This window comes from Rattus norvegicus, chromosome 1, assembly GCF_036323735.1.
Source record: "Rattus norvegicus strain BN/NHsdMcwi chromosome 1, GRCr8, whole genome shotgun sequence".
Lineage (NCBI taxonomy): Eukaryota > Metazoa > Chordata > Mammalia > Rodentia > Muridae > Rattus > Rattus norvegicus.
Window position 1 is genome coordinate 196,006,591 of NC_086019.1, and position 71,706 is coordinate 196,078,296.

General features: G+C 46.7%; 3 long non-coding RNA genes across 3 annotated transcripts; 2 read left to right on the top strand and 1 right to left on the bottom strand.

The window, feature by feature from the left end:
* Positions 1-29,889: 29,889 nt before the first annotated feature.
* On the bottom strand, positions 29,890-37,651 carry LOC134485182 (uncharacterized). Its single transcript, XR_010063169.1, has 2 exons — positions 37,135-37,651; positions 29,890-35,228 (listed from the first exon to the last, which is right to left on the bottom strand). It is a non-coding gene; the product is annotated as an uncharacterized LOC134485182 (long non-coding RNA).
* A 106-nt stretch (positions 37,652-37,757) lies between these two features.
* On the top strand, positions 37,758-41,082 carry LOC120099942 (uncharacterized). The gene is made up of 3 exons (XR_005499491.1): positions 37,758-38,007; positions 40,560-40,610; positions 40,902-41,082. It is a non-coding gene; the product is annotated as an uncharacterized LOC120099942 (long non-coding RNA).
* Positions 41,083-60,103: 19,021 nt separating this feature from the next.
* LOC134485183 (uncharacterized) lies at positions 60,104-60,598 on the top strand. Its single transcript, XR_010063170.1, has 2 exons — positions 60,104-60,320; positions 60,495-60,598. It is a non-coding gene; the product is annotated as an uncharacterized LOC134485183 (long non-coding RNA).
* Positions 60,599-71,706: the final 11,108 nt, after the last annotated feature.

Below are 71,706 nucleotides of genomic sequence, written 5' to 3' on the forward strand. Positions count from 1 at the left end.
TCCTCACCTTTGCAACCATGAGCAAGTACAAACTGTGAGCTAGGCTGCCCCTGCAGTGGGAAGAGGCTTCCTGCAGGGAGGCATGAAGACACGGTCAAACCCGAAAAGGCTCACCTTTGTCTACAGAGCCACACTGTAGGATGCCAGGCAGTATAGACAGGGTGGGCATACAGCAACTAGATAGATGTGTTTCCTGTGGCTTAGGGTCAGAGCAATGTTGGTAACAGAATGTTGAATATGCTCAACTCTAGTAGAGAGAGGGGTCAGGTTATAGATAGTCTAGGATGTCTGGGAAAATCCTGCTCAGCTGGAGACCCATGATATTGCTGGGGTTTGATTCAAAGTCATGAAGGGGACGGGGGTCAGGGAGGAGAGTTAAGAAGAAAGATAAGAGACAAGAGACAAACCGATAGATAGATAGATAGATAGATAGATAGATAGATAGATAGATAGATATCCTAGAAAGACAAGTAGATACAGTGAGTGGAGAAGGAAAGAGGGAAGGAAGGGGTGACGAGGGAAGACTCAGAGACACAGAGAAAGACACAGGGAGAAGAGGGGGATGGAGGGAGGAAGGAAGTAAAGGAAAGAAGAATGGATAAGAAGGAATGAGAGAAGGAAAGAAGGGGTAGGAAGAGGACCTCTAGAGACAGACAGACAGACAGACAGACATGCAGAGCCCTTGAGAGAGCAGGCTCTTCTCCAGTGTTTCCTTCATGCCAAGGACTGTAAGGTATAATCAGTTTAAGCATTTCTATGTATCATTCATTCGGTGTCTCCAAAAGAGATAGGAAATCTTCCCTCCCAATGCTTCAAGATCACTTGACATGGCAGAGTGCTGGCTACAATTGCCCAGTTAGTTTCCTAAGACCCATGCAATGATGAGGCTGGGAAAAGGAGACAGGGGAGACCAATTTCTCATCAGGTTACAGTAAAGGAAACCAAGGAAAAGGATGTGTCCCCTGTGGTGAGGTGAGCAATAAGTCTAGATGAAAGCAAGGGCCAGGTGAGTGTTCGTGTAGACCTACCCATGTATGTTCATGAGTCTGCATTTGTATACAGGAAATTGAGGAGGAGTGGTACTCAGGGTGTGGAGAGAGGTCTCACCTAGCCTTGCTGCTGGCCACCTGTGCTCAGCTCAGCCTAGAAGGGGGTGCTGCCCACCTCTCTTTTCTCTTGATAATGCAAAAGTGTTGAGGTGGGAACGTTTTTGGTGAAGACCCAGAAGCCTCATGTCTTTGTGGGGAGTAGAGTTTCCCTCATCTCTCAGGGTATGGGTTTATGACTCCTGAAGTCACAACTTCATAGCATCTCTAGGAACCAGGAAAGCCCCCCTGCAGTAGTGTTGGCACACTTTCAGAGACCCTCACTGTGTGATGAACATAAGCCAACAACTTCCTCTGTATGCTGCTCCCTCACCCTCTATCATGAAGCTACTCCACTGCAGCCTTTGACAGTGCAATCTAGGATCCTGGACTCTAAGTCCAGAAAATTCCTTAGGCCAACATGCAGCTGGGACAGAAGCTTTGGGACCTCCCCGTGCTTGAGAGTCTCTCAGCATTGAAACAGAGCTCTAGGTAAAGAGAGTCTCAAAAAGATGGGGCCAGAGAGCTGTGTGCAGCTATTATACGGAGTGAATGCCCCCTAAAGGTTTTACTACGGGGCACCACCAAGGAGAGAGCTGGTGGCTAGTGGGGTGTATTTACTTGAGGTCTCGGAGCTGGAGATGTTCCAGGTAAGGAGTCAACAAGCCTCTCCCCTTTCTGGCTTAATACTTCTATCATCTCAATGGCCCGTTGCCATCCTCCCAGTCCCTTGTGGCCAAGTACAGACTAGGTACGACTCTACCGCTCTGAATTTCTTTCCTTGATGATGCCTGGAATGGTAGTGCTGAAGAGGAAGCTGGGCTGCATCTGGACTCTGTGGGAAAGTATGTGATGGTAGAGCCTTAAGGTCTGCCATCCATCCCTCACACTCCTTCACGATTCCCCAGACTCAAGACACCGACACCTCAGGGACTGCACTGGTGTCATGGTGGTTGTCAAGGCATAAGTAAGCCATGCTCAGTGATGCCCAGTGGTAAGAGTCATCCTGCCTCTGAAAGCATACCGGACAGTCTGGGCATCTTTTGCAGTAGTGGAGGCAGCCAGGGTAGCTTCCGGTGTAGGCGTGACTGTGGACCATGTAGGGGTGTCAGTAACTTCTGTGTTCGTGGGAGCTGCTGATCTGTTTGCCCCATGTGGCCTCTATTTGATTACAGTGCCAGGTCGGGTATGTGATAGCCAGTGGTGATTGTTAACTTGCCTACGCCTGGAATCAACTAAAATCCAAGTGGCTGGGCGTTCCTGTGAAGAATCAGATCATTTGACATGAGAAGACCTACATCTGGGCCATACCTTCTGGACACAAAAAAGGGAAGCTTTTGCATTTTACCTACTTGCCCTCACTCTTGCTGGCAAGTTCATCTATTCTGTTGCTGAGGCATTCCTCTGCTACTTTTAGAACCTCCTTCTTTGGGATTCAAACAAAGACTGAAGACCAGCAGCTTTCTAGGAATTCCCTGGTACTTCAGCACTAGACTGGGACTACTGAGACATTCAGTCTCATGAACAACTATGGGATTCCTGGTCTTTCCATCAGGAGACAGCCAGACTGTCAACCACTCTACTAATAAATAGCATGCATGTTACCTATTCTACATGTATAATATATGTATTATATATATGACATATGTGGTACTTATGTCATGTATAAAGTATATTATTCATATTTCATATATATCGGTCTTGTTCCTTTAGAGAACCCAGGCTAATACAGGCTGATTCAACGGCACCCACTCCTTCCATTTTTCTACACCAGACACTGCATACTTACTCTGCACCATGTACTTCATTGGAAGGACAGATATGAGTGTCAGAACCGGGGCGAGAGAACATGAGTGACAGAGCTTCGAGAAGTTTCCATCCACAGGCAGTGACAGACACTGATATCAGACCATGGCCCAAGACAGAAGTAATGGAAGCAAGAGAGATGGAGTGTCACGAGCAGAGAAAGACGAGCGGGCAGAATGCTCAGACTTGAAACCACGCCCAGCATCTTTGTCTTTTGTCAAGCCAAGGGATGAAGATGGCCCAGCCTGGACCAAGTCAAACTGAGTGTAATTCACACCTCACACGCAGCTGGCGCATCAGTTCATTAGAACACAAAAAAATACACCATCAAACAGACAATCAAATTTCATGTAAAATAAGCTTCGGCATTAAAACGGTTGCTGGTGTTTTATGTGTGTGACTCGGCAGGCAGAGATATTTCTTGCTACTATAGCAAGGCTGATTTGTGGGAAGGCTCCCGTCACCAAATCACTCCGAAGGTTGGGAGATAAAATGTCGCTTAGGATAATGTAATTGGCCTTAAGGTACAGGAGTTGAATTATTTTCGGTGATTTATAATCTGGAAATTAAAGACTCACTCATTTTCTAATTTAATTCCATCTTCAATGGAAAAATGTTCACTCTGATCTAAATTGGCGAGTAATGCTGCTAATTCAAATGCAGATGTAATTTCGATTCTGGTAGCAGTTTGCAGTGATTGACGGGTCTCCAAAGAATCGTTATGATCCTTGTCTCCCAATCTCACAAATTCCCCGGCAGTTGTGATAATAACTTCAGCTAAGAAGAAGGGGAAAAATCTCCCTTGCCCTATAGGTCTGGGTGCTCTTTCATAGGCTGGGAATTGTGCTCTCTTTAGGTTTGAGGGTGGTGTCCTGGGTCTTCTCTCCGAAATATGAATAGAATGGGTCTGGGCTAAACTATCCTGGCTAGTGGCTAATTTTTGTATAATTCATTGGTAAGTCTCTCATTACTGAGGAACTGGCTAATAATGATTAGCCATGATCACCCAGGCTTTGGCCCCACACCCCACCAGCTGTTCATTGCTTAAGCGCGTGGTAATGTGTCTTCATCTAAACAGACCCCAAGAAGCCATGATGGAGCAATTATGAGGTCATTCCCACTGTGTGAGAAATGAAGAGGTCAGAGACGTGGCCGCCGGTATCATCGTCTGCCTGGCAAGCAGTTGGTGGTTGGGCCCAGCTGGAGCTCTGGTCTCCTGTACATTTGAGTCCCTGTGACCCAGCTAGGAAGCTGTGTGGGGTCCTTCTCAACACAAGGCAAAGACTTTACGGCTTTAGCCAATGGCTCTTTGGGTTGGAGTAGTCAATCAGACTTTGGAAATTGGCAGAATCTATCCAGTCTCTACAACCACATAAAGATTTGGGGCGATTTGGGGCAATTTGGGTAAATTCTTCCATATCTAGGGTGGACAAGGGGCATGGAGGAAGAGCCAGATATTTGGTGGAGAGAGGCTAACCATTTCAGCCCACACCCACCCACACCCTCTGGGAACACTTTCTTTGCATCAGGTTTTATTACAGAACTGATTGAGTCATAGCTTCTCTCAGAATTCGGAGGTGTAGGGGTCATGGCTGGATGGCTTTAAGGAAGAGAGGAGATAGCTAGTAACTAAGCTGAGGGAGGAGCTGAGGGAGGAGCTAGGAATCATCATCATCACAATAATAACAACAATAATAATAAAGCTGTGGCAATCTGCCTACCGGTAGTTTGAAGTGTTTTAAAAGTTGTATTCCTGGGGTGTTTAAGCACTTACAAAGACTGCGCGCGCGCACACACACACACACACACACACACACACACACACACACACACACCAGTATCTTTTCTCTCCTCTTACTATGGGACACAGTCTTGGACTACCTCTCCCAGACTTCGTTGATGTTACCTCTGAGCCTACAGTTGAGTTTTGACTGGAAAAAATATGTCTAGGCCTGTGGTTCTCAACCTTCCTAATGCTGCAACCGTTTAATGCACGTTCTTCATGCTGTGGTGATCTCCAACCATAAAATTATTTTTGTTGCTACTTCATATCTGTAAGTTTGCTAGTGCTACCGATTGTAATATAAATACCTATCCTATGCTTTTGGATGGTCTTAGGTGACTCCTGTGAAAGGTTGTGTGACCTCCCCCACAAAGTGTCTCGACCTACAGATTGAGAACCAGTGATCTATGCCTTACTTCCTTGTCGGGTTCATCAAAACATCCTCTGCAAGATCCAGTGCTTTTCCTGACCCATCTGATAAAGAGGAAATTTCCCCTGCCTTCAATCACCCCATGAAACGTCATCTGAACTAGAAAAGTATTCCCCCTGGATTAAACCACTGAGATTTGGAGTTTAACCTAACATTGCTCCAGCACAAGCCGCACTAAGCACATAGGTACAATGAATACATGTATTAGACCCCAGTTAGCTCTTTGTGTGTCTTAAAGTACACCAGTGCTCCATTCTACATCACCACAGCCTTAACCCCCTCACAAGACCCTTGTTACTTGCTTGTCTAACACTGTGATCTCAGACTCAAGTTACCTTGGAAGACTAAACAAAGCCTGAAAGGGACAGATGCCCATCTCCCTTCCCACTCATGACAGAGTAAGTCTTCCTTATTAGGTGGCTCTCTTCAAACAAAGGACTTCGGATCTTTCTAGCTCACTTACCCATCTCTCTGCTTTTCCTCTTACCCTAAGGGGCAGATTAGGAGCACTTTCATTGTCACATTATTTATCTCTTGTCATAACTCTCATCATCAACAACATCACAGAGGTATCAATGATGCCTGGTTCCTGCTGTGTCTACGGGGCTTGCTCCTGGCTAATGTCTACTCTCAGTCCACCCACCAAGAGTCCTTTTCCTTCTGGAGGCAGGTACTGGCCTGTCACCTCTAGGATCTTCCTCTGACAGGTAGTGGTAGACATGATGTGGGTGACTGTCACTGTAACCATTGCTGCCAGTGGTTCAGCAGTGCATCCTGACCACTGGATGACAACAGAAATGACCAGAGTGAACAAACCTGACTGTTTGATGTACCCAATTTCTTTAAGCCATGCACATAAACAGTGGCCTGAGGGCCAGAATTCCACATGTTATATAACACAATACATTCCTGGTTCCTTTTGTGCCTTTTGTAATTTTTCTTTTAATTTCAACTAGTACTCTTCGCTTACTGGAGAATGAAGAGAATCCAGTTTACCTACTTTGGGCAGTCATCTTGGCACAAGTGTACTCTCTTGGGCAACCCTGTTTTCTACTAATAAAGTGACCCCTTCAGTGAGTTTTGGCTCTTTAACTTCAAGAGAAACCTTATGGACTGTTTATTCAGTTCTTTTTGTCTTAACAATGACCAATTACTAAACACCAACATAAGCCCTGTGTTGTCGTAAATAAATGGTAGTCAGTAAGGCATTTATTTTCCCATGTGACCTGTTACCAAGGCCACATTGCAGATACTAACTCCATTTGGCATACAGAAGAACTGAAACATGGGGTTGAGTCAAATTCAAGGTCACATGGCTAGCTAATGCTCGTCAAAGGTTGCAAGGAGCAGAGCTAGTCCTACACACCTCCTGGCATGGTCATTAGGCTGGATCCTAGTCTGGGAACCCAAAGATCTTCATCTGAGTATCCTCCAAAAGAAGCACGTCCCATTCTTCTTCATTGGCCTTCCTGGTAACACCGCCTGTCAGGAGCTTTCCTTCCTCTCAGAGCTCTAGACTCTGAGTGAGGAGATTCAATCAACAGAGAGTTCCAGGAGACAAACTAGAGCCTGATAACAAGGCCCTTCCTGAACACCTCTCTCTCCCCTTGAAGACTCATCCTTTGTTGGTGGGACCTGTTCAGGATCAGCCTCCCTCTGTAGACCACTCAGGAGACAGATGCCCACAAAAAATTGGGTGGGACAGGGTAGCCCACTGAAATGAGAACATAAAAGTTTTCTAGTTTACTTATTAGCACAATGTGTAATTGGATAGAAGGAGCAGGCTTGAAAAATTTGTCTTACCATAATGACTATAATTTTTTAAAGATTGAAAATGAATCTGACTAGAAAATACCATTAAACTACCAAGTTGCTTAAAATTTAAAGGGTAATTCACATATAATGCTTTTATTTAATAGCCCAATTTACAAAACGTCTAAAATTAATGCAGATCTTTTCAGGACAAAATCAGCCGTAACTGCACCAACTAATTTTTGCTCATTTGAACTGAATTATTAATAAGAGAGAAATATACCATATGTTCCCCAAAGAGCTGGCTACATTTATTTGAAATAAAAGCAGTGTGTTTGGTGGAATAGAAGAGGTTTAAATGCTTCCAGAGAAATGGGTTACTTATATACAGATTTAATAGAGTATAAATCAAGCGACGTAATTAAGGACACAGCTGCTTCGGAACCCAAAGCTGGCAGCTTTGGCTCCTGACATTCCTCCATCACCTGCCAGCCTGCCATCAGCAATTACTTGTTCTCATGGAATAATACCAGCTCATCTATGAGTCTGCAGTCTGCACTGGAGCGAAAGGAATTTTACAGTGGGTTGAGATTAAACTTGGTCCCATCTATTGACTTCATCTATTTCAGGTTAAAAAAAAAAGCCTTATTAAAGACCTACTATGTGTCAGAAAGTCAGTTAGTCTGTGGACAAGTCTCTTTTTCTTCCTTTCATCTTTTTCTTTTTCTGTTCCCCCTTTTCCCTTCCTTCAATCCTCCCTCCCTCCCTCTCCCCATCCCTCCTTCTCTCCCTCTTTCTGTCCCTCCCCCTCTACCCTTCCTCTCTCCCTTTCTTTCTTCCTTCCTTCCTTCCTTCCTTCCTTCCTTCCTTTCTCTCTCTCTCTATCTCTCTTTCTTTCTTTCTTCCTTCCTTCCTTCCTTTCTTTCTTTCTTCTTTCTTTCTTCCTTCCTTTCTTCCTTTCTTCCTTTCTTTCCTTCTTTCTCCTTTCAATCACTTAAATTACGCCTCATCCTGCAAACTCAGGAATTCAAGTTCAGTGTGGCTGGCCCTAGCTTGGGGCCTATGGATGAATCAGTGTCAAGCAGGCTTTGAGCCTGGTAAAGACTCAGAAGATTCTAGTTTCTGCTTCCTTTCATTTTGGGAGGCCAAAGAGTTTTCATAATGACAGCATCTCAAACAAACTGTGGGAGGGCTCAAGATAATCAGCCAGTTGAGTATCCTAGACAGAGTGAGCTCAGGGCAGACTTCCTGGTCTCTGAGGGCTCCCCAGTCTTGTGTAGAGACAAGCGTTTCTCTTCACGCTGTGTTGAAACTCTTGAGTTTGATTTTGTGATTGTATGAACTTTGGAATACTCACTTCACCCAAGAGCAGTCAGCATGCCAACAGCTCTGAATGCTGTATTTGGTTCCAACGGATCCCAGGGGTTCTGGGTGCATTTCTGGTTGTCGTTGCTGCTCTTATTTTATAAGTATAAATGTATTTTTTAAAAAAATGTATTATTAGTATATGAGGTCACATGTAAAGGTCAAAAGACAACTTTGTGGAGTTGGTTTGTTCCTTCTACCTCTTTGTGGATTTGGAGGACTGTGCTTAAGTCTCCAGGCTTTCCAGACAAGTGCTTTACCCACTGGACTGTCTGGCCAACCCTGCATGGTGCCTCTGTGCCTCTGTTTTTCAGAGCAGTGCAGGCCAGCCATTCTCTGAGTTGTAGGCCTCCCCAGTTTAAAGTCTTTGTGTCTTTTACAACCCGTGGGTTTCCTCTAAAGCCCTAGTGAACATGGTACATGTCAAGTTGGTTGACTATACTGTTTTGGGGCCAGTGTCCAGTGTCCAGCCCCATAGGTAGGATTCAGTCCCCACAGGGAGAAACAACAAGCAGATGAATGGAAGAACAGAATATGGTTCCTGAATTGTTGACTCTTGGTGTTTCTCCTGGCATGCTTCTGCAGACTTTGGAGATAAAATGTCAAGAGTGTGCAGTTCATGAGGACATGTCTTTTCTGCCTCCAGGCCTATGTGGAAATAGTTTATTGTATTCCATGGAAAATGTGTATATGTGCATGTGTGTATTTTGACAGCAGGAGCAGCTGATCAGAACCCTTCAAAGTATATGTGTGTTAAATTGCTTCTAGGAGTGAGGCTTTTGTTTTAATAGAAGCAGCGACTCGACTAGCAGCCTTCAGATGGAAATTGCAGTTCTCTACATCGGTGAGGGGTACTTTCATTAATAGCATTTCTTGGACGTTGGTGATAGTGGCTTTGGTTTCTTGCCATCTCAGGAAGTCAGGAACCACTGTTTGGGGTATGCAAGGATATGACAACCTGTCCAAGTCAGCGTGGTCACTGAGAACCTCAGAGGTATGAGGCATTGTAGATTTTCAAAGCTTTTCTTTGGGCTTCATTTGTGTCCTGGGGCAAGTGGTTTCCCCCAGGGTTGAGGACCCTGTATCATCTCTTATATCAGGATGCCAGCTTAGGAGAATTTTCAGTTGTACTGGGCAGACATTGTTTTCCCACAAGGTAGCTGAGGCCATGGTAGAGGGCTGCCTTCTCTTTGTCACCTCAGCTCTAGGGCACGGCAGCCTGACTTTAGAGATTACACTAGTACCCAGGATGTGGATCCTCACAGCTTGCTCGAATGAGCCAGCAACCTGTTTGCTAACATGCAGTGATTCCTATAACTGATGCTTGCAGGTGTGGGGCAGGACTGTCTCTTCTTCTTTTTTTTTTTTTTTTTTTTTTTCTTTCCCCCAGAGCTGGGGACCGAACCCAGGGCCTTGCGCTTCCTAGGTAAGCGCTCTACCACTGAGCTAAATCCCCAGCCCCAGGACTGTCTCTTTAAGTAAAAACTGCCTACATGCTCCTCTAGATTTTGTATTGAAGGTTAAGGATACGAAGGTGACTGGTGGTGCAAATCTTTAATCACAGCTATTTGGGAGGCTGAGGTAGGAAGATCGCAAGTTCAAAGCCAGCATTGTCAATTTATCAAAATCCTGACTCAAAATGAAAAGTGAAGAAAAGGCTGGGGATACAGCTCAGTAGTTGAGCTCTGATAATATGAGCAAGGTTCTACATTTAATCCACAGCACTGTAATTATAAAACTAAACACAACAAACACAAACACAGGCAGGGGCCTCAGCTCGGTAGCAATCAGAACATGGGTACAGTTTGGGTTCTATGATCATAGGAAGATGCCATAGTGGGCTGTGGGAAACCCCCATTTCACACCCTCATCCCTTCCCCTAGGCCAGAACTGAACCAGAGGGTGTGGGAGTGGGCCAACCAAGCAGAGGTGGTCTTTAGACTAAGCTACTGAGGGTTCATAGTGCCTCACCTCTGGCTTACCAGAATTGGGTGGGCACTAAAGCCCCTTCCAGGCTCTCCATGCTGAGGCTTTGATGCCCTTACCATGACACATACCCAAGCCCATGGCACCATACAGTGCCTTATTGGTGCCACAGGGCACATAGGGCTACGTTAGAGAGGATGTGCTTTGTAGCCCTTTTCAATGTTCATAGGTCAGCCTATGTCTGCCAACTCTCTAATCCACAGTCCCTTGGGAAGCCCCCATGTCCCCTGTCAGGGCATATAGGACTGAGTGCCTCCATCTCAGTCACCATCCCCACAACTCCCAGGGAGGTTAGCCAGTAGTTACTTCCCCTGGAAGCTCATGTCAGTGATCTGGGAAATGTAGGCTTCCCTCTTCCACTAGGAAGTTGCTGGTGTATAGGGCTCTCTTCTTTCTCTACTCAACACCCAACAGGGTGGAAAGAACAGGGTGTAGTGTGAGCAGGTAAGTGGAGTTTGTGTTTGGAGGGCTGGGGTGGGAAGTGTATATGTGTGTGTGCATGCGTGCGTGCGTGCGTGTGTGTGTGTGTGTGTGTGTGTGTGTGTGTGTGCGCGCGCGCACACGCACCCCACTTACCTGTACACATGCGCACTCAAGAGGGGGGCACAGAGAGGGTGGGAGGGAGAGAGAGTTCCATTCAGTCCCACTCCCACTCAGCCCCACTCAGTCCCACTCAGTCCCACTCAGTCCCACTCAGAAAGAGATGGGCAGCTGCAGTGCCACCTGGAGGCCAGCTTCCATGGTTCTGTTTCCTCTGCCATCTGCCCTCTAAGACCCTAAGTAGACAGCTGACGTGGACCTGAACAACGGGAAGGAGGGAGCTATTAGCCATTCTCAACTACTCCAGCACCTTATCAGAGTATTTAAGCCTCTAGACAGAGCCACAGTTTAAATAGTTAATGATCATTTAACTGCCCAAAGGAGAAGAGGAAGCAGTGAGTTCCAAATGCAACCTCTCCTTTGACCCATGAACTTTGATCCCACCCCAAAGGTCAGCCAGCAGCCCTCATCCTACAGCCTGCTTGGTGCTTCATGCTTAATAACCCAATTAATGTCTCCTTTTATAGCCTTGTGGTTTAAGGGTCTGTGAAGGAAGAGGGTGGGATGCCTGGGCTGCAGCCTGTGGTTATGGCCCCGTGGTTCTAATGCACGAATTAAATATCTGTCTCTTCTAAAAGTCAGTGTGTGATTTATTGGAGAATTGGTGCAAACAGCCCTTGGGGGGTTGTGCGCCAAATCTGGTTTCAAAGAGTGGCTGCTGGCTATGAGTTTTTGATTTCCTCTATCCTATTAAATGTCATTAGCCCCTTTTCATGTAAAATAAATGTTTGAATCCAGCTCATGAAGGCCATATTTATTCACCTCTTTCCCTTTGCTGCATGCCGACATTATTTCTCTGTTGATTCTCTGCTCTGGGAGAAGAGAAACTAAACCCTTCCCTTGGAGGCACATAGCTGGGATTCAGACAATGTGGCGGTCCCCACACTCACTCCCTGGCTCCCTTGCCCAGAAGCTGTGGTTGTGAATTTCACTCCTAGTAATTCATCTGTAACTCCAGGATAGGAAGGACGCTGCTGTTATTTTATTTGTGATTTGCTGTTATTTATTTGGGGAAGTGGCCTTTTCCTGGAAGGAGGCCAGTATGCAGAAAAACATAAAGGGGGTGGGGTGGGGTGGGTACAATCCATCCGATAAGCTGGCAGAAAGAAAGCCACTGTCACCAGGAGGCATGCATGTCATCATAAATCAGACCCTTATTAAAACATACCATCTAAATCTGCAGTGTGAGGCTTGGATTTTAACTTCTGTTGGCTCCTTAACCCCCTCCTGACCTTTTAATGCTGAGAAGAAACCACAGAAGCCCCTTCATTTCAGAGGCTATTGTGGGCATGGGGCTATAGACTCATCTATGACACACGAAATAAAGAGTTTGCAAAATGATGTCTACCATGGCAGGGATTGCCCAGTGGGTAGTGGAGTCCCTGCACCTTGGAGTAATCAAGTTGACCTCACGAGGAAGATATTGGATATATCTGAGGCATGAGTTCATGTAAGAGAACTGCTATTAGCTGAGATGGAAGTTCCATCTCCTTCTGTCCTAAGAGCCTAGGACCCAAATACTTTTCATTCATAAAGCAGCTCCTGTGAGCATGCTTCCCCCAAAGGTTGAGCAGGTGAAATAGCTAGAAATACTTCTAGCCCAGCTGCCAGTGTATCAAGGGATCATGCAGGCTTGCTTTAGAGAATCTGCCAGTGGGCAACTGTGAAACTGTCCAGCCTCCATGGCACACACTACCCTTTCTATTTCCTCTTCCCCCAACCTCCTCCCCTTTCTTCTCCTTTCTTTCAAAGTCGCAGGGCTTGCAAGTGGAAGAGCAGGACCAGAAGGAAACTGGCGCTTGTCTTGTCTGCTGACCAGTCTAGCCAGCAGGGAAGCTGTTGTATACAGTGGTGCCTAGTAAATGCAGACCAAATAAAGGAGTCCTGGTGTGTGCACAGAGAGGAATGCAGTCAGGGTGGGTTAGGGTGGTTTGACGTGACCTCACATGTGTGACTGTGACTAGGAACAAGAAGCAGTTGCTGAGGGAGTGTGGTACCGTTCCTGGTCATCCCATCAGGATGACTACATTAGTGGGTTTTCTCACTGTTGTGACAAAGTGTTTGGGAAAAGCAACCTGGAAGGAAGGAAGAAAGGAAGGAAGGAAGGAAGAAGGAAGGGAGGGAGGAAAGAAGGAAGGAAGAATGGAGGGAGGGAGTGAAGGAGAGAAGAGGAAGGGAGGAAGGGAGAAAAGAAGGAAGGAAAGAAGGGGAAGGAAGGAGAAGGAAGAAAAGAAGGAAGGAAGAAAGGAAGGAAGAAAGGACAAAGGGAGGGAGGGGGAAAGAGGGAAGTAGGGAAGGAAGTTATATTGTATTATGGTGGGGACAGGGGCTTGAGGACAGTAGCTCACCCTGCATCCACAGTCTGGAAGCAGAGAGTAAGGAATGCTGGCACTCATTCCCTCTCTGCTGTTGAATTAGTTTGGCAGTTAGGATGGGTCCTCCCATCTCTGGCCTAATCTAGAAATTTCCTCACAGGCATGCCTGAATGCTCATCTCCTAGGTGATTGTGGATCCTGCCGAGATGACAGCCACAGTAACTACTGTAGTGACATTGAGGTCGCCTCATGACCTCATCCCTTGGCTTCCCTCCCTGCAGTACCTATGTCACTAGGCTCTTCAGAGGGAGGACCTGTGGAGCAGGTGAGCTTCTAAACCCCCAGTGACCATCCACTGGGAGGAGCTCATTCTGGCCTTCTGGATGGATGTGGTCAGATGTGTGGGTTGGTGTGGCTGATTGTGCAGCTCCTAGACCTGCTGTGGTCTCTCAGCCCCATCTTCTTTTCCACATTCTGAGATCCCAGGAAGTTCCCTGCACTGCATTGCAAGAAGACATCCAGCATGCCGCAGGAACTCTAGTGGATGATCTCCAGGAAAAGCCCATGGAGATTGCCCTGTATCTGAGGCTAGGAATGGCAGCAGCATCTGTGACTGTCCCGAGCCAGTGCTCATGTCTGTGTTTGAGACCACAGCAATTTGGGCAGGTGTGACATTAAAAAAATGAAGTGAGGACTCACAGCACAAAATAAAAATCAGCTGGGATTTCTGATAAGTAGAGAGATAGAGATAGGCACAAAGACTTGGCAGGAGATAGACGGACCGTTGAAAGATAACTGTCTACTATGACAAAGCTTCTTGCTCCAGAGAGAAAGAGACTGACCATATTCAGTCAGCAGGACAGACTTTCCCAAGCATGGACAAGTACCAGACACCCAGGACACATCGAGGAGCAGCCTGTACATATGTGGTACTGTACTGAGGAGCAGCCTGTACTTATACAGTACTGTACTTATAAATCTCACAGAATAGATAGCAGAGCAGGTCTGTAACCTAGACCTGAATTTAAAATGTCTCCAGTCATGGGGGCACACATCTGTATTTCCAGTACTCAGAGGCCGAAATAAAAAAAAATTAAATTTCAAGGCCAGCATGGAATACATAGTGAGACCATGTCTCAGTAAACAAAAATGCGGAGAGGGGGTGCTGGATAAATGGCTCAACAGTTAAGAGTGCCTGCCAGTCTCACGAAGAACCCAAGTTCTGTTTCTAGCACCATGTTGGATGGTTCAAAAATGCACGCAAGTCCAGTCCCATAAGATTCAATAGCCTCTTCTCGACTCCAATGGCACTACACTCTCATGCACAAATCCACACATAGGGAGACACACACTCACATATTTAAAAAGTAAATCATGAAGGGTTGGGGATTTAGCTCAGTGGTAAAGCGCTTGCCTATCAAGCGCAAGGCCCTGGGTTCGGTCCCCAGCTCCGGAAAAAAAAAAAAGAAAGAAAAAAAAAAGTAAATCATGGTTAAAGGAATCAGAGAAAGGACTGAAAGAGCTTAAAGGGGCTCAAGACCCCATATGAACAACAATGCCAACCAACCAGAGCTTCCAGGACTAAGCCACTACCTAAAGACTATACAGGAACTGACCCTGGACTCTGACCTCATAGGTAGCAATGAATATCCTAGTAAGAGCACCAGTGGAAGGGGAAGCCCTTGGTCCTGCTAAGACTGAACCCCCAGTGAACGTGATTGTTGGGGGGAGGGCAGTAATGGGGGGAGGATGGGGAGGGGAACACCCATATAGAAGGGGAGGGGGAGGGGGAGGGGTTAGGGGGATGCTGGCCGGGAAACTGGGAAAGGAAATAACAATTGAAATGTAAATAAGAAATACCCAAGTTAATAAAGATGGAGAAAAAAAAGGAGTAAATCCTAAAACAAAGAAAAAAGAGATGAAAATGGAAAGAATGGGTAAGGAAGGAGAGAAAAATGTCCAGAAGGAGCTATCAAGACGAGGTAGGTGCGCCAAGGGCAGAGGGAGGGTAAGGTTTAACTCTCATGGAAGTTGCAAGTGGCATCTCCATTACTAGTTTAAGTAGCAACCCATGAACCAAGCTGAGAAATAAGGAAGCCAGCTATGGGGACCCAGGCCCCATGAATTTAATCTCATATTTCTATCTGAGGTCTTAGGAGGGCAGCAGAATTTGGTGGAGAGGCAGAGTAGGTAGTCTTCTGTTATTTGAAATGTCACAGCTTTCAACCATGTGCAAGCTCAAGGGCTGATTTGGGATAGAAGGATGTGTCAGATGAACATGGCCCCAGCCTCTGTAGATACAGCCTGACCTGACTTTGGTGTTCTTGATTTTGAGTCTATGGGTATGACATGTAGGGAGAGCTGGTGTGACTAAAGACCCCTGAGGGAGACAGCAAGGAAATTCCACTTGAACTCGGCCATGATGATAACAGGAAGTTGTGAGCTGCTGAGAAGCGACCCCTTCTAGTTAAGGTTGAAACCCAGATATTCCATGGATGTGAGTTGAGAATCACCATTTATATCTACCGTCTTGAAAAGAATGGCAGGGGGGTTTGTGGTGACACAGAGGGAGAGGATGCCTGTCCTAGGGGCAGTCCCCCAGTGGACACAAGAGGGGACAAACCTGGGAAATACTGAGATGTGAGAAACACCAGGATCTGCAAACTAATAGGTTTACAATCTGCGGGGACAGAGGACTGGGGCTGCACCCTCGTTGGGTATCCGTGAGTAGCTGGGCATGCTGAGAAGTGGACCCCGAACAAGACTGGAAAGGGGGAGATATGCAGTTGAAGGTTGGACATGTCCGTGGGCCATCTACTTGGTCCATGTACAAGTATAGGGGAAGATGAAGTCACAGAGGTCAGAATGGAGCTAGATCCAGTACAGAGAGTACTGGGTCCTGCGGTAGCTGAGACAGAAAGGTGGGAGGGAGGCAGGGGTGGGGGAGAAAGAACAACAAAGGGAGGGAGGGAGGGAGGGAGGGAGGAGAAAGGGGAAGGGATGGAGAGAGAAAGAGAAAAGGAGAGAATTACAAACCAGGCTGACCACTTATGGGCCACAGTAGACAGAGTAACAGCCCAGTCATCCCAGACCCCTCTGCTGAGCTCCAGACCTCAAGGACAGCATCCAGGCATCTTTGGACATCCTGTGTTTGCTGGGCCCGGGTCACCTCTTTAATACTATTTAAATCTGAGGTTTTGAATTAAGCCTTATTAAATGCCTCCTTGACCACATGATACTTGGGCTGGGCCATGGGGAAGGGGGATGGGCAGATAAATGACTATTGTGGGTTCCAGGTTTGCAGAGGACAATCATTACAGAGCTCACAGTGTTTGAAAATATTGCCTAAATCTCCTCTCCACGTGCTGTCTGCAACAGAAAACAATGAGACAAAAGGCCCTTTTGGTAAGCAGCCTGGGATTCAGATCGCCTGATGAATGGCCTTTCTCCTGGACCCAGTGCATTTGTGAGAAGTAAATTATATGTCATTTCAAACCCCAAAAGGATGGCCGTGCCATGTTTATTGGGATAAATTAAATCTTCTAAGAAGGGTAAATAGAAGGCCCTGGTAATTATTTGCCTCTGTATAATTTAGGCTGAAAAGGGTATCGCCAAGAGAAAGATGGGACGGCACCACCTCTGGCATCTCATTGTGCCAGCACAGAGAAGGCTCAGTGGGGAGATTTAAAGTGATAATGAACTACATGCAGCCATCCTATCAGGTCTGGGCGGGCAGCTCTACTCTCTAAGGCTGTTTTCAAGCTACGCTTTTGAGTTGCAAATTTTAACCAAAAATTCCTCTTAATTTACTATTTAAGGCTTTTCCCTTCTGTTTCAGTGGGGCTCTCTGGCAGACAGGCTACCCACTCTCTGACCAGTTGGACTTCCTGTTCTTAGAGACAACAGGATGGGTTCTCCTGTATTCTCTCTTCAGTATCATCCCCAGCATGTCCATCCATATCGGCATGCATTTATCTGTCCATCTCCCCTCCCATCTTTTTATCTATCCACATAGCCAGCTATTAGTTCTCCAACCCTATCCATATAGCCATCCATCCATCCATCCATCCATCCATCCATCCATCCATCCATCCATCTGCTCATCACCCACCAACACCTATTGAGAGCCTCTGTTGTTTGCTGGCTCCCTAGAAGGGAGCCCATCCTCACTGTAGAGTGTCTAAGATGCTTTGAAGCGGGGGCAAAGCTAGATTCATTGAGAACTAAAGTTTTCTTTGAGGAGAGGATCTTTCAATGTGAGAGGAACAGGAAGCTGGCTTAGGATCAGACAAGAATTGTGGTATAACTATCAGGGCTTGGGAGAAGCAGTAAGGAGATTTTTGAGATGAAGAATCTGAGTTGCCTTTGGGTATAAGCTCTCTGAAAAGTTTGACGCTGGGAGAAAGTCTTTTAATGATTAATCAAACTACTTACCTGGGCAGCAAGTAAAACCAAGTCAGATTGATGAAGACCATGGGGAACACAGGTCCTGTTCATGTGGCATATGTGGTTTTGATTCTCAGTGTGGAGCAGATTGATTTTATTCTCCCTCTGGGGCATCTGGTACCACCGTGTCTGCTGCAGAACTATGCCGTGGCAGCTATGCCCCTGTGTCAGTGCTTTAACAGAGGTGAGGAGTTGAGTGTTAATAAGGCCATGGCAGAGGTAAGAGCATAGGACCAAGATCTAGCAGGGCACCTGGCCTCTTCAAGGTCAAGGAAACTTCCTCAGATAAGGCAGTGCCCGCTGTCTCATGTAGAAGGCTAGAGGGGAGCTCACCAAAGCGAGGCCTTGTGTGTGTGTCTGTGTGGAATCCGGTGTGCAGCTTTGTTGAGATTGAATCTCACTGTCTTGTCCTCGAGTCTTTAACAGACATCCCTGGCAATAGTTGATGGTAACTTAGGTCAGGTTGCTATATTAGCCCACTTCCCTTCTGTGCCCTGTACCTGGCTGTGTAGGACCAGGAGGCTTAGGAGAGGGGAAGGAACTGGTGATCACCAAACTCCACAGCCAGCAGCTTTAGCATCTCAGCCCAGGAGCAGCTTCCTGGTGTCTGGTGCAGGATGTCATCTATAGTAAGAGGGGCCAGCGGGTGTCCAGGCTCAGGTTTCACTAGCCAAATCCTGATAAAATCTGGCTCCTGGATCCCAGGCCAGTGACCTCTTAGGCTCCCTGGTGCCTGGGAGTCTACAGGGAAAGTGGTTGAGCTGACCAACATCCTTTGGCTGATTCTTAGCTTCCTGGCCATCCTAATCTACTGTCTCCTTCACCCAAACCTCCTGTGGCATCCTGCCCCCAAGCTCTGCCTGGCTCAACTCCAAAAGAAACTCCCGCATAGCATCTTCACCCTACACCCTCAGGCTGAAAGCACTAACCTATATCCACCCCCACCGCCACCCCCATCCCCGCCCAGCGGCTCATATCTTCCACCCCTGTGGTACAGTTTTCAGCCCCCATGTTTACCCTTAATCACAGCAGGCTTGATCCCATGAACTGAAGCCCGTTAGTAAGTGCTAAAAGCAGGGTGGGCGTGGCCCCACGTGCTGAGCAGCTTAGGTGTAGGAGTTGATATCGTACTCTGTGAACAGCAATAGCCTCATTTAATAGAGGAGAGGAGGAGCCTGAGGTTAGGTCCCTTCTGAAGGACATGGGCAGGAGGAGGTGAGGACATCACCGAGAGGCCTTGGCATGAGGCTGGGATTGCTGGGTAGGGACAGACTGCCTCTGACCACTGCAGACCCTGGAAAGATTGCACCCTTCTCATTCAGTCTAGGAATCCTCCTCTGGGGACTGCACCATTGCCTGACTCTTTGGAGGGTCAAGTCAGCATGATCATGTCGCACAGAAGCCACATGGATCAGAAACATAACTAAGTTGGATGGAGCAGGGTCTCCTTCTCCTCCCTCCCTCCCCTCTTCTCCTAGCCTGGCTAGTTTTATATCAACTTTACACAAACTTAGAGTCATCAGAAGGAGGGAGCCTCAGCTGAGAAAACGCCTCTGTAAGGTCGTGCGCAGGCAAGCCTGTAGGGCATTTTCTTAATTAGTAATTGATGTGAAAGGGCTTAGCCCACTGTGGGTGGGGCCGTCCCTAGGCTGGTGGTCCTGGTTTCTATAAGAAAGCAGGCTAAGCAAGCCAATAAGTTCCACTCCTCCGTGGCCTCCACATCCTCTCCTGCCTCCAGATTCCTGCCTTAAGTTTCCCTCATGACTTTCTTTGATGATGACCAGTGACGTAGAAATGTAAGCCAAATAAACCCTTTCCATCCCAACTTTTCTTTCAGTCATGGTGCTTCACTGAAGTAATAGAAACCCCAACGAAGACACGTCTCCTCCCCTCTCTTCTCTTTGCTCCTTTCCCTCCTCTCCTGCTTAAAAAAGTTGACACAGAGTCTTGCTTTGTATTGCCTGAGCTAGCCTTTGAACTCAAGATTCTCTAGTTTCTTTCAAATGCCAGGACTCCGAGGATGTGCCGTAATGCCTGTCTACAGATGTCCTTCATTTTCAGAGGGAGCACCCTGTCTGTGTTTACTTCATCTTCTTCCTTCTCTCTGTTAGCTGCTGGCTAGCCTGAGTTTCACTAGCTGCTGTCTCACGCTGGTCTCCTCGTGCCTGTCTGTGACTTTGCACTCTTGTCTGGCTTGACACTCCACCTGCTCATGTTGGACAGGTCCATCCTTTTCTGGCTCTCTCTTTGGTTGCATGTGCTCCCTCAGAGACCCTTTCTTTTGCCTTCAAGAATGCTCCTGGATGTGGTGGCTGTTTCTGTCCCATACCCCTGCCCCCATGCTCTGAATACACTGGCTCTCAACGTCTGGCCCTCAGTATCAGCACCATCTGAGTACCTGTTGGAACTGAGAACTTAGAATGTATTCCAGTCCCACCAAATCAGAAGACTCTCAAGCTGGGTAGCATTTGCTGTGGGACCTCAGAGAGGCTGCTCTGTGTTGATCTAGGGTAGGGATAGCTTTCTTTATCCTCCATAAGCAAGTGGTACCCTCATGTCTCTTTGGACTGGATCCTGCTTCCTAGTGCCAGAGATCCTGGGAAAGCTGTTTGTTGCCTCAGAATGATGGTGGGGAACGGGCACACAGAGAAACCTGCTTGGTTGCTGGGATAGGGCGATGGGCCCATTCTTTTAACACTGAGGGTCCTGGGCCTTGGAGTGTTAAGTGATCCAGAGGGCTGGGGACAGTTTCTAATCCAGAGGGACATAGAAGGTAGGAAGACCTCTTACAAATAGGGCCTGGCACAAGACTTGGTGGGGATGCAGATATTGACTTTGGGTACCGTTCTTCTGAAAAAAATCTAACAGGGACCCTGACCAGGTTCTAACTGCCACTATGTGAGCCTATTAACATAACAATCTCTGAGGGTCAAGCCTGTGCTCTGCATCCCAGGCTTCACAGGCCACTTCAAAAGGCAAAAACTGCTGGGAGTGAGGTTTGTTTGGGCCGCCTTGGGAAAGCTGCTCCCCACCAGGTCTGAGCTGCATGGCTACAGGATTAGGCATGGGTCACAGCCAGGGTCACAGGACAAAGATCAAGTATCATGGCTTGGAGCCAGGGCTGGGCCCATGACACAAGGGGTGTCACTTCCCTAAGTGGTTCATCTTCCAGGCTGAGCTAAATCAAGGGAGGGATGCTGTTCAGGGCAGTCAAGGCAGGTCAGGAGGCCAACCATGGCTTGGCAGGATAGCCTGTTATCTCTGTTGCTCCAGAATCTGCTGTCACCTTGTCCAGAAGAGGCAACATTACAGGAGTTCAGAGGCTCTGAAAGAAAAGCCCCATGGGTAATTCTGGTTCCAGTGGTCGGTTCCTCCAAGCTTCATCCTGCCCTTCAACCTTGATTCTTGCATCAAAGGAGGAGGGACTGTGTGTAGTTTAAGAATTGATTTGAAGTTAATGTTGTTTCTAATCGATTTGAGTGTATGCATGTGTGTGTGTTATATTTGTGTGCAAGTACAGGCCAGACATTAGTATTGTGTATCTTCCATTATCTTGTCCCACCTTATCTTTTGATATAGCATCTCTCAATGAACTTGACTCAACTTTAGCTAGACTGGCTGGCCAGGGAGCTTAGGAATCCTTCTGTCTCTGGCCCCTATCTTCTGCATAAGGGGTACAGTAGCTCGCCACCATACTTAGATTTTTTACATTGGTTCTAGGGATCCAAATACAAGTCCTTATACTTGGGCAGCTGGCACCTTACCGATTAATCCATCTTCCCATCCCAAATCATCGAGTTAAAAATGAATAGTTTAGTGGCATTTAGTGTACCAAGATATTCTACAACTATCATTTCTATCAGAGCCAAAACATATTCACTATACCCCGCTAAAACTGCACCCATTCTACTTTTTCCTGTCTTTCCCCAGGCCTCTCACAATCTCCAGTCTGCTCTCTCCTTTCCCGGATTTCTTTATTCTAAATACAGATGGTCATGGGACCTCTTTCCTTTAGCAGTTCCATCAGGATCCATCCAGGCTGAAGTATGAGTCATAACTTTATTCCTTTTTATGGCAAAATGGCTACATTTTGTTCATCTGCTCCTCTGCTGAAGGACACTGTGTTGTGTCCACCCTGGGAAATGCCGTTTGTTCCGGTTGTTCTTAGTCTGTGTGTCTGTGTGTTTGGAGGAGGGACCCAGGTGCCTCTATAGCATGGTGAGGCAGTAAGAGAACAGCTTTGCAGAGGTGATCCTCTCTTCTACCTCCATTTGCGTTCCAAGGATCAAACCCTTGCCGTCTGGCCACATGCACATGTTTTACGCACCAAGTGGAGCTGTCCGTCTCAACCAACAGACTGGGAAATACTGTTTCTATCAGTGTGCCCTACATAGGAAGCTTAGCATTCCTTCCCAAGGTCACCCAGCTGTTCGGTGGCAGAACTGAGCATGGAAAGGAGTCTTTGAAATCTCTGCTCTCACCTTTAGATAGAATTGAGGGCTGACTGTGGGCCGAGCAGAGGGGGGATTCTTTGGTGCGGGAGTGTCTTCAAGGATCTGTGTTTTAAACACCGTGTTTTACGTAGAGAGTGAAAACACCTCCCCTCCCACCCCCCAAAAGACTGTTCTCTAAACACAAACAGCCACCACTGCTGGGACATTTCTCCCTCGAACAGTCACTGTTGCTAAGTTCTAAGCGACCTGCCATACAGCTTGCTCGTTTCAGGTTCAATTTGATAAAACCTGGCACACATGTGCCTTTATTTGGCCACCTGCACAACTGTGGGGACAGCTTCTATCACTTGTCGAGTCATCTCCCCTCATCATCTCTGTACAGCGCCCCCTACCTGTACCCTGGACCCTCTCCTCAGCAGGGCCTGAAGTACATCTGGATTTCAGCTATCAGATTCAACCTTTTTAGTCAAGTAGCGCTCCCTGCTTGAACACGGCCAACTTCTCATTCATTGCAACACTTACGGCTAAAGCTGTGCTGAATACTCGTGTGCAGGTTTTTTTCTGATCCAAAAGTAGAATACCTGGGTCATGAGACTGGGCTGGCTCATGCTGGAATCCAAATGAAACTGTCCCTGGCCACTAAAATGAGAATCCTGGATCTGCCCTTCCAGGACAGAAGGCCCATGCTTTGTGGGTGGCATAAGCCTCAACTGTCCCCCCAGGGGTGGTATTCTGGGACTCAGAAGGTGGCCAGGGAGAAATCTTACACTCTACAAGCCCCTATGTGAACATTAGGAATTGTTCATTAAGGACACATAGATCACACTGGTCCCCTCTTAACAGCCGGGATCCAAGGTAATCAAACTTCTAGGCCCAGGGTGCTATCTGCCCATTGTCAGAACTTCACAAAGGTGAGAAGCTGTGATGCCCCAGCTACTTAGTAGGGAAAAGGGAAATAAGCTAGGGAAATGCTCAGGCAAATGTCTGTGTGTTTGGAAACAGGGCCTTTCTCTGCCAGACATTTCGGGCGGAGCCATTTGCATGGCCATCTGATAGCGGTGCCCAGCCAGGGCAGAGATAAAAACCCATCTGGAGCCTTTGAATGAAGGACAAACAAACACCTCTTTTAGTTTCAAAAGTTCATTTGCATAAAACCCTGTAGGATTTCATGGGGGAGGGGTACAGACACCAAGGCCTGGAGCAGGAAGTTTGCATGCCTCTGGGAAAGCAGAACTAAGTGGTTCAGGTTGACCCTTATTGCTTTCTTATAATTTGCAAAGAGTGCAGGGGAGTTGGGGTGGGTCCCTGGGCCTCATTCAAAGTCATCTTCTGCACCTCAGTTTTCTCCTCTATCAAATAAGTGAGAGAGAGAGTGAAGGAGGGGATGCTTCCAAGAATGGGGAAGGCTAAACCAGAGGGCAGAGAAGGCAAAAGAAACCAGGGAGCCTTCAGTTTTGTCTTCCAGGGAGCCTGCAGCACCAGTGGGCTTCCTCCCTTCTGTGCTTAGGCTCCATCAGGTGGTTTCCTTCCTCTGTTCTTAAGACTGCAGAAAGTGTTGCCTAGGAGGGAGCCTAAATGGGAGGAATGAATGATCAGGATATCCCAAACACTCAAGATTTCTGTGCTTTCTTCCATGTTAACTGTCACCAAATAGTCTCAGAACCTTGACACCCACCTTGTAACGGGAAGTCCTTTCTGGCCAGGAGAGGATGGATTGTAGAGACCCATCCAACCAGGCCCCAACTCGGCCACTTCTTCCGTCTCTAGTCCTGGCCTTGACTGGACAAGGAAACCCCTCTGTTCTCTTTCACAGTGGGGCAGTCCCTGGTTTGCTATTCATTGACTTCTTAGCCCTGAGTCAGAAATGCAAAACCCATGTAGAGACAGCTTGGAGAAAAGTGAGAAGGAAAGGGGAAAGAGGAAGATGGGAGGAAGAGAGGGAAGAAAGACCCTGCTCCAAACAGTATGTCCAGGCTCCTGCCTCAACCACAGTCAGCAGCATCTCGATTGCATTCCTGACCGAGACAGACATCATCCTGTCTAACCCTTGGTCTCTGATCCAGGTAGGATCCTTCTTGCTCATCTCCTCTGCCCTCTAATCTTAGAGTGGGTAATCACAGTGGGTTTTGATCATGGTGTGTGCTCATCCATGGTGCCCTTCAGGCCCAACATGTGGGCACATTTGAGCTTCTGCCATGCCCATCACGCACCCAATGTAAGGTCTCATTGACATAACGGAGGACTCTATGGCTGTAGTCTGCTTCTTGGTGGTTGGATAATGGTAGATAATTTGGCTCTGAAACCAGAAAGATTTAGAGATGGAGATGAGCATCATTTAGGACCAGTTTATTGGCTATAAGGATTAATCAAAGAAGATATGTATCTGGAATCCTGGGGCTCTCAAGGGAAGGAACTGTACTCCAGGTGGCTAGCACAGGTACCCCAGGCAGCTCTGCCCATTGCTCTAGGCCTTGGGGGAACAGCTGTTTGCTTCAGTAGGTTGTCTTGAACTCAGATGCACAAAGAACGGTGCCCAGATGGTTGCAGGTCCCGGATACCAACCATTCATCAATTTGCCCCCCAAAAGGACAATGGGATCATTCCTACATGTAGAGTGATGTTCGGAAGGTGAGTTCCCTCAGACAGCCTCAATACATCAAGCCTCTTGGATGCACTGAAGAACACTTTGGTCAAAACAGTAACTTAGTAAGCGCGCAAACCTTATTGCCCAGCACATTGAGTCTTAGAACCTTCTAGAAAATCATTACATGAGAATACCCAGGGGTTGGGATTTAGCTCAGTGGTAGAGCGCTTGCCTAGCAAGCACAAGGCCCTGGGTTCGGCCCCCAGCTCTGAAAAAAAAAGAGAAAAAAAAAAAAGAGAGAGAGAGAGAATACCCGTCATGCAATCAAACAAATGAGATTTCTTGGGTACCTGCTGAGTGCCAGGAATGGAGACACTCTGAGCTTTCAAACAGAGCTACATCTTTATCCTTGTGGAAAGTATATTCTGAGAACAAATGAACATTAATGATAATAGAAATAAAATGAGAAGTTAAAACAGTCTTAAAGAACAAGTGAGGAGTCCAGGTGATTGATCAGGTTACTCGATCTTTCAAGCCACGGTGTGAGTTGAACTTGTTTTGTGCTAAATGTTTTCCTAGTAGAGTAATCAGTGTACATGGTTCCTCCCCTCTCTCCCTCTTTCCCCCTTCCTTTTCTCCTCCTTTGATTGCTCCCCTCCCCCTTTTCCTTTCCTTCTCTCCTCCCTTCAACTCCTCTTCTGTCTTTCCTTCCACTTCCTTTCTTTTTTATTTATTTTTTGTTTGTTTCCTATTTATTTATTTGCTTGTGTATTGTCTATTGTTCCTGATTGGAGACAGGGTTTTATGTATCCCAGGCTGCCTGAGATTTGCTCGGTAGCCAGTTTTAAACTCTTGCTCTTCCTGCTTCTGCCTCCCAAGTGCAGTGTCCACACAGCTGCGTGCCACCATGCCCAAGTTACTGATACTGTCCGTTGCTATTTGTCCTTCTGAATCAGGGGCTCATCCTGAAGCTGAGGCTTGTCTTGGTTTTGAAGTAAACTTCCTGCCTCCATTTCTGGAGTACTGGAATAATTTCGGGCCACCACTCCTGATTCAAAATCTCCATTCAGGTTCAGCAATAGGGCTTAAGATATTAACAATACCATTTTGATGCCACTGTTAAGTATGTAAAAACATCTCCAGTGTGATTTTGAAGGAAAATGGATGTTTATTCGCTTTTTTTCCTGGGCAAAGTGAAAGTTTAAAAATAAGAAATAAGCACCTCAGGGGAAGGAGCCTTGAGTGGGCCTGGGAGACTGGGCATCCCTCTATCTTGTGCTTCTCCTGGAAAAGCCTCTGGGACTCAGTTTCCCGATCTGTGAAATTAGAAGGTCAGGCTGTGTAGGTTGTAGATGTCATGGACCCATGACTTTTTCTTAGTGTGTTTCCAAGAGTGGGGAGGATAGGGTGCTGCCCAGCAGTGGCCAGTCGATGGGGATCAGGAAGCAGATGGCTGACATGATGAGTTTCTGATAGATGAGTTCTTGGTTTTGTCCTTTGGAAAGGATCATGTTCCTTGGAGGCCTTTGGGGCAGACATGCTGTGGGTGCTCTTGGGTACATCGTCGCCTGGGCACTCACCCTCTGAAAGGATCTCTTCCAGCCAGACCCTCAGCACTGCTGTCCATATAAAGAAACAGCTCCCATAGCCACAAGCCATGAGAGGCCTCCCTCCTCTGGTCCCCTTCTCCTTTAAGAATTCTTATTGCAATTGGTTGTGCTCTTTGGGCACAATTAATTAAGTCAATGGCCCTCTCATAAATTTAAAAACACATCCCCCCTCCCTCCCCGTGTCTTTAAATCTCTGAATCCCAGCTGGGAAACTGAGAGGCGTGAAATATACAGCCATCCATAAGTCTGTGATAAATGTCTTCCAGCTATAGGCTCGCTGTGGTTATGCCCTCGGGGTAGCAGGGCAGTCGGAGTGGAGGGGACATAGCCACTGGACTATCCTGTTGTAAGGCAAGCCACTCCTGTGAGGCAGAGGCAAAGACAAAAATGTAGGTCAAAGTCAGGACTTTCTAGAAAGTTCATGTAACACACTTTCCTCTGTCTGTGGATTCAGAAAGAAATTCCATGATATGGGGAGATTCACTTGTTCCTGAGCAAGGAGAGGGAGCAAGTGCTGGCTAAAGAATCTATCGTTTCTGCCAGAGGCTGGACTGCCTAACTGGCTTTGCAAATACATCTTTACTGAGTACCAGGGATGTGATAAGGACCAATAGGATGACATCAGCTCTCAGGTGGTTAGCAGCTTAAAGGGGCAGCTGACATACAGAGGGCAGACAAGAGAAGGTGACCTCAGGACAGTTATTACTGGACACATCCATGGACACCTGCTCCTCCAGATGCTGGATAAAAGTCTCCAGGGATGGGACTCTGAAGGATGCTGGGACAACAGACGGGTTCTTAGGAGTTCCTTAGGGCAGAGATAGATGGAAAGTGGGCTTGGAAGAAGGGAAGGGACAAAGTGGCACAGAGAAAAAGGATTGGGGGATGCTCAATGGACCCCAGTTTGGAGGAGGATGGGGCGAAGGCCGGGTTTAGTCAGCAGAGACTTGTGCCTGGCACTGGGTCTCAAATACAGTGGCGAATGTCATCTTCGTGAGCCATAGACGAGGGGTAGGCCTGAGGAGCCCAGGGCAGTGCAGCAGCTCTGGTGGACAGTAGGTGTCATTTGCTGTGTTTTATAAATTCTCCATAAATTCTATTTGAAATGATGTTATGTGAGATTTCTCTGTCATCTTTGGTTGGCTTCTGTTTTCAATTCACTTCTTGCTCATTTCTTCTTGATTTGTGTTCCAAGCCCGTTGAGAATTGTATTTCAGAAAATCTTATTTGCCCGTGCCAAGTGGCTGGATTTAGAACTAACAAGGGAGCGCTCGTGCCTATGCCGCAAGCACTGATAAAACCGCAGAGCTTCTCTCTCCTGGTCTCTACCTGGTGGGCAGACTCCGTGTTTCCACGCGAAAGTGAACACACTCAGGTCTTGAACTCCCTCCAAATACAAGATCGATGCCAGCAGTGGTGTCCTCCTGCCGTCCATGGCATCCCACGGTGGGAGGGTTCCACTTAGTCCAGCAGGAAATCAAGAAACAATGTCCTCGGCTGCTCCTCAGGAGTCCCTGCTGATACCTGGGCTCCTGAAGAGAAGTGAGCCACCCTCATCCCTGGTGCTATGGGACCAGAAAATACCCACTGGCTCCTGCCCAGTTGGAAGCAGAAAGGTCCAGTCAGCCATGAGCTTTCTGTAGTCCTTCTGGGTTATTATTACTGTGGCTATATTGACTGCAGAAGTACACATGCCAGGGTGCCGGTGTAAGGCATGTTCTGTACCCACTGAGCCTTCCAGCTGTCCTCCAAACTCTTTATCCTCACACACTTCGGAAAAAGCCTGGACCAAGGTACCCCATGTAAATAATTCACCAAAACTGTGACTTTTAAGTATTTTTAAGTAGTGGAATTTTAGATACTTCAAAGCCAACCTACACTGATTGACAGACATACAGATTCTATGGCTAAAGTATGCTGTGGGCTGGCAACAGGGGACAGGAGAGGAGGACAGGTTAGAGCTCCCGTCCTCAGCTTGCCCAGGATGCTGCCTTGTCCTTCCCCTTCCACTATACATTGCTCCAGACCGTCTGTGAGCACTCTCTAAGCAGCCACTGCTTTTGAAAATATTCTCAAATCTATTTCAGCTTATGCTCTGTTCTCAGCATTAAAATAAACCCTGGCACCTCATTACGCACTGTATGAAGCAGAACCACCTTTCATTTTTAAAACTGTCTCCTTCAAGCTCCAAAGGCTGCTTGCCAGCTTTTTGCAAGGAGCCATGTGATTCCTTAGGGAAATTGCATGTTCTAGAGGCTTGGGTTTAATCCCATCTGGGCAGTACTGAGCCAACTAATGACGATTCTTCTCTTCCTCCTTGGTCCACTGGAATCAGTTCTTCCCCTGGAAAATATCTGCCAGGCAGGGACTCAGGGTCATTCATTTAGACCCAGTGTGTGAGGATCTTCTCCTGGGGTCCAGGCTGTACAGTCCACCAAGGTTCTCTGACATGTTTTATGTTGCTTAGAAACCATGACCTGCCTTCTACTACTCAGTACTAGTTGTGTGTGTGTGTGTGTGTGGAGAGAGAGAGAGAGAGAGAGAGAGAGAGAGAGAGAGAGAGAGAGAGAGAGAGAAACTATATAGCCTAGGCTAGCATTCTAATTAGGAGCCTCCTGTTTCTAGTGCTGGAAATCTAAGAGGCTGGCACCAGTCTTGAACTCCCTATGTAGAGTCAAACATAACCTAACTTCTGGTTCTTCTGTCCTTACTCCCAAGCGCTAGGATCATGGTCCTGCATCATCATTCCTGGCTTTATGTGCTGTTGGGAACTGATCCCAGGGTTTTGAGTCTGCTGGGCAAACACTACCAATTGAATCACATCCCAGCCCTAATTTTTCTCTTTACCAGCTGGGCTTTAGAATGGCTTTTGCTTCACTTGGACTTGGCTGACCCCCATAAAGATGACCTCTGTGAAGCTTCTTTCTATAATAGATTTCTTAGACCCCCACCCACCCTGACCCAACGAAATCTAGTGAGATCACCAGAAAAGACTTCACTGCGGTGCCTGCAGACTGTGCTGGCTTGGTGTCTCTGGTGGATGGGTGAGAGCTTGTCTTCTCTGTTTTCCTCCATGGACAGCATCTTTTGAGGTCATCTAGCAAGCCCTAACTCTATACCCCAGCACTGTTCTCTGCTGGTTATGCCACCGAAACATCGCCCCAACATTTGCCCCAACCAAATGGCTCATTCTGCTGGTCAGGTCCCAGGTTACTGAAGCGAGGTTCTGTCTGTCTCCTTTGATTCGGTCTTTGGCAGAATCCCAGGAGCAGGGTCCTTGATGGCACCTGGCCCTTTCTAGTCACCGACAAGGGAAACCTGAGAAACCATTCTCAGAAATGGAACTAAATCGTCAGTGAATCTGTCCCCATCTGGAGAAGAGAGGAGGGTTTGGGGAGGCAACAAAAGCGCCTTTGATTTCCGTTAATTAACTACTTTGGACTCCAGGGGTCTGGAGTACCTTTCGCTTGACACACAAAGACTCTGGGGCGTGGAGGAATACCCGTGCACAGGGTGTCTGCACTGAAAAGGCCCCATGTATTTACCTGTAGGGCAAGTCAATTAAAAGTACAGAAAGGGGCAAGTCCCTGAGATTAGCTTGGGAACAATGCCACCAATTGTGGCCAGCTCCAGACATCCTGACTGAAGCAGATGTTAAACAAATATTTTGATGGCTCTAGTCAGTCCTGGTGTCAATCTCATATTCATTCTCTCTCTCTCTCTCTCTCTCTCTCTCTCTCTCTCTCTCCCCTTATTATCTTGGGGAATGGAAGACTCTAAAATCTTCATCAGTACCTTCCTTTCATGATCAATTCAGATGACTGGATTGGTAAAAATCTACAAGGGACGCAGTTGACCGACATAGAGACATTCTAGTAATGGCTGCTATATTAGAATAGCACCCCATGCCCTACCAGAATCCTTCTATCACCCAGAAGGCTTTTGGTTCTTGGGGTCTTGGGACAAACTTGGGAAACATAGAAAGGGTGAATAAGGAGCCTGGGGTGGTCTTTCAGGGAAGACCCTGGAAGGAAGCTAGAAGACTTTCTTTGCTTTGCATCAAGGAAAGGAAATTTAGTCATTGTCCTCCCCCCAGTATGTGTGAATGAATGCTCATGGAGAAGTTGCTAAGTAGAGGTGATTTTGTGGTTACAGACCAAATTCATGTGGCCAAGATGCCACTCAGAGGTTGGTCCACTTGGAACATGGCTTCCTTAGAGCAACCCATTTACCTACAGACTGGTTTAGAACTCTCTCTCTCTCTCTCTCTCTCTCTCTCTCTCTGTGTGTGTGTGTGTGTGTGTGTGTGAGAGAGAGAGAGAGAGAGAGAGAGAGAGAGAGAGAGACAGACAGACAGAGAGACAGAGACAGAGAAACAGAGAGAGGAATAGAGGCCAGCCATGAGCATGTGGAAAGAGGGGGAGGAGGGGAATGAGGAGAGAAGGGACAAAGGGGGAAGAGGGTAAGAGAGTAAGAGAACAAGAGGAGGGGAGGGGGCAAACAGACCCCTTTATAGTGTCAGGCATACCTGACTGTTGCCAGGTAACTGTGGGGTGGAACTTAGACAAAATGCTAGTATTACCTCTTTTTGAGACCTCAGCTCTTCTTAAGTGGGCTCTATGCCTGGCCTTTAGGAAAGGAGTGCAGCTTTCTGGCCAATGCTGAAGGGCCAGGTCTACAGCCTGCTTACAGATAAGAGGCCCAAGGTCATAGCTTTCTCAGACCTAGGACCCCAGGGTCACAGATATCACACACACACACACACACACACACATACACACACACCCCTTGCAAAGGCTCAGCTCACTCATAATCAGGGGCCCAAGGCCACGGTTTACTCATAGCAACTCGTGCATGCCTTTTTTTTTTTTTTTTTTTGTTAAAGGGGGGAAGAAATCAAGTAAAGCCAGGCTCCTCTCAGTTCTAGAACCATTCATAGCAGGAAGAATCCACCTTGTTTCTCTCTAAAGACTCTGCAAACATAGTCGTGAGAGACTCAGGAAATCTGCTTCCACAGGCCAACAAACCCTATGGGGAGCTCCTGTATTTGTGATAGTATTTCTTAGTCAAACTGAGGCAAGCACTCTCATTCTCATGGTAGACAGTGAAGCACGACATCTGAGCAGTCTTTTTTTTTTTTTTTTTTTTTGGTTCTTTTTTTTTCGGAGCTGGGGCCTTGCGTTTCCTAGGCAAGCGCTCTACCACTGAGCTAAATCTCCAGCCCCCATCTGAGCAGTCTTAACCTCGCATTTTCAAATGACCACTTGGCTCTGTCTAGACACAAGGAAAGAATTATGACCTTTGGCCAACTTTGCTGTGAAGACAATAAGGCACAGTTGAGGTATCCAGTAGCTTTCAGTTTTGGGAGATGAGATCATCATTGGAGAGTGGTTTAGCTATGTCATTGGCATGGCTAGAGTTCAGCAGTCATTAGAGCAGGGATTCTCAACCTGTGTGTCATGACTCCTAGGGTGGGGGGAGGTGTCAAACAATGCTTTCACACGGGTCACATGTTAGATGTCCTGCATATCAGATATTTACATTACAATTCATTGTAGTAGCAAAATTGCAGTTATGAAGTAGCAACAATATATTTTTATGGTCGGGGAATCACAACATGAGAAACTGCAGTGAAGGGCCGCAGCATTAGGAAGGTTGAGAATCACTGCTGTAAAGGCTGCTAAGTCCAGGGCACCAGGCTGGGAGCCTTTGGTAGGTGTGGGTGGAGATAGGCCTGCATCTGTCCCGTATTTAAGGACTAATGAGGAAGGAATGTCACATGTGTTTATAAGAGTCACTTAACCTTTCTGAGCCTCAAACGCCTCCCTTGTAAAACATGGAGGATTTGTTTCTTCAGACCATAACTGTATAGGGCCGTTAGGAAAAACACTTCGGTACAGTTTGCAGATTCCAGAGTTCCATGCAAATCTTCACCATGCCCTATTAACTTATAGCAAACCCCACCCAAGAGGCCTAAGATGTGTAACGTAGGCCCTGTGTATGTTTTACGGTCATATGAAAAGATAAATCTTGATATTTGTTTTAAGGGTCAATAATATAGCATTTGTCAGCCACATAATCATTATTTACATACAATTGCAGATTACTTTATGAGGCTAATGACTCTTGGGTAATTGCTTTGTCATAGCAAGATAGCCACACACTTATAGCCAACCATGTGAATTATAGCTTTTTAATCTCACAATTATAGAGCCGTGTGTGGCTACCAAAGAGCCCGAGAGATAATTGCTAATTGCCAAACAGCACACTGGGACTTTTATTTATCTCTTACTGTGACAGTTTAACGGCAGGATGCAAAGCAGGGCGTGCTGTTTGGGCAAGGTCTGCGTGTGTCCAAGGTGCAGTGTCTCCCAAGATCTTTCAGCATTGTGTTTGTTGCTCAGGGTGCTGCTACAATTGGATGCTTCCCCCCTGGAGGTGCAAAGATGAAAACGGAAAGACTGCCTTCTACCCTCCAAGTGACAACCTGAGATGCTGGATAGAACAGGCCCTAGGTTTCCTCTTGAATGAGTGCCTGCTTCATCTAGGGTTGTCAGCAAGGGGTCAACATGGAGGTCACACCCTAATGAAGAGCTTTCGGATCAATAGAGAGAGAAAGAAGGATCATTGGTTAACCATCACACCAATAAGTATTGATTCAACTGCTTGTTAAGAGGAGGTCAGCACTGGGCCCTCTGAGTTTGGATCCTGGCTCTACCATTTGTGGGCGGGACCACCTGGACCTGGTTAACTCTCCTCTCTGACCTTTATTTCCTCACATGCAAAGTGGACGTAAGAACAATAAAACCCTTCTTGGGCCATGGTGAATGAGACAGTACAGATGACATACTGAGAGTAGTGCCTGGCACTGTGGCCTTGGCATCCATCGGGGTAACATGGGGCAGTGCCTTCCATGAGTCCTGATGTCTGTTTCAGGGAACACCCTGGCCTTCCGCGATGTGGGTCAGGGCTGGGATGTGACAGTGGGAACTCCTTCCCCCACACTGTTGAGCGCCCCAGCCCCGTTCTTCACCCCCACCCCGGTTGGAGAACTAGTCACTTCTTTCACTTGATAAGGCTGGACATCTCCACAGTCAGATGGTTTTCCCAGCACAGTTTTTGTTTCAAGGCTCCTAAGTGCTACTTAGCTCACAGCGTCTTTGTGTGAAGGTGTTCTCTTCTCCCCACCTGGCTCTCACAGGACGTCGTTCCACATTCAGACTCACAGCCTCCTTTCCACAGACAGCCTCTTACCTTTCCCTTAGGCTCTGCGATTTCCAGCCTGCCACAGTCATTTTGTTCCATTTCACAGTCGTGACCTGCCCATCCTCCACACCACCTGTCTCTTCCACCCGGTTGTTTACCAAGAACTGGGGCAGATTTACATGAATTACCCCTTGCTATGGTTGTGACTTGGGAAGGAAGCATTCCGTCAAAGGGCTTCCACACTGAGAACTCCAGCCGGTGGAGCTTTAGGATCACGAGGACGCTAACATCAACGGATTCCATTGACAGATTCATGATTTAACGGTGGCATTATTGAGAGGTGGTAGACGCTCAGAGGTGGGGTGTGGTTGGAGGAAGTAGTCACTGAGGTATGTCTTTGAAGGGGACATTCTCTCTCTGTATCTATCCTCTGAGGGCTGAGTGGCTCTGCTTCACTGTGAACGTCCTGCCATGATGTTCTACCTGGACAGGTGCTATGGGCCATGTGGCCGTGTGATCATGGATTGCACCTCTGAAAACATGAGCTGAAGTAAACTGTTTAAGCCTCATATCAGGCATTTTTGTCCCACTGGCAAAAGTGAAGAACACTTAGCTCAGTGCTCAGAACTCGCTCTTCACAGCTCCTTCTAGGGGCTTCAAAGTCCCAGCCTAGGCTGGAGGTTTCTTTGAAGAAGCCAAAATGTCTGCATTCATTCACCCACAGCCTTCTATCTTGATTTGCTCATGGCGGGAGAGCAGGTGTAGCTGGCTGAGACTTTAGGGATCTGGGACTGTGAATGGAATAGACTTAGGAGAAACATGTCAGTATACTTCACATGATTTTGTGAGGATTCACGAATTCCCTGCCCCCCCCCGCCCCACTTCAGAAATAGTTCTGGTGTTTTTGAAGTACAGAGGCACACAAAGAATGGAAGCACGGGAATCAGGAGTTCAAGGTCACCTTCAGCTACATAGGGAGTTGGGAGCTCAAGAGCAGCCTGTGCTACGTGAGAGCATCACTGAAGAAGAAAGAAAAAAAGATTGATTGATATTGATTTCTCCTAACGCTGGTCCTGAAGGATTTTGAGCAGCACAAAAGAGACATGGTGAGTCATAGGAGAGGAAGAATTCTCTTTTGGTGGGATGGTGAAGGAGATGATTCAAAGCAAGGGCATTTCCTAGGTGGCCGCCATTATGACCTGTGTAGAGTGTGCTCGGGCTGTTTCAATGGCCATCAATATAAACTCTCCCCTTAATTCTGTCCATTCACAGGTCTACAGCCCATAACTGGGAGCACGAAGCTTTGGGCAAATGGACCTCGTACATTCTACAGGTTTGTCGTTTTATCATGAATACAAGGTAAGTGGCTGCATTCCATTCGTCTTTCTAATGACATCAAAGCCAAGTGCTGGGAAAACACACCATCAAAGCAAATAAGGCCAGAGGGTGTCAGTTCACAACCTGAAAATGGGAGGAATGAGCGATCGTCCTTTCTTTTCTCTTCTAGTTAGGATCTTGAACTCTCTTTTACTAGAAAACCAGTCCTTTCTGAGCCTCTTAATCTCCGCTAATTCAGAAGTTCAGTGTGTTGGTCCTGACCCTGCTATGCTGGCCTCTTGGTCAGTGCATCTGATAAAAGGGAAAGGTATGGGGCCACAGACCTGCATCCCTGACTTCCTGGGTCTTCTTTCCTGGACTTGTACTTCACACAGCTTCAGAGCAGTTGCTAGAATTCATAGCCCTGGGCTCCACCTCTCTGAAGTGGTCTGGGTGACAGCTGCTTTGTAGGGAGATGGATTTGAGTGTCTGTATGAAGGGGAGAAGTGGGCAGGAAGGTCTTACTTTTCCTGAATGGTCCTCCTTTCTTTTCTGCCGTTCTTCCTTGCCTCCCTTCCTTCCCCCTCTCTTCCTTCCTGTTCCCCCTTCCTACCTTTCTTCTTTCCCTCCTCCCTCTTTGGGGAGGTAGACACATGGGAAGAAACTGGATTCCTTTCAAGTCAGGACTTACAGAAGAGTCAGAGGTTTTTCCAAATCTCATAGAACATTTTTTTTACTATGTGGGCTAAGGACCTCTAGCCAGAAGCATCTGCCAGGTTACGGCAGGTTGTAGGATACCCGCCTGGAAGCTCTCAGCTGTCCTTTGCCTCCAAACAGCAGATTGTGAATAAGCCCTGGAGATGAGCATTTTCACAAATGCCATGGTTGCCAGGCACTGTTAGGTGCCACCCAAACAGGCACAGTCCCTCCTTCTAATCCAGTCCTAAATTTGTTTCCCCTCTGGACAAAGCCCAGACACAAATTCTGATTGACCTCAAAGGATCCAGAAGCCTCAGAACATGAAAAGACAGGGCCAGGCCTAACCATGTGAAAGGCCATCTAGTGGGGCTAGGGCCTAGCCCCAGGTATGATTATTTAAAAGTATACAATTCTGAGAATTAAAAAAGAATATTCTAGAACATTTCTGTCAGCCCAAAAGAAACCTTTCTAATTTGCTGGATACTTTGTATCCTCTCTCTTTCCAGTTCATGGTAAACAGAAGTGAAACCCCTCCTGTCTCTATGGACTCGTTCATTTTCTATATTCCATGTAAATGAAATTCCATGATGTGTAGTCTTGGGTTTCTGGCTGCTTCCACAGAGAATATCGTTTCCATAGTTCATTCTCATTCTGGCTGGTTGGCACATTGTGCCTGTCTGTTGCCAAGTGACCATTCATTGTGGATTATTGATACCTTCTCCATTTTGATTATCTCCTCATCAGTTGATGAGCAGTCTGGGTTGTTCTTACTCTTTGACTGACTAGGAATAAGTGATCTAAGGAATGTCTGTGCAAATCCTTAGTGAGGATGTTCTGGTGTGTGTATGTGTGTGTGTGTGTGTGTGTGTGTGTGTATACACACACATCTGTCTCTGTCTGTCTGTCTCTCTCTCTGTGTGTGTTTCTGTGTACATATCTCTGTGTATCTCTCTCTCTCTCCCCCCCGTGTGTGTGTTTGTGTGTGTGTGTGTGTGTGTGTGTGTGTGTGTGTGTGTGTGTGTTTGTGTGTGTGTCCAGACTGTCTTTAGAGCATGCAGTTCCAAGGACATCCCTGGGTTGGCTGCTTCTGGGCTCTTGTTCTGTCTTCTAGTTCACAGATCAGCATTTTAAAGATGGGCCAGTAATAGCAGGGCCTCTCTACTGCTGAATGCCAACCAGTGCATAGGCTGATCTGCCTTTAATTTCATCCCTTAGACATGACTTCAGGTGAAAAATATGAGCCTGAGGAATGGCCTTGGGGACAGAACGTGGTGGCCTTCATTTCCAGGCTGCCCCTGAGTGGAATGTCATAATCATGTGCTATAATTAATACACGGTGCTCCCCAGCCTGGGCTGAGATTCACGTGTGGGTCTCAGGGGAAACATGCATCTCAGCAGAGCACCAGTTCATGGGCTGTAGCTCATGTTATCCACAGTGTTCTCAGAGTGCCTGTGCATGAGCCTGGAACCCTGAGGCTAGGGCTGAGAAGGGTCTGATTCAGCCACTTCTATGCCTGACAGGTCTATTCCTGGGGACACAGTGCACAGGGGAAGGATACCACAGATATAAGTTCCCAACTCTGAATTCATGTTTGGAATATGTACTTGGATGGTCTGGAGGTATTTGAGAACCCAAGGCCTAGAATCAGGAATAAATATAGAATTCGCCTCCATTGCTTTGTAAAGATTGACTCACCGATTCATAGTTCTTGCTGTAGCCCAGGCTTGTCTTGAGCCTATGATTCTCTGGCTTTTGGCTCTTGGATACAGGGGTAAGCCACACCACCATGCCCACTCCAAGACCTCCACAGTTTTACTATGTTACTGTGAGTGAATGCTTCCACCTCTTTTAGCCTTCTAGCCTTGTCTGTGAGATGCAGGACAAAGCAATTCTGCTTCATCTGGTTGCCCAGGAGGTTGACTAAATCAACATAAAGTGACTCTGCCAATTTTCAGCAAAGCCTAGGAGTTCTCGTTGTCTACTCTGTCACCCTCTTCTTCTAATGACACACACTGTCCTGCCCTTCCTGGACTTCACTGAAGCCCCACCTCTTCGATTTTGTCTTGAGCCACCCTGACCTCTGCCCACAGGAACTGAGGTGTATCTCCAAGTGATTCGCATCCCTTACCACATTGTGGCAGGCCTCTTCTCCCTTCTACACCTCACCCAACATCTATTGGTCCCCATCCACTGGCAGGAGCTCCTCCCCAGCCTCCTGTTGGAGAGGTCAGTGTCCATGGCCCATCAGACCTCATTATGACTCTTCTTATGTCACAGTTGTTGAAGGGACTCACAGGTGACCTTTAGAAGTAGACATGGCTCCTTCACTGCCTTTCTCTATGGGACTCATGATGGCTACTCTTTCTGCCTTTCCATTGCCTGTAGAAGTCTCTGCAGCTGTCTGAACACACTCATGCTCCACACATCTGTGCAGTGATCCCAGGACCCAGAAACCCTGCTTGACCTAAAGGTTATGCTGTTCCCCACCTTCCAGCCTAGCCCCCCTTGCTCGTTTAGTACCAGACTCTTTGGTCTCCCTGTTACCAAAGCTTTACTCTGACCTCCAAGGTAAGTTTCAGGATGTCTAAGGGGTCATGGCCTACATCCAGGCCCCCAGCTCAGCCTGTACATGCCAGTACCTATTTGTTGAGGTCCAATCTATGATTTCAGGACCAAGCCTGTGTCTCTTGGAGCTGTTCAGTTGAGAAGAATAAACTGCAGCTTAATTAAAAAAAAAATCGATACCATTTTCAAGCACTTTCTTACCTGGGAGGGAGGGGCGGGATGGGAAAGAGGAGGCAGGATAGCTTTGACTGATGGTGATGAGGTGGCTTGGCCACAAGGTAGGAAGATGATATAGGAACAAAAGGAACAGTAGTCACCCAAATTAGAATGATCAGTCTGACTTTGCATCAGGTCAACATTAGGTCAGTGGACTGAGTTAACGCTCAAGCCCAAACAGGCCAACACGCTGCCCTTGGGAATCAACTCAAGTCTGTAGTTCAAGGGGTAGGGCACCAACTCCAGGGCTGCTGGACCGTGGCCTATGCCCTGTTTTCTGATGATCCTTACACATCCGTTTGCGTGTCTGGGCCCAGAATGAAGCACCCAGGTGCGACGGCTTCCTTCAGATTCCATGGTGTTTTGTTTGAGGGGAGAATGAATCCAGGGCTTCTTATGGGCTCTCCTTGCTCTGTCAGCCACAAAATAAATTAGACGGGTCAAACGTTGTAGATTTAATCTCACTGTGAACTGAAAACATAGTAGCACTCCTTGCCATCCGAGAATCTGCGAGCGCCTGGTGACCCCCCGATGAACCGGAGGGGCCGGGGCAGCAGCAGGTGCAGCTGGAGCGTACTCAATGTGACATTCACCTCGATCCTTTGTGCCCTCCTGAGAACTGCTGCGGAGTGCTTGGAACTGAATACTCCAGGGCTTTCCCTCCGGCTCACAATTACCTGTATACGGTAGAAGAAAAAAGGAAAACTTGAGAGAAGTTGAAGGAGGGAAAGGGAAGAGGAAGAAAAAGAGGGCTTGGAGTCCTCAGTGGAACCGAGAAGGCTGCGACAGTTCCTGTTGGCACCGGAACCAACGGGAGAGAAGGGAATGAGACGCAACAGATGAAGAAAGTTGGGGATTTTCTGCTTCCTGTTGCTTTCCAGGCAACATGAAAAACTGGGTGCTTGGCCAGATGACTGGTTTGGAAGGCAGGGAGGAGAGAGAGGAGCTACAGATGTAAAGAGTTATGGAGTGGCCTTGGCTGTGTGTATCGAGGCCTAGTGATTCTGGTGGATTTGGACATCTGTCATTGAAAACTGTTCCAGACAGGCTTAGCTATGATGATTCGGTATTCCCAGCAGGGACCACTAGCACCCAGAGGCTCTTGTTATTGGTCAGACCAAGGCTTGGGACTGGAAAGCATCTTTCTCTCATGGCGGATAGCCAGTCTGTAAAATGTCCTTTGGAAGATGCCATAACTCAGGCTTCCTGGGCACAGTGTCAGATGGGGCTGGAAAAGTCACTGAACCGTTAAGAGCACAGGCCTGAGCTGGCCAATAACTGGCTTTAATCTGATCACAGGACATCCCAGAACTTCAGGGTCTGAGGCTCCTGAGAAAGAAGAATCTAAATACCTTGAGACGCAGACTTCATGGAAAGCCAGGGAATTCCAATGCTTCTGGAGCCATCATTTAGAAGTCAGTAGAGTTAATGGCTTACACCCAAGGTGATGTTCATGTCTGAAACATGGCCATCAGTGAGAGACCTGTTGGGCAGTGGGAGAGGAATCAGGATGCAGGGCTCTCCTGATCAGCACCTCCAAGCAGATGGTACCCTAGGAAGTCAGGATCCAGGCTCAACCTTAACTTGGGCAACACGTCATATTTTGACAGGATTTCCCTTTAAGGATAAAGAAAAGATCTTCTCATATTCGGCACAGACCAGGCTCCACAGTTATCTGTCCAGAGGGAAGAAGAGGATGGGGGGTAGTGTCTAGGACAAGAGGAGATGCTCTCCGTGGCAGTGGGGAGAAGGCCAAGGGTTCATTTACCAAGAGGGTCAGGCTTGGGAGACCCTAGGGCTGCTTGAACATGCTCTGTCCTCAGTAGGCTTCATAGGCAGTAATGGTGACAGCTATGGAAGATTTTGGCTAACCCATCAAACCAGCCACTCCTTCCAGTAAGGTAACCTTCCCAATCAAAGGCCAGCAAGAAAGTGATAGGATTGAGTGACTGGGGACTCTGAGTCACTGAGCATCATTTCAGTTCACATGCCACTAAACTAAGAGCCTCAGGGATGTCACCTCTGCAGAGGTGTGGTGGCCTGAGAGCACCAGTGTCGCCACTAATGATCTAAGACAATACTTTCCTATCACTTTTGGCAGTTTCATTCAGATAACTACTTAGAGTCCTTTCTGGACACCAGCCTAACACCTGGGCCATTTGGATGCTATGGCTACTGGGCTTCTTGGTAGCTGTCCCAAACCTCAGAGAAGCCATTTAAAGGGCTGGGCTATTCTGAGACCTGGGTCTGCCTCAAGTTTAGTCTCCTGCATGTGCTTTGTGTCCATGGCATCTGACTGTAAGGATCTCCCAGTGACCCCTGCGCCTTGCCACTTTCAGGTTCAACTTTCTCTGAAAATTCCAACCTGAGAAGAAAGATGGCCACCAAAGGTGTGTGTGTGTGTGTGTGTGTGTGTGTGTGTGTGTGTGTGTGTGTGTGTGTGTGTGTGTTCTGTGATGTGGATTAGAAATGTCCTCCAAGGTAGGGGTAATATGGCTTGGATCTGAAATGTCCCTCAAGGCTCATAGGCTAAGTCTTGGTCTCTACCAGTGACAGTATTTTATGGGATGGTGACACCTTTAGGAAGTACAGCTTAGTAGAGGGAAGTGAGGTTAGGATATGCCCTTGAAGGAGCCATTGTGACTCTGATCATTGCTTCTTTCTACTTTCTGGTTTCTAAGAGGTAAACAGGCCTCTTCTGCCATGTATTCCTGACATGTCTTGCACAACTATAGGCTCCAAATAACAGAGCCAAGTGACTGTGGATGAAAAACCTCTGAAAACCGCCAAAATAAACCTTTTTTCCCTTTAAGTTTATTGTCCCTGGCATTTTGTCACAGTAATGCAAAACTAAGTAGTAGAGGGGACTTAAGCTGGGCAAGCAATCAGACAAGTTGCCAAGTTATCTTTATGCCTCTCCTGTCCCCAGATGGTCTTTTGGCAGCTGCAGGGTCACATATCCTAGCCTAGAGGCTAGAAAAGAGCGTGAAGGTTCTGCTAATCCTGCTGACCCCCAGGATCACATTTTCCCCGGGTCTGTCAAGGGATCCTGAGTAACGGCTCCATTGCTTATGTCTTCCCCTCAGTGTCTGGCATATAAAAAGTACTCAGGAGATGTATTTTGGCTGAAAATGCCCTGAGAATCTGTGTCCTCTTTGCTTATAAGACACCCTGGACGCAGTTCTTTCTCCTGGACTAAGGTGACTGTTATTCACAAGGTGTAGGCGAAGTTTCACCATGGCTCATACTGTGAAGTCACTATCACCCTTGAAGACATACCTTCTTGGCTGTGGCCACTGAGTGTCTACTTTTTTGGGAGTAGTGTCCAAACCTCAGGGACAGAGTCACTTTTGAGGTGCCCACCAACCTGGTCTATACACTGTTGGTTAAAAGTAATCCCAAGATCCTGTGTATAGAGTCTCCATAATTCCATGTCTTTACCCTTCCCACACTTACCCATACCCACCGGAGAATAGTGGAAGCCATGATTCTATGAAGTCTGTGGCTTCCCTGGCCACAGGTAACATTGGAATGAAGTAGAGTTTGACCAGCCCTATCATGGAGGTTCAAAGCCTTGCTCTAGAGATCTGGGGGTGATGTGGAGAGGAGCCATCTCCATGGAGGAATTGGGAGAGACATGGATGGGCTGGAGAAGATCTTCACATGAGAGGAGGGGGTGGGGGGTTTGCACACAGGAAGGTAGGGTGCAGTGTGGCAGCAGGCCCAGGGAACCTCCACTGTTCCTTCTGAATGAGGACCATGTGTGTGGGAAGAGGTCCCGGTGGGGTCTTTATGCTGAGGTTCTGACCCAGTAACACAGAGTGCTGTGGGACATTGGGAGAGAGGGTCCAAGGCAGTCCAGTGCAGCTGTGGGTGGTGTCAGATTCAGGGGTAGAAGTCCCCTCTCTTCCTTTTGTTAACAGCAGGAGTGTTACCTGGGAATTAAGGCTCACTAGTATTCTGCTTCACTTATTTAAAAAAAACATATTTTGAGGTTATGATATAACTATATCAATTTTTTCTTTCCTTTCTCCAAACCCTCCCATGTACCCAACCTCTCTCTCTAGTTCTCTTTCAAACCCATGGCCTCTTTATCTTTAATTTGTGCATGTGTGCGTGCGTTCATGTGTGTGTGTGTGTGTGTGTGTGTGTGTGTGTGTGTGTGTGTGTGTGTGTGTGTGTTTTCCTGAATATATAAATACAATCTGTAAAATGTTACTTACAACTTACACGTTTACATTTTCAGAGCTGACATATTGGTATTGAATAACCAGTGTGCTCTCGCCTGGGGAAGACTATTTCTCTTGCTCTCAGCTCCCGCAGCTGCCTATAGTTCTGTGTCTGGGGTTGAGTCCTGTGGCCTTTCCCCCTTCCATATTACCATTGGCGCTGTTTGTTCAGGTCATGTTTAGTCCCCCATGTTGATGAGATACGGCTGTAGGTTCCTGACATTTCTAGGAGACAAAAATTCACGGCGATCTTCTTGCTTCTCAGGCTCTCATAATCTCTCAGGGCCTTCTTCCAAAATGATCCCTGAACCTTAGGTTCAAGAGTGGTAGTGTAGGTGTATCCACTGGGCTGGGCTCTAAGGTTGTGTTTGTTTGTAATGGTCACCATTCGTTGCACAGAGAAGTTTCCTTGCTTATCAGTGGGTGTAAAGATACATCTTTAGAATGTAATGACAGACCGTGCTGGGTTAGCTAAGGGGCAGTTGTAGGTTTCCCCCAAGATCCTACAGCACTAGCCTCTTGGCTCCCACAAATGCTGTGCCATTTGTGAGGAGAGTGTGGATCTGGCACGGATGCCCAGGTTCAGAAGGCGGCCTGATGTTGGTTTCTGCTGTTGTCAAAGGTGATGCAAAGCTAGAATGTGCAGATCATTTTTGTCCCAAACTAATACTCATGGACGCTGGACATTTTTTATTTACTTATTGTTTTTTGTTTTTGTTTTTGTTTTTTTTTAACAAGGGTTTCTCTGTGTGGCCCTGGCTGTCCTGGAACTCATGCTATAGATCAGACTGGCCCCGATCTCACAGAGATCTGTTGCCTTTGCTTCCTGAGAGCGTGTGCCACCACCGCTTGACAGAGCTGGACATTTTAATTTAATTAAACATTTTTTTTACAATTGAATGCAGAGCATCTCGTGCTAGACAAGAGCTCCATTACTGTGCCCCATCCCAAGTCCTCAGATAAAGGCTTTGGGAGCCATTTAAGAGGGCCCGGAGCCTCCCTGTCCATGCCCAGCAACCACTGGTCATTTAACAAAGAGCCACTTGTCAGAAATTCCTGCAGTGGCCACTGTTGACATTGCAGTCTCTCTGTGCTAAGTCCCTGTCCCTGATATGAGGGACAGTTTAAGACATGCTTAGGACATCTGCTGTCACTCTTCCTTTGGAGAGCAGCCCACCAGGACCCGATTGAGCAGGGCTGGTCGGCAGGCCATTTCTTTCTGGGTGACACTCAGTAAGTGGCAGGTGATCCTTTCGCTAATCCCCTTGCTGCCCTGAGAGGCTCATGGTAACAGATATCCCTGTGAATGCCAAAGAACCTGATTGAGTTACCTGAGGAGGCTGGGCCTTCTTCCTGCTCCTTCCCAAATGGAATGTATTCAGATAAAGGCACCTTGACACAAGCTACCATCTCCCAAGAGGCTGCTCTGCAAAGGAAATGGGATTTCCCCTAAGCTGTGGCGATATTACTTTTTGATTTTCTGTGAAGCATTTCACCAAATGCTGCCACACACCTGCTACGATTGTGCGCTGGGGGTGGGGCGGGGAGAGTCCTGGGGCTTACCTGCTTCCTACCGTGACTGTGGCCTTTGATTCTAGGGCCAGAGTAGCCTGAATCCTGGGGAATTCTTTTTCCCACCAGGATTAAAGATGGTGTATTGCCTGCAGGACCACCATGTTTCATTTTACCTATGGCAAATAGGAAACCAAGTGGTCTAATTGGGAACTTATCTAGACCTCTTCCATTGGGTTCACAGAAGGTGGCCCTGTAGAGCAGAAAGAGTCTTGGGCTGGGTCCTGGAGCCTTGGCTGTTGGCCGCTCAATGTCTCTCCTGCTCTGTGGGTGTCCTTCCCATGGCCCTTTTGTAGGCTCTTCTGTAAAACAGTTAACGGTAAAAAAGCTCACTCAGGTTTAAAGTGGAACTTTATGGTTTTCAAATAAAAATACAAGATACCTAGTTAGATCTGACACTCAGTTAACACAAAGAAAAAAATTATCAGTATAAGAATGTCTACTCCATCATTTGTAATACAATTTGTACTAAAGAAATAATCTGTTTCTTATTTGAAAGCCAAGTAGTATCTATCTATATTTAGATTTTGATGGTACTACTTTTAAATTTTATCATTTGATTTTTTATTATTTTAATTAGCTTACAAGGTAGCAGGACTTCTTCTGGCCATTTTAGTATACACATGTAGCTTTGATTAACTTCACCTATTCCTCCTTTTCCTCTCTTCCATCCCTCCATTCCTGTTAAATCTTTCCACTTTTTATTCTTTTGAAATGGGGTCCCAATGGGTAGCCCAAGCTGGCCCCAAACTCAATATCCTCCTGCCTCAGTCTCCCAAGTGCTAGAAGTACAGACATACTTTGTGCCATGCCTGGCTGGAATCTGGACTTTAAGATATGTAGTTTGGGCATTGATTGGCAGCCATGAGATCAGAATCGAGTATCTAGACAATGCTAGAAAGTTATCCTACTTGACTTAAGTTTATGCCCAAACCCATGAACTGGAAACTTTGGTTCACAGCAATGTCTGTTCCTAGTGTCCATTGGAATCCCCTGAACTATGTCAATGTTTGGTGAAGGTTAGATGAATGATGAATGATGAATGAGTGAATGAATGAATGATTAAATGATCTCCGGCTAAGTGTCCTCCTTTACATCACGCATTTGAACTTTTTGTACCACAGGCTCCAGCGTAGCAGCACTACTAGGTCTTCCCAACACAAACCTATCAACTTCAGATCACTCTGCCTTAGTTCAGTATCCCTGCCTCTCCTCAGATGCCCACATTCCTTAGACAGACGTAGCACTTGCATAATGGCTAGACTCTTGAGCATTGGAGATAGATGGCCTCAGGGTTGGTTTGGACCTTTAGCTCTGTCACCTGGCAGTGACAGTGAAATGTAGTAAGGAAGCCCCCATGTAGAGTAAGACTACATATGATGCCCACCTGACTATCACAAAGGGACACACTTGGGGTGGAAGAATGTGTCCATCAGGAGTCCTAACAAACTCACCTCTATCCTTCCATAGCCACAGACCTCCAGAACTCTCCATTACCTTATATGGTAAAAGGATGTTGGGATACTTCCTGTCAGGACTGATGGATCACATCAGTCTCAGGAGATAGATTTACACTCGCCATTGTCCTATGATCGGCAGGGCCATTGATGCCTATTCACTGAGTTTAACTAGTATTGTCTTGGAGACCGCTACATCTGAGCATTGACGAGAAGCTCGGTATATAGCCAAGTGTCTCAGTCCATTGTCCAAGGAGCGTACGGGAAGCCCCATCCAACCCCCTGCGAAAAGCACAAGGTCCACTCAGGTGGAACAATGGAGGGAGGGGGTTCTGTTTCCACAGAATTATCACTTCCCAGGTCCCTGTAGGTACTCTGTGACAAGGCCTGGAGTGGGGACAGTGTCAGGTTCCCCTTCCTGCTCTTCTCCCATGGCTCGATCTGATATATGGTGAGTGAAATCTCTGTCCCACCAGCTTCTCACCCCAAAGAATAAAGGTCATCCTGAGCTTCAGCAGTTTGAGCTAGTAAAGATTTTTATAAAAACTCACTGTCTTGATTTGTGTTCAAGTACTTTAAAGTTCACATATTTCTTGTTTGAACTTTGCTGGCTGGAGTCATTTCATCCGCAATCAGCCTGGATTGGTTCTGCTTATTCAGAGCTCATCAATTACAGAGAACCGGACTGCAGCACTCGCCATCCGTTCAGAGGCTTCGCCCCAGGCAAGCCGATTTATCTGACATTTAATAAGGAGTTTTAGATTTTGCAGCTTATCAGAAGAGCAGCACATGAGCCAGTGAATCCCAGATCAGCAGCTGCTTGAGATGTTCTTTCTCTTGTGCTCCTGACTCTGAGAGTGATGAGGTTCTTCCTCCTCCATTCTTGGCCTGCTTACGCCGTCTTGGTTTTCCTACGATTATTTTAGGGATGGTGTCCTGAAGTCATTTCCAAAGAATGACTCTGAGAGAACCCGAGAGCAAGTGTTCTCTCGTGTGTGTGTGTGTGTGTGTGTGTGTGTGTGTGTGTGTGTGTGTGTGTGTGTATGAGTGGGGGAGTCTGAACTCAGGTCTTCCTGGTTGTGCAGCAAGCCCTTTACTAACCGAGCCATCTCCCCAGTCTCAAGATCAAGCTTTGGCTTAAACAATGGTGCTCAAGAACTACAAAAGGACATAGGACTCAGTGTAGAGAGGAAAGTATCCACCAATAGGCAGCGACTATGGTTCTGTCCATAGGAACCATGCTGTGCACCAGAAGAACAGACTGAGTGGCTACTTAAAGCCAGATGTACTGTTCTGGGCTGAGTGCTCTAATGGAGGCATTTCCATGCTCTGAATGTGAGCTGTGTTTGAATTCTTGGTCCCTGGATGGTAACACTTACTGCTTGAGAAGACTAGAATAAAAAGAAATGGGTCTAGTTAGAGGAAGTGGGTAACCAGGGGGTGGGCCTTAAAGTTTTATAGCTTGCCTCACTTCCTGTCCCTTGTGGTTTTGCTCGGTGGAGATGTGAGGAAGCAGCCTTCCAGTCCTGCAGCCAAATCTGTGAGCTGCTCCTGCCAGGATTCCCTCCCCAGACCCCGCCCCCGTGGATGTTAGCCTCCTACCATCAGCCAAAATAAATTCTTCTTCCTCTCCTTGCCTGCTCTTGTCAGATATTATTTGGTTGCTGTAACGTCCCTAATAGAGGCACTGAGGGCACATAATGAAGATGTGCAGGCAGTGACTGTCCTGGCCTGAATCTTTTGGCTACAGCTCCGTCAATGAGCAGACATCCCCATATCTGACTGCAAGGGACCATAGTCTTTTATGCAAGTGTCCTGTGGTTGCTTTTAATATTAAACTAACACACGGACTGAATTTATTTCTCCCTTACAGAATCAATTTTGTTTTCACAGATGAATTTTGTACATTTAACTTGCCTGCCCAAAGTTTCCACCTGTGGGGAATATTTCACTAGATATAAGAATGCCAAATTATTGCTTTGGTCATTCAGGATATTTGGGCTAAGATAAAAAAGAATGAATTCTTTGTGATTTCTAAGTCTCCGTGTACTGAGATCTAGAAGAGCCTCCAATGTCACTGTCGTTATCTTCTCCAGACGTGTTCCTTTGACCCATCCAAGTGGTTAGGGGTTGACCCTCTCACATGTTCCTGAAGCACTCCTTAGCAGAATTGCGATAAGCCTGAGAATTTTGAGCTTACAGCTCTTTGCATGTTAAATTTTGGGCACCAAGTTCTGCATCACATCCACAACAGCTTCACCCTTCCGGCTCTGAGCTCCCTGTCCTGATTTGTCATGAGCAGCTCTGTTTATATCAAAGTTTGATCTTGGGGCCAGGGAGATAGCTTGGTTAGTAAGGCACAAACTAAACAAGCTTACTGAGGTCAAATCTCATGTACCCATGTAAAATGAGGCCAAGTGAAATGATATGGCTTTATCCAAGACCACGACTGGTGTGGGGACCTCCCCATGGAGCATCAAATCTGTATACAAATCTGCTACCTGCACAGGCCTCATGGATGACTCCAGACACAGCATACCAACAGTCCACGTGTGAGAGCTTGCCTTTCTACTGTGTCTCCTTCCCCCGGGCCCTCTGTCTGAGTGAGCAGCGAGCACGTGTGACAGGTGCCTTCTCTCTCCTCTTTCATATCGAATCAACTATTGAATCCTGAGATTTCATCTCAAAAGTACCCAAACTCAAACCAATGGATGGAACTGTTCAGCTCTGTCCTCAGCACCATTGACTATATCTCTCCTCACCTCAGCTGGTTTCCCTGCCCCACTTCTTACTGGACTTCATTGCTTGTCTATACTAGCAACATGGATTCTATGTCTAGATGGTCAGTCTGGTTGTACCCTTTGTCAGGTTGAGAGCGCTGAGTGGCTGCTGGTTTGCTTGGGACATAGCAGCTCCTCTCCATCACATCTGGGGTCTTGCTCCCTCTCCATCTGCTGTTTCTCTACTCTCCTCCCACATCCGGCTTCGTCCATACTTGCTATTTCCTCCTTGCCAAATCTGAGCACCTTAGACACCTCCTAATACATTGGAATACCAAGTGTGCCTACACTTCTCTGCTGTGCACTCCCCTTAGCAGCCCAAGTGTCTCAGTCCCCACACTCCACCCCGCCCGTTTCCCTACCTCACACACATCTCAGCACTTCTACTTCATGCCTGCAAGCAATTTCTTCTGTCTTTGATATAGCACCTGTCCCCTGTGTGAGAATAGCCTGATCACCTGACTGTTCTTCTCTGGGTGTCCCTATAAAGGCAATCAGGTGCTTGTTTCTGTCCCCAGTACCTGCCACTGGCCCTGGCGTGTGAGTCAAATCTTTGAAAACAGACCAAGCATTTTTACCCGACAATGACCATTTCAATGGCTCAAATTCAAGGTCAAATGAGAGTTAACACAGTCTTTCTTGGTTTCAATTAGAGCGTCACTGATGACCAGTAAACGCAAAGTCTAACACAGACCTTTGAACGTCAAGGCTAAGCAGGTGGACCAGGCTCCCCAGAATGGGCATCAAAGACCAACTGGAATATATTAAGATCAGGACACAATACCCCAAGGAAAATGCTCCCATTCTCTTGCTGTGAGTTCCACATCTGAGCAGCATTGGAAGACACCCCTGATGAGGGACGCAGTTGGGGGTGAGCTTGTTGGAGGAGAATCTCAAAGATAATTCAGTTGCTTACATGGATTAAACATTTAGGCAACATTTTTTTTCTCGTTACCTTGAATATTTGTGGGATAGTGTTCCATTGGTGGAACATGATTTGTAAATAAATACTTCAGAAAAATACTTTTGGTTTTCAAGACCAAACATTCTGAGTGGCTGTGTGGGTCTCTGGGAGACTTACATGACTTCTGAAGGTGAGTTTGGAATTGTCTGCCTTCTGCTACTTTTCTTGCCTGTTCCTTTTTGTGAGAGGTATAGATGTGGATTTCCTTAGCTGGAAGATAGCAGGAGACTGCCATCTATAGACCCTTGACCTGACTACACAGTGCTTGACAGAGCAACTGTAGGGGTCTGGGTTTCTCAGAAGTCAACACTCACCTCCAGGGTCTGCCGTTAGGTTTTACAATAGCCTCTACTCCTTTGGTCAGTGTCCTCTGGCTCGTTCTGCAGAGGGTCACTGAAAGGGTTTATCATAAGAAAGACCAGAAGATCTTCTCTAAAGATTTTTCCTAGACCTTGCAGGAAGGCAGGAGGTGTCCAGCTTTCCCTTTTGCAAAGAAGAAACTGGGCCCTCTTATGTCAGAGGCCTTACTGCTGCACCATGTCACTAAGGACCTCAGGGCAGAGTGAGGCACTATGTGGGGTTGAATGGCCATGTGGCCACTAGGTATGTTGGCCTTGTGTGTGTGTGTATGTGTGTGTGTGTGTGTGTGTGTGTGTGTGTGTGTGTTATCTATATGTTCCAGATCTTCTACATTCAATGCACACATCTCCCATTGAACTGCACTCCAGCCCTATGCATCACCGGATACAGGAAAACTAGGCTCTCAGCAGAAGGTTGCAAAGGGGTGCAGAGATCTTCAAAAGCAAGAAACTGAATCTGGCTCAAGGTTGATGCTCAGAGCGCAGAGCCCCACCACTTCCCCTTAAAATGTCCTTTTACACGACAGAGACCCAAACTAGTCCTTTAGGCGTAGAGGGATGATAACTGGCTGGTTACATAAGCAGGACTGTAGAAGGAGAAGGGCTTGGAGTTCAGGTTGTTTTCATGAAATATGTCTATACTGTTATTAACACCAAATACTTTTATTATATAATATTGTATTATATATAATATCACATGTTTTCTAATATTATGTAATATATAACATTATTAACAACATATAACTAACAACCATGAAAACAGCAATAAAATTCTACACTTCTGACTTAGGAAATGTGTGTGTGTGTGTGTGTGTGTGTGTGTGTGTGTGTGTATGTGTGTGTGTGTGCAATTTTACCAAGGTACGCAAAGGGGGTGGATGCCCTCAAGTTCAAGCCTGCTGCGTCCAGCCATAGTTGAGATAACTGTGCCTTCCTGCACCCAGGTGCCAGCCCCGTTGACAAAGGTCTGCTTGTTTGGTGGACTTTGTACCCCGATGATTTTTCATAGAGAGATTTCCAGGGCATCCATCACCTGCAGCTCACCTAAGAATGACGAGGCAGGTGCTGGTGCCCTGTCATCTATATATTTTATCTCCCAACTATTTCTTTCCTCACCTGAAAGGTGATCCAAGATGAAACCCACTAATGTGAGAAGGACATTGGCATGCACAGCTAGAGGTCCCCGTGTGTAACACAGGCTGGCCCTTATTCCTCACAGATAGCCCATCATGGCCACTTCTGTACACAGAACCTCAAGGGTCAAAGTCCATCATTTCTCAGGAGTCTTCCCTGCCTCCTCCTTGGTGGGATTGGCTGCCTCTTTCTAGGATACCAAACTCCCAACCCCCATGCCTCCATGTGGTTTGACACATTCTATCCTCCAATTTCATGGCTGCATAGTCCTTTTTTTTGTACCACGCCGTCTCTTATGGAAAGGGATTGTGTGCTTAGCTTTTGTTCTCAAGGTAGAACTGGGAGTCTGCTATGCAGTTAGGGGCCAGCGAACATCCAATGACTAAAGATGTAGGCATGTGGTGGCACACATTCTGCCCCTGAGGATCTTTCTGAGTTGAGATCTTTGTTTCAGTATTTTACCTTTGACAGCTAAAGGCAGGTCATGAACTCCTGTTAGAGACAGGAAGCATGTATTCTAGGCAGTGGGGCCATAAAGTCTCTTGTTCCTGCTTTTGAAATCCACCAATGAAGTACAAAAGCAGCCAGAGCTAATATGCAAACAAATACTTGTTCTAATAAAACTTTATTTACATCCCAGCCCAGACAGAAACTGTATTTAGCCTACTGGTCATCATTCTCTGGCTAAGGTTTGCCATGCAGCTACCTGTTGTTATCGTGGGTAGGGCTTCCTTGCTGGAAGTCAAGAACAGAGCAGATGGTTGCCTGACCCTTGACTTTCTCCCCCCTACCCCCGCCTCTCAGAAATGGTTCCTGAACTTGTAATCAAACTTTCTAGTATTTTTTGTGGTATCTCCCTCAGATAACACCCCAAGGTACTTTAAAAAAAAAAATATATATATATATATATATATATACACACACTCAGTCTTCTGTTGCAATGACAAAGATGGCTGCCTTCTTTGCAGGAGGAACTGTCCTGATATTCCCAGAAACCTCATGGAAGCTCCTTTCCCAGAGCTTCCATTGTGCTTCCTCTGCCTCTAGAGCTAATTTTAACTTTTCTTTAAAAAATTAAAAGTGAGGAAAAATCCAAGCAAACCATAAGTGAAGGTGTAAAGATGAGCATGGCGTGGCGGGGCTCAGTCATTGAGCTTTTAATTTTTTCTTTCCATTTGTGTCCCACACCCATGCCCCTCCCCCTGTGGTGTGATGGAACGCAGGATCTCATGCATCCTGAGCAAAAAGCTCTGCCATTGAGCTGCAAGCCAATAACCCTCCCCACCCCCATCCCAGATACTTATAAGAAGGATGCATTCACTAGAGCAACCTGTACTAGGACGAAACTCTCTTGTGCTCTGTGGGACAAAGGCAGGGGTGGCTGGAAGGAAAGTTGGGGACTAGAATCCTCTAGAAGCTCACTGCCTGCTGCTGGGGAGACTCCATGGTGGGAGGTAGATTAGCCCTGGTTCATCAGGCATCTCCTCTGTGTGTGCTTCGCCCTTACCTCACCTCTAGTTTGTGGTGGCTTCTGGTTGTCGATTTCTTCATTTCAGCTCAGGGGTACTAAAGTGGGACAGGTCTTAGAAGAGCCAGGACAGAAAGCCATCTTTTACCAGTTCACCTTAGAAGTCATACAGGATTCCTTCTGGCACATGCAATGCATGGAGACAGTCTCAAAGTCCTGCCCAGGCTCAAGGGAGGCAGACAGGTTCCATGGCATGAAGGAAGGGTGGTATTCCAGAACAGCATGCAGTACCAGGTCTAGAACCTGCCACATTCCCCTTCCTGGTCCCTGCCATGTGCTTTCCATTGTTCCAATGACTGGCATAATATTTCCTATAATCTTTTCTGAGAAGTCAATGCCAATGTTTCCATATCACAGATGAGAAAATTCATGTTTGGCGAGGACAAACAGGTTATGTATGTCCCCAGAATCCAGTGAGTCCTTGTCTTATCTAGCTTGCAGTCTTTCCCAAGTCTTCTCAGCTTTAATCTCTGCATAAAGGCATGCTAAGGGCACTGCTTTGTGTCTACTGTTCCCGAGTCCTGTTCTTTGACAGGAAGACAGTATTGCTGAAGGTCTCAAGCAGCAACGGTGATGCTAGGAATTGACAAGTCCATTATAGCTCATAGCTGTGATGAGCTGGGACCAACATCTGCTGTCTCCCACATCCTCAGATCTCCTTTGTCATTTCTGGTGCTGGGTCTGAGTCTTGGGAAGGAAGAGGCCATCTACACAGGAATCGAGGGAGTAGCATCAGCCACTCCTTGGCTTCCTCAGGAACAAGTACAGCAGGGCTTTTATGCTGGGATCACCCTGTCCATCCTGCAAGCAACACACCACTGCTCACACACTTAGGGTAGACAAGGTCAGTGACATCTCCCTCTTGCTCATAAACTATCTGTCGCTTGACCCTGAATTGGGTGTCTCAAGTCTTCATCTTCTTGTGCATGTTGCTACTCTTGGCTCCCACTCACTGGTCATCTTGAGGGGCAGAGAGTGGAGATAGGAAGCCTGAAGGATCTGACCACCTATCTGATGACTCAGATGACTTAATCATTTCTCTTTGAAAATGCTGGGCAATCATTTGACTTCTAAAGAAAGCCCCTGACCACTGGCCTGAGGTGTCTCTGGCTGTGCAGATTTCAGTCCCCTGCCCGTTCCTTCTCACTTATAAATGCTCGTGTGGGCAAGGACCACCATGCCCTCTGAGATGGTCTACTAGCCTCTTCTCTCTTCACCCTATACAGCAGTCTTTGCCACTGCCTCAGATTTCTTTTCACTTCTTCCTTTTCTTTCTCCCTCCTGGGTTGGTTTTCCAGAGCCCCAGCACACTGGTGCTTATAACACAAATCCTTCAACACAATAGCCTCCAGCCATTCCCTCCCTCTCTTCTTGCCCCGGACCCTTACCCCCATCACCGCCCACTCCCGGCTCTTTTCTGCTCACCGGGATGATTTTCATCAGCAGAAATTGCCCAGTCTCCCTGCCGACTGCCAGGGCTTAGAGAAGCAGGTCCAATTCTTTATGTCCCGTGTTGAATTTAATGCCAAAGTGTCATAGATTGCTCAGTGCATTAACTTTACAGCACCATCCTCTCTAAACCGAGCCAAACGTGCAGGTCTCGTCTCCATTTTATGGAAACCCAGTCACTGTACAAGAAAAACTGGCTGTTTAAAAGCTACTTGAACCTTGCATAGATTATCCTCCGCTTTCACTACAGGGCCTTCTAAGAACACGCCACTCGATGTCCCTGGCTGACCCCTCCCATGTTCACTGGCTCGCACCGATGACTGGGTTGGACTAGGTAGGTCTTGAATCACCTCAGCTTCAACACACTATGCTAACTTCAGGAGGGCATGAGTAGCCCCAGTCCCTGCAAGGCTGAAACAGGAAGGATTGCAACAATGAATTTGAGGCCAAAGCTACACTACTAAACTCTAGAGAGTTCTAGACCAGTCTGAGCTGTAGAGTAAGACCCTTCCTCAAAATAGAAAAGCAAACCAAACCATAACAACAGTAAGATACATTCCCCTCCTAACCTTCGAGTTACATGTTCAATAAATGACTCCAAGGACAGGAACATTGCAGCATGTGTGCATTGATGACATGCCTTCTACAGTTTTGCAACCTCAAATTTGGTTAGATACCCTTTTTAGAGTTCTTCTAACATCTATACTGACAGCACACAACACATACACCACACCACATACACACACCGAATCATACCAAACATACCACATCACTCACACACACACACACACACACACACACACACACACACACACACACACACACAAACTCATACACACACACACAGGCATGCACACAGATAAAATTACCAATTTTTTTAAAAAACAATTAACTTCTGAAAGAACATGTTAATGTGATTGTTTAATTCACATGTTCAGCACCCACATCCCTGTCCTCCATCCAGACTTGGGGTTGTAACAGAATGTCCTACACCCTACTGCTGCTGCCTTACTATCAGTAGGAGTACCAGGGTCACAATGGCAGAGAAGGTCACTGAAGTTGGGTAGACCCACAAGCCAAGCCCACCAAGCCAATGCCTTTTCCTAGGTCGGGGAAAGAAAGAACCACTCCTCCAACAGACTTTGAGGGCTACTCCATGACCAGCTAGTTGGGCACTCTTCTGCTATGGTTTCCTCCAGGCTTGCTTTTTCTCTTGAGGAGTGTAGGGGTTCTCAGACCAAAAGGAAATTTACCTGGCCAAGGAATCTTCTGTCCCTGAGCTGAGTTCCCCATGTAAGTGACCTGAGATCTGATGGCACCTGGCTACAGCTTCCAAAGAAGACACTGGCGGGGATGCAACCAATGGGCATAACTTGGAGTCACCCATCCTGGGATGCACGCTTGAGATGAGACACAATAGAAGGCAAGCCTGTGGCAGCAGTGCTGCCAGGCTGGGGACAAGGGGACAGTTGCTGAGGAGATGAGGCCTGGAAGCAAGAAGCTGCTACAACAGTTGCAGAGCCCCCTTCCTTCCCTCCTTCCTTCCTTCCTCCCCTCCTTCCTTCCTCCCTTCCTTCCTTCCCTCCTTCCTCCCTTCCTCCCCTCCTTCCTTCCCTCCTTCCTTCTTTCCTTCCTTCCCTCCTTCCTTCCTTTCTTCCTTCTCTTTCTTCCTCCCTTCTCTTTCTTCCTTTCATTCATTTGTTCCTTTCTTTCTTTCTTCCTTTCTTCCTCCCTTCTCTTTCTTTTTCATTTCATTTCTTTCTTTCTTTCTCCCTTCCTCCCCTTCTCTCTCTTTCTCTCTCTCTTTCTTTCTTTCTTTCTTTCTTTCTTTCTTTCTTTCTTTCCTTCTTTCTTTTCTGTTCCTTAATGAAAATTGTTCCTCCCTCCACTAATGACAAATAAGGAAGGAAGGGGAGGCCTGGGGCCAGAGAGGAAAGCAGGGCCCAAAGCAACAGAAAGTGAAGAGGGGTGTTGGGAGCAAGAGAAGTGTTCAGAAAAAGCACACACATTGCCTGTGTTGTGGGAAAGGGGCCTTGGCACATGCTGTCTCCCATTCTCAGTTCTCATCCTCACTCTCTTGAACACGTAGAAAGAACTAGAATGAAATCAGACCTGAAAGGCTTCAGACCACATATTCCAATCCTCTGGGCCTCAGTGAACACCCCTCTGTAAACATTGTCAGAGGGTGGCAGGGGCTTGGGCCTGTGTCTTAAGAGTCCCCTCTCTCCAGTGCCCACTTGGTTCCCAGGGACAAGATGAGCAACAGGAAGTATGGTTTTGGGTCTACATCCCTCCATATGTCACCTTCCAGATGTCAACTTGCTCCTGAAGTGCTGACTCTTCTAGGAGCCACCAGCATTGCCAGGATGCTCTTTCTCAGGGGTCTCCACACTGTCCCCCATGATGGCTCCACTCCCGGTTTCAGTCCCACAGGAATGAACACTGCTCTGGGATTCCCACTGCAGCCAGCCAACGGTCAGGCTTCCCACAGCCCCCAACCCCATGCCACTTGGGCCATCTGTCTTGCCTCACCTGGTCAGGTGTGTTTCTGTAAGGGCTGGTAGAGTCTCATAGCTAGCTTTGCCCTGTGGCTTGTTCAGGCCCAGATGCACAGAACAGCATAATTAATACCCAGCATACAGCCAAGATGGTGGCAGGGCATTTGGGGTTCACCAGATGGCTCTCAGAAGCCTATGGAATGTTCTCTCAGAAGCATCTCATGGTCTGGATCTTTGTCTCCAGAAGGGGGGCGGATGACTGTTCCACCCAGAGATCAAACAGTCAAGGGAGCTGATCAAAAGCACTGTATTTCACATCACAATCCTTGGAGTGTGGATTTCTCTTCCTTACAAAATGCCCTCAAGAATCTCTCTCTTGTGAAGTCCCTAAATCGAAACCTCAACCGGCAGATTCCAGCAGTGGCTCAGAGGAACCGGCCTGCCACCGAGCCTCTGATGAAGGAATCAGTCAGGAATTCATAAAGTATTTATCTAGCTGCCAAAAGCAGACCCACCCTCCCTTTCTTGTATGTTAGAATTGATGCAAAGTTTCCGAGACAAGCCTGCGATTGCGGCTGTCACCAAACAATGCCATATTTCTTTTCTTCTCTTAAATTCTAGGGATCATTCCCCGTAAGAGGGCAATTTGTCTGTCAGGCAGGCAAAACAGAGGCCGCTCTACCCTCATTAAACTGACAGCAAGGGTTATTAGCAGAAAACGAAGCCAGCCCTCCATGAAGCTAGCCACTGTTTCTTTGTGGCGAGCGCCGAAGAGATATTTTCAGTAATTAATTTGATAAATATATTAATTATGAATTGAGTTGACAGTACAATCAGATTGTCAGCCTTCCAGACAGCCTCTTGTGATACGTAGCTCTGTGATGAAGTGCTTGGATTTCAGGTCTGTCATCCTAAGGCAGTCCCTTATCACCCGTCTGCCCATTCACTCTGTAATTTCCTGCGCATTGTAATTAAATGGTGGCTTTCTGATTGGGAGTGACTCCTCAAACTTAATCTCTCTTTCTCGTTGGCATGTGGGGGAGGGGCACAAAAAGCCCTTTGTTTCGGGGCGTTTTCTATGTTAAGGAGCAGGCTTGTCTTTCCTACTTCTTTAAATGAACTCCTGTGGGCCTGAAGGGCACAGAGCAGAAGGAGGCTGAACTTGCTGCTTCAGCCCCTGCAGGTGCTGGGAGGCTGGGATGAGAGACTCAGCTTCCAGCAGACTCAGTGTGGTCACTTTCAGTCTCTGCCACCTTGGGCAGGTCAGCATTCCTCCCAGGTCCTGTGTTCTTCATTATAGGAAGAAAGAGTTGGTTTAAACCATCACAGAACTTCCCAGAAGACCTGCAATTCTGGGATCCCAAGGACTGATGTGTTCTGCCAGCACATCAGACCCCTGGAAATGGGATGGACGGTGAGGGGAAGAGGAGAGCCAAGTGCCAGCTGTATTTCTCCAGGACAGGTCATTCAGGGAGTCCCTTGCTAGCACTTTTTCCTCCCTTTTGATGAAATTAATTATGAACACTGCCCGGGGTCATTTGACTCCGGAGATACATGTCAAGATAAAATATTTCAGAAACACTTCTATTTAATAATTTAAGATGGCGGTTCGCATTTGGGTGCAACAAAGGGAATTATTGGTAATTGCACATTTTAAAGAGATGTGGTGAAGCCCAGCAAAGTAGGGGGATGACGGGGAGTGTAAGGGAGGTCACCAGAGAGTTCTGTTTAGTAAGACACCAAAGAGAGAGGCTCAAACACCCTGGACTGGACCCAGAAAGACAAACTGCAGAGAAGGAGTCATTGGTCTCTGCATTAAGGAAAGACCGGGATTTGTGATTCTGTCCCATAGTCCCATAGCTGAGACACAAGTCCCTGGATAAGCTGGACCTTTCACAACAGTACCAAGGTCTCAGAACACTGTGGGAAGAACAGCAGGTTTTTGTACCACATAGACTCAAGTTCCAAATTCAACGGCTCCTTTCCAGACAGGCCCTCAATTTGTCTGTAAAATGGGTCATTAAGGTACCTACTACCCCAGGCATGAGGTGAAGGTCAAACTTAATAATTCAGCTGAGGTTCCTTCCAGAGCAGCCAGTCAGCACTCGGAACACTGTTATTAGTACCTATTGCTACTACTTATGTGGGTGTCTCTCAGAAGACAGGTGACAAGATGCCCCCTAGTTTATGGATGAAGAGCTGAGGTACAGAGAAGTGCTGTAGCTTGCCCAAGGCTATGGTGGCAGAGTTGTGGTTTGACAATGAACAAATGGACTACAGGAGCTGGGTTTCCCCCATGGGAAGAGGTGAGGCCAGTGCTTGCCTGGGAAACTGGAACAAGCCTGTGCTCCATTTCCTTTGTGGGAAGATAGGGCACACTCCCCTGCTGTGTCTGGGTTCTAGGTGGGAAATACTTTCACTTTCTTTACTATGTGCAGATGAGGGAGGTCCTTGCACTGACTAATCAGAGCACTCTGGGGAGCTGTAGAATTAAAAGGGCAGCTTAGCCTGGTGTCATGTACTGAATGACCTTGATCAGGTATTTCTTTTTTGAGGCTTAGAGAAACACTTGCTTTGTATTGATGAGGACCCAAGTTAGAGCACCAAAAACCATGTAAGACAGGTCAGTGTGTGCTATACTCTTACAACCCTAGAGCTTGGGAAGTGGAGATAGGAGGACCCCTGGTACACATTGACCAGCCAGCCTAGCCTATCCAGTGAGCCACCAAGTCAACAAGAGACTCTATTTCAGAAAAATAAAGTGAGTGACACCTAGGGCTGACAACCGAGGTTGTCCTCTGACCTGCATATGCATATGTAGTTCTTACACACAAACATGTATCCACACATATATTCACCCTCTGTGTGTGTGTGTGTGTGTGTGTGTGTGTGTGTCTCACACACACAAGGGGGAGGGGATCTGGTGAGGTTTACAAAATATACCCGTGCTATTCTCCCTATATTTCCAAGCATCCCTTGCAGCTAGAGTGGAGAAAGTGACACATGATACTTCCAGGCTGAAGCAGTTCAGAGCTGTTGTGTTCTCACAGCTGCCTCCCTCCCCGGAAACCCTGGAGGCCACTGCATGCTTCAGGTGAAAGAGGGATGTTTGATTCACCTGAGTGACCCAAGACTAAGGGGTAAACTATCTCTAGCTGTGCCACTATGGTTAGGGGACTTCTCTAGCATCATGTTTCAGCTTTTGTGGCTATTATACCTTCTTTGCAGGGAGATTCACCATCGCCTCGGGCCCTTTGCCCTTGCCATTTCCCAGAAGCCTTTTTTTCATCCCACTGCTGAACTTCAGACCCGTCAACCTCAGCCAAACTACCCTACCCATGCCCCTCAGCCTTCCCTGAAGACCTGTGAAGAATTTCTCAGATTCGTCTCTGGGTTACCCCAGGGAAATATGCTCGCCTCTAGCTCCTGCCTAGCCCTCAGTATCTCTCTTTGCTATGTGCTAGTCTTCTCTGGTTGGTCACCTGTGAGGTTGAGCACATCCTGTCCTGCTTCACACAAGTGCCTAGTTAGCATTCACCACATGCTATGCATGCATGGGTGACAACTTAACACTGTTGTGTGACCTCTGAATGCTTTCTTAGCTCAACTCATTCAAGGCTAAACATCTGCTGGATGTCTTTGAGGAACAGAGCCCAATGAACTAACTCTCATCAAAGATACAAACAAAGACACTTTAGTCCTATTCTGCAGCTATCTTAAGCTGTCTTTGAGGAAAGCCTTCTTCTAGGGCCTAGCACACAAGTGCCTTGTCTCAGAGAGATGGTGATAAAGTGCCTACCCAAGGTGAGTGCTCTCTAGTTGTTGGCTATGAAACAAGGCTGGGTACAGAGTCAGCTGAGTTAAAACAAACTGGTCATTCTCTGTCCCCACCTCTGCTTCCACCCTGTAAAGGGAAAAGGCTGCACTTGGACTTGGCCATCAACACCGTCCCTAGAAGAGACACTGTGGCTGTGCTCTTGACCAGGAGGTATTTAAAGTCAACTCTCGTGAAGAACTTGGGTACCTTGTGTAAAACTCTTCATTGTGTCCATCACCTGGAAGACTTGGTCACCATCATGAGCAGAGAATGGGCCATAGCACTGAAGCACAGTGCTTGGATGCTGGAGTTGGTGAGTTCCTTGGGAGGGTTCCATCCGCTGGATTTCATCCACTGGAGTTCCCCAAAACTGGTAAAACAAAAGCAAAATCAACCCTCCCTCCATAGCACTCAGGGTTTTTGCTTTTGTTTTTGTTTTTGCCTTTCAATGGAGGCAAAGCTGACGCATGTAACTAATCGGACACAGGTAACCAAGATGACATGTGAAAGGGGAGAAAGAATGGGCTCACTCAGGACAGCACGGGTCTCTGGTTCAGATCTTTTCCCGCGAACAAATACACGCCTTTCCCCCTAAAGTTCTGCCTTGCTGTCTTCTTTTCAGAGAGAGCTTAAGGATGCTAAGCATGGCCAGGGTTGAATATTTCCCTTTGTTGTATGGTTCTTGAGTCTCCACACTTTAACGTGTTCCTGTTACATTTCAAAGCATAAACATGATCGCTCTTCAGGGGGTGCTGAATAAGACCAAAGACAAGCATGTTGTCTATTATCCCACCCTCCGCTTCAGAAATGTTCTCATCAGTGCTCCCTGGGTGTCACTTACTAAATCCTGCATGGCCAACCATAAACGCCTTTATTTTATAACAGAAGTGACTGCTAAGTGGACGCAAATTGATTCTGGAGAGGACGCTAAGTGATAATCCCCCCCAGTTTCCCAGGAAAGAAAATATACCTATTCGAGAGAATTTTCAACTTGGGTTTGAACTTGCTGATGCCTTTTTAGAGTCCAAGTGGAGACTATGGCGCTTTTGTGTGGCTGTCAGATGTCTTTGCTTAATGCGAAGGGAGGAATGATAAATATGTAGAATGCTTTGATGTTAAGACCCCACGGGCCTCCAATGGGGCTGAGTAGAAGGCAGTTGACACTGTGGTTTTCATCCCTCCACAGGGATTGAGCAGATGCTTGAAAATAAATGGCACCTGTGGAGAAAGTGCCTTATCCCTGATTATGTCACTGGAGCCTGTGTTCCCCATGCAGACTCAAGGGCATTTGGGCTCAGAGCTCCTCCTGGCAGGGAACCTAAGGCAGGCAGGGGATGAAAGGCAGGGACTGGCTTTGTTGTGTGCTGTCTGCCAGGGAATCCGCAGGTGAGCCCAGGCAGCAGTGACCAGAGGATTCATGGTACATAGGGCTAATCTGCAGGCAGGGATATAAAAGGAAAAAGTACTCTGGGGATGAGGGATAAATGGATAAATCCACGTGGCTGGGCTGCTTTCCCTATGGGGCCTCTGCATTGCCAATTATAATGAGGAGTTGGAATGGAAGAGGTCTGAGGTGCTATTGCTCGGAAATGGTTATGAGGTTGCCATAATGTCCCTTCTGCTGGAGGTGGAACCTTTGGAGGACCTGTCTCTGCTGGTGTCCTTAAGGTCAACCTCTCCTCTTGGTGTGATTGGTTAGGTAAAGGTAGTAGGAGTTGCAGAGATTTCAGAAATGTCTGAAAAACTTACATCACCAATCTGCTTAAGTAGGACCTTTGAAGGACCCAGGCACTTTTGCCTTCAGAGACCTTTCTTCTCTCTCTCTCTCTCTCTCTCTCTCTCTCTCTCTCTCTCTCTCTCTCTCCCCCCTCTCTCTCTCTGTGTACATATCATATATATATATATATATATATATTTGTGTATACACACACATATCCATAATACTGGCTGGATTTCTTACACATTCTTGGTTCATTGATTCGTATATTAATTTTTCTTCCTAATTTTAAGAGGCATATAAATGAAAAAGAAAATATTGTCACAGACCATTAAGATGAGTTTAGGTGCTAGTGAGAAGGCCCTGTTAATGAAGTGATTGCCACATCAGCATAAAGACTCAAGTTCAGATGCTCAGTGCCCACGTTAAAGGCCAGCCATAGAACCCTGGTGCTTGCTGGACAGTCAACAGCGTTGTGGAATTGCTATGCCTCAGGTCAGTGGGGGGCCCTGTTTCAAGAAATAATGTGGAAAGAAATAAAAGAAGATATTAATGTCAGCTTCTGGTCCCCACATTTGCATCTGCATGTGTATGTGAGCACACATGTATTCATCATGCAGCATGCTAACAAATATATGCATACATACAACACACATACACATGCATATGTCTGGAGCCTTGTGTCTCACGAATATGTGTGTTTTATTCACTGGTTTCATAGGAAGCTACCAGACATCAGAGGCTGCCAGTCAACCTTTGGGATGGCAACCTAATGACCAAAGAGGTCAGAGGGACCAAAGAGAATTGGATCTTGGTTAAGTTTTGTCACATGGACATGTCTGGGAAGGTATATGAAGGCTGTCCTAACCTCAGGGTCCTGTTCAGTCTGCTACAACAGGACAGTGTGAGCTCTGTGGTCAAAAACTTCTAGGCTCTAATTTTGTAAACCCCCTTCCTAATTGAATGGCTTTGTTGGCTTGGCCACCACTTGTCAATCTGTAAAAATGAGTCTATGTCTTTTGAGGCACTTGATAAATGGGAGCTATGTTGGAATGTCACACATAAGATGACAACAGGATTCCTATTTTTTCAGGAAGTGTCAATATTCATCACTTCCACGAGCTCCATAAATGCATTCGAGTGTGGCGGACCATACGGCCCAATTGCAACTCCAGGAATTATGGATCTGATAATTGCCCCTCTGGTCCTGATATCAAAGATAAGACAAAGGGTATTTTTGCTTTCCTGTCTCCACAAGATTTCTCAGGCAAATCAAGTGGAAATGACTGTGGAGGAGTAGAAGCTCTAGAGTCCTTGACCAAATTCTTTCTGCGAGTTCTCTGGCAGCCAACTTTCTGTGCCATGGCCAATCTCAGCCTTAAGACTCACTGTGCTGCTCAGCCCTGAATCAAACTAACGAGAGCTTCTGAAAGCTCCTGTAATTTCGTGTGGAAACAATGCCTTAAATTAATATTTTCTTTAGTTCAAAAGGCTGCCTTGCCCTTGGCTGAGTGCTCTTGCTACAGGGGACCAGGGAGTGACCCCTGGCCAGGGGTTTTGCAATGTGGGGACAAAAGCCCACCCCCCTACATCAATAACAAAAAAATATCTCACCCAGAGGCATTAGTCCATCAAAAATGTTCTACAACAGTTGAGTACAAAAATCAATTCTGAAGGGCAGTATATCACAGACCATAAATTATATGTGTCCAGTTGAGAGAGTGAGAGGGAACGAGCAGAGGGGAGATGGGAGTTCCTGCTGTAAGACCCAGTGGAGCGCCTACCCTAGGGGTGGGGGTGGGGCTTGGTCCACAGTCCTCTGCATGCCCTGTGAGAAGTAAAGGCACAAGATAGGGAATGGACATGTCAAGTTAGGGCTCTTGACTGCATGATGATTTTCCCTACCACTGAAAGAACTCCTTCCCTTACAGAAGTGTAAATAATGACTATTCTTTTCTTATAAGATCCTGACAAAATAAGGAATGATTCCACCAAAGCTTAACATAAAGAACCATTAAGATTTTAGGGCTTACTTACAGAGCACCGGTGCCTATAGAAGTGTGGTTGGCCCCAAGGTAGTTACAATGGAAACTCTTCCTCCAGTATGGATGATGGGTTCCCTACAGTCACATAGATAGAATCCCCTTTTAAATAACTATCTCCCAAACCTATACATTCTGTCACCTCCCAAGACCCTGATGTCATATGCAATTAGGGAAAAATTTAATACTAATGGCTAGGAAGAACAGCAGCTAGAATCTTAGGTAAGGGCCCAACGACCTTCCCCACTCTTTTTTTTTTTCTTTTCTTTTCTTTTTTTTTTTTTAATAAGGGAGTGTCATCAGCCAACAAGCCAGATTATGATTAGACTTTTGCAAATATGGGCAACTAATCTAGTGAAAATGGAGTTTGCTTTGCTCACAGGTTAGTGCTGTATCACACCCACCCAGAAAGCCCTGCACCCATATTGGTCTTCAGATCCTTCTCATCCTGGCCAGCATTTGGCTTTTTCCTTGCTTCTAGATGGACACCAAGGAAGACCACTGACTAACTACTACTCACAGCCCTATATGCTCCTCATCGGGACCCAGATTTTAATTACCATACATTACAGAATCATAGATGATGAATGACCACAGTGGCTTCCCATGGAGAACTACCACAGTATCCTTAGCACATGTCCCAAACTCAATCTGATTTTCCAGAGACTCATGGGGACCCTCTTTCACACCATAATGCTTTTTAAGCATTGAGAACACCTTACTTTGCTGGCCCATCCCATCAGAGGTACTCTGCTCAAGTTTCTGAATCCTACCTAACAGGATACCACAAATAACAACTCAGCCCTTAAAAGATGCCATGCTTTTGAAATCTGGTCCTGCCAGCCTCCTACCATTACATGTCATGCCTTTGGGCTAGCTTCCTCTGCTGCAGCCCCACTTGATGGTGCTGAGTCTGGTGGAGGAGATGTCAACTCTAAGAGGCAGAGCATGATACTCCCTGCATCAAATTCTCACCCAGCCCCTTGAGGGGGTCACAGGTTGATGCCCAGGCATGATTAGAACACTGCCGTGGTAGCCTGAGTTTCTCTGTTGTTTCCCCTTTCTCAGGGAAGGGAATTTGGGGGACAGCATTAGCCTATTTCCAACTAAGGGTTAGGGAATCCCATCTACAGCTGCCAGCATCTAACCCTTTGTGTAAAGATTTCCTGCTTCCCCTAAGTGACCACTCCTCTCTTGCTCAAGGCTGCTGATATGTTTACCAGAACCCAGTGATCAGTTGAATGCAATGGAACCTGCTTGCTAGAATGTGGGCTCTCTTTCATTTTTAACCTACACGGCTAGGCGGGACTCCTTGCTTTATGTAGGATGGAGGGAGGAAATCACAGGTATGGACGAAGGCCCATCATGTACCCTGCTTATAGAGAAGTTGTCACAGGTCTTTTGACCTTGTCCAACTCATTCTAACTATGTGGTCCAAGACCAACACACTTGTGTGTCTCCTCTCATGGCCTCATAGCCAATCCAAGAGTTTGGCTTCCTTCTTATCGTCTCTGATAATGTCACTCTTTGCTGTGCGTGTTCCCTAGAGCCTACCCTAGTTTATGTAACTGTAGCTAGACAGTGTAAAGAGAGTCATCAGGGCCCAGGTTGGTGCTAGACACTGATACCCTTGCAGAGGACAAGACCCACACTTGTCCCTAGGAGGTTGAGTTTAGCAGAGGGGCCACATGCTCTGTTCAGCTTTCTTGTATGACAAGCTTGTCTCTCATTTTAGTTCTCCATTTACTTATTGGGTCAGTATTTATTAAGTACCATTACATGCTGGGCTAGTTTTCAAGGATGAAGCAGTAAGTGAGCTCCAGGTTAATTCAACTGCTTTCCAGGGAGCCTATGTCCCTTCTCCCCTCCTCAAAGACCATGTGCTCACACTCCATCAGATGAGCATCTTCTAAACCTACTAAGCCAGCATCCCTCCAGGCCACATATAAGCAGTGATAGTTAATCCTGACTGCCAATTTGACAAATCTAGAATCACCTAAAAGACAAACTTCTGTGAGTATCTTTAAGTGATTGATTAACTGGACTGATTTACCTGAGTTAGTAAGACCTATCTTATCTGTGAATAGTATCTTTCCATAGCCTCGAGTCCTGGACCAAATAAAGGAGAGAAGGTAAGTGACTGTGCTCTCAAACTATGAGCCAAATTAACCCCCTCCTTCCTTTAGTTATTTCTGCCAGCTATTTTAGCATAGCAATCAGAAAAGCAACTAATATATAGGCTGACCTTTTTTCACTTCTTTGGACCCCCCAAACTTCCTTGCTTGGCAAACTTCAAATCATTCTTCCCTCAAAACCACCTTCCTGTATACCGTCAGGGATACCCCGAGGGAAACATGCTTAAGCACTGCCATGTTGTTTAGTTATAAGCCCTTCTCCCTGCAGTGCCTAGGCCAAGTTTTGAGCTATTTTTCTCTTCCAATAGTCAGCTCAGTGCTCTGTACACAGGACTCCTATCCACACTTTACTGTTGGATTAAATGATCTCCTGTGCACCCAGACTTCTGTCTTCCTTCCTCCTCTGCTCTGACATAAATGTGCAAATTTAGTATGTAAATGAAGCAGTGAGCTATTTTAGGAGAGAGAATGAGTGAAAGAAAGAAAGAAAGAATGAATGAATCTGTGTATTCAAGGGAGGTGTGTAAAGAAGGGACGTTGGAAGATAAAGAGAAAAAAATTCTGAGTCCACTCTGGGACCAGGGATGGAGGTGGTTGGGATCATTTTCTTCCAGGCTGGACTGGTTAGCTTTTCTTAAGTTGACACATATTGGAGTCACCTGGGAGTAGAGAACCCAAATGAAGAATTGCCTTCATCAGACTGTCCTGAGGACATCAGTTTGGGGAACTGATGTGTGCATGGAGCCATTCCTGGGCAGGATATTTGGGGAAAGCAGGCTGAACAAGCCATGGAGAACAACTCAGTAAGCAGCATTCCTCTGTGGCCTCTGCAACAGCTCCTGCCTCCCAGTTCCTGCCTTAGCTTCCCTCACTGAGAGACTGATCAGCACATGTAAGGCAAATAAAATAAATCTCCTCCCAAGTTGCTTTTGGTCATGATAGTTATTACATCAAAACAAAGAAAGCCAAGGACATAGGCATTGGGTATCCAAAGACCTCAGCCTGCAGACACAGAGGATTTCAGATTCTGTGGACTTCTTATCTGCTGAAGAACCAAAGCCACCCAGAGAGTATTGGTCTACCTGCCCTCACCTCTCTCTTCTGTCAGAAATTAGAGCTTCTTTGAACTTCTTCTAGAATCCTTCCCAAAGCTCTGAGTGTCTAGGCCTAGGAGACCTTGAAAAGTCTTAATTGATTAAATGAACAAGTGAGTGATTAAGGAATAAAATTAAGCTGAAACAGTTGACAAAGTAAAATTATGGCTATGTCAGGTAATCATAGAGGAAGATTAATGTTCTCACATCTATGGAGCCCCCAGTACTTCAGAAATGACTCAAGCCACAGAAAGCCACCAAAGCTCTTGTTTGAATGGCCATGAGATCTAAAGTTGTAAGCATCCCCGAGATGCACAAAGTCAAGTCCATTCATCCATTTATTGAACTTCTATTTAATGAGGAGCTCCTGGGTTCAGGAATTCTTTGTCTATGTGGGACCAGAGATGGAAACACACAGATCCCTTCCAGGGCTCCCATTCCAGCTGGAGCAAGCAGACAAAAGCAATAGATACAACACATCTGCAACGCTCATAGCAAGGAGAAGGTGATAAGTAGAAGTGAGAAAGCACAGCAAAGTTGGAGGCTGGAGGTCTACATGCTGCAATGTAGGCGTTGTGAAAAGAGCAGACCACATCGGAAAGAGATGACTTAAAAACTAACACATTTTATTCTTTGGAAGTGTCACACATTTATATAGGTCATAACCAGTTACCACTATCTCCCTCCAGCTCCCCTTAGTGACCCCACCCCATCTTCCTTTCAACTTCCTTTGAATCATTATTAACCACCCCCTGAGTTCAGTTAGTATTGCCCATAAGCATATGGACGTGGGCCTTTCCCGGGGGTGTGAGCATCCTGACATGGCCATATTTGTCTACACAGTGACTCTTTCCTTCTGAGCAGCTATCAACTGCCAATAGCTCTGTCCTGCCCCACCCATGCTGGACTCTCACTTGGCTTTACCTTGCGCAGGTCTTGTGCAGTTAAACACAGATGAACGGTTTCTGAAGGGAGCACGGATAGCTAGAGACCCCACCGGTGCATCATGGATGCCAAGTCAGTGCATGGGATCTGCATTTCCAATATTTCACATCACTGTGCCTGCTACCATCACCACCTTCAGTCTCACTGTCACTGTCTTGATGCATCACCATCACTTGAAACATGTCACCCTGTCACTACTTTCCTGATTACATCATCACCACCCTTACCACATTTCTTATGTTTCTATATCTCAGGACTTTTCTTACCATGTGTTTCTTCTGGGTAACTAGTTGTAGAGGGAAAGCTGGGAGAGTTCATGACTGTCATTGTCACAGGCAAAACCATCCTGTGTATTGCTTTTTGGGACTTCCAGTCCAAAAGACAAATGCTGCTTCTGAACTGAATGCTACTCAATTCCTGGGAGAAGACAGGAGACTCTGGGGGAAAAAAGGTAGTCTATTACTTAGAGCAAAACAGTGACCAGGGTACCCATGTTGGCACAGGATCTCCCAGACACAATTCCCCCAGGGTAGTAGAATGCGGGCTGAATTGCCCTGGGTAGATGATGTGAGAAAGAAGAGTGGGTACCTCAGGCACCTCTAGCTTTTATCGTGGGCTACAGTCTCACCTGACCTTTGCCCTGAAGTGGCACGGTTCTCCAATTGTACCTCTATACCAGTCAGTTGACAAACTTACTTGTGGGGCCTGAAGAGCTCTGGCCTTCCTAAGGTTATTTGCAGCACAAAAAAAGAAGAGTCTGAAACAAAGACAGTTGGGGACCCCTACTTATAAGATACAGAAACATGAGGACACTAAAGATCCCACAGGAGATGGAAGAGAATTAAGAATCCAGGATGACAGCTGATATTCGTTATTTGTTTGCTCTTGTTTTGTCTTTTCCAAATTCTGGGATGGCTGAGAACCCAGGCCGTTACTTAGGGACTGCCAGGCTCCTGATTCATCTGGGAAGATGTTCAGATGCAGGCCTGACCGTGGTGTCGGTTTTCCACTCCCAGTGTAATCACTTGGGGCAATTTGCATAGGCTATTTCCTTACTCCTGAAACAGGGATAGTGATGCCATCTATTTTAGGATGTTCTTGAGAGAATCAAATTATGTCTCAGCAATGCTTAGCGTAATGGCTGCACACACAAAGGCTCTGTCCACGGTGCAGATGGTGGCACTGGCTCCTCTTATTGTCCACACTGGAGTCTGTTGTAATGTACTCAATAAACCTGTGTTCTTCTCCCTAGCAAAATAGCAATATAATAATGGCTTTATACAAAGGAAAGCATAAGTCATAAGAAACCAGCAGGAGGCTGACGACTCAGGTAAATTGTGACCTGACAGTTTGATGACATAGGTAGGAGATAGGCTTTTTATGTGGACAGTTAATGATTCCTTTGAGTCTTTCTCTGGTTCTGCATTTAATGTCCCTAGATTTGTTTACATGGTTTTTTTTTAAAAAAAAAAACAAAAAACAAAAAACAGTCACTGTCAAAAAAACAAATCTTGTTTCTAGAAAACTTTTAAACCTCAGAATTGAGTTCTGGGCATTTGCTGATCTTTATGTATTGCATTGACAATATAGCCGCTGAAGATTAAATATGTCCCACACATCCCAGAGAAACATATATTTTCGTAAACTGTGTAATCCAGAAGGCCTAAGAAGATGGAGATCCCATGTGTGTGAAGAGTTTAACCACTCAATAATCTAAGTATCTCCTATGTATCTGTTTTGTGCCAGGTGGGGCAGATAGCTATAGGTTCTCCATTCCTGAAAGAGAGGTGGGAGGGAGTGGAAGTGGGAGTGGGATAGGGAGTGAGAGGGAGAGGGGGAGGGGGTCATAAGTAGATAGTCTTGATGTGTTTTCAGTTGCTATACCAAATACCTGAGACGGGGTAACCTGTGTTTATTTGTCTCATAGTTATAGGCAATGGGTCTACAAGAGCAGAGCACTAGTCTCTGCTTAGCATCTGAAGAGTTTCCTTGTTACATCATAGCATGGTGGAGGGAATCATGGTGATCCTATAGGGCCACGACGGGAGCCTGGCTTGCACAGTCTTATCTAATCTCAGTTGCCATCCAAGGGCCCCAGTTCTACATACAATTAGGATATGAACTTAGGAATCAAGTCTCTAATTTTTTCCACCCATTGCAGAGAACCTGGGTGGAATCCTGAGGAGGGTAGAGGCGTGGCATAGCCTTGGAGAGTGGAGTAGACTAGGAGGAATATAAAGGACTCAGGTTTGACAGTCACTCTGGATTTCAGGTCTGAGTGTATGTTCCTTGGTGACTTTGGACAGGTTTCTGAAATCTTAACTTCTCTAGGGATTTTTCTTTTGCTGAAAAAGATGTTAGATTTTAAAATATGTAAAATTTAAAATATGATCTGCCCTTCCGGCCCATATGAGGACCGATGGTTAAGATGTTCCACATGTTTAGTGAGCTAGAAAAGCTAGGAATGGCCTCCAAGTAAACCATGCTCTAGCACCTTAGCCGAGGTCTCCAGGAAGCAGACTCCTGGAAGGAATTTGCCATGGGTGCTGGGGGAGAGGTGCTGGGGACACCAGAAGAGTTCTCAGGTATTACAGAAGGTAGGACTGGGCTGAGGGAGAAGCTGGGCCAGGGTGTTCTCTAAAGGTAGATGGCCTTCATCGTTGTTCTCAATGGAAGTACATGGTCTGGATCTTGTGTCACCTCATCAACCAGTCACATGGCTTGGAGAGTTGTATATCAGCAAGTCCCCTTGGCAGAGGTTAGGCCCAGAAGAGGGAATTTCCAGAGCAGGGAGAATACGGATTGGATCGGTTACCTTTCTTTACCTGTAATAAAACACCAGGACCAAGGTAACTTATCAAGGAAAAGTTTATTTTGGACTTGCCATTCCAGAGGAATAAGAGTCTATGACATCAGAGCTGGGGAAGTGAGATGGGGGCAGTGAGTCACCAGGCATTAGACATCTCAGTGGTCTGAGCTGCAGCAGGTAAGAGCCCGCATCTCCAACCACAAACAGAAAACGGACAGAGCAAACACAAAAGGGCATGAGGAGGTTAAAACCTCCCAGTGACATACTTCCCCCAGGAAGGCCACGCCTCTGAAGCCTCCCAAACAGCCATCCCTTCAGGAACTAAGTGTTCAAAGCCCTGATTCTAGAGGATGTCTTACATATCACAAGCACCTCGACCCTGAGGGGATCTGGGTGGCTCACTCCGGGACATAGAGCCAGTGGGACGAGTGCTGCTATCTTTTGAGGCCCGGGCCAGACTTCTAGAGCCTGTGAGGTTGGTTTCCCTCTATTCTGCCTCATCTGAGAGTCCATTAGGAGCTGGAACTCCTGGAAACACTGCCACCTTCCTCCAGCTAGTTTTACTTTTACCTGTATCTGTTCTTATTTTGTGATCAAAGTGGTGGTGTGTTAAATGGGCAAGTGTTTCTCACAGAGAGCTATGGAACCTATAAAACCTATGAAAATGTGGCAGTAGCTCAAGCAAGAGGCCCTGTTTGCAGGGATGGGGGCTGTTGGCCTCACCTAGTGGTTAAATCAGAGGCCTGCAGTTTAACAGTGTTTGGGGCCTGAGCTGAGCTGAATTCCACAAGACCCTGTATTAGAACTTCTGCGCAGTTCACTGGTTCCCTTTGAGCACAGATCCTTTTTCTTGTTTTTCTCTCTCCAGTTGACATTTAGAAATTTAAACTCCTTCCTCCTCTTGGCTCAGAAGGCTTCCAGGCTTCAATATAGCCTGCTCAGATAGGTCATCTTCAA